Raw genomic sequence first — 72,089 nt, forward strand, 5'->3', positions numbered from 1 at the left:
ACTTTTATCAAATTTGTTGCTTTAGTTTCCAATTCATCTGATGTTTTGAATAATAATTGAGTAAGAAAACTAAATAAGTTCATAATAAATAATGTATTTAAAAAATGTATTTATCCCAAAATTATCAGTCGCACTTAAATTATCGACTTGTACTTCCTTGTCTGTAAATTTATGAGTGATTTTTCTTTTATTACAAGCAGAATATTCTTGATTTACAAAATCACTCAATTGTTTAGCTTCTTGCTCAATATCAGAAAAATTATCACGCAAATCTTGAACAAAATCTACTAATAAACGTAGCATGTTTTTAGCAGAGATTAAGTCTATATTAACTTTTTGAAGATATTGACTAGTCGCGTTAAACCTTTGAAAAATGCTATTCCGGAAAATAGCCATAAAATCGCTCTCATTCTCAACTATATGATTCAGTAAAGCTAAAGCTTCTTGTCGTGTGTCAAGTTTTTGAATAACATCATTTGCTAATATTTCTAAAGCCCCGAAAATACCATTGTAATTATTTACTATAAATAAAAAAAGATCATGCACGTATGGAGTACTCGCTATGGACCAACCGAGTGCTCCAAAATTAACCACAATTCATACACAAAATATGGTCCAATTAATATTGCGATGTCCTAGGACTGGACCATATAATATAATATAATAAACATCGTGTAGTGATTACAATCGCTAAAAACGATCAATGATCGGCTTACAATATGTTCGTGTAGAAACATGAGTTGGTCCATTGCTGCATTACAGTGGAGTATACTGGTAAATACTCCAGTGGACTACATGATCCAACAATTTTTGCAGGGATATTTTGTTGCATCGCCGCGACATGACCATTTCGTTTGGGATAGGCTTGTTAGTCTAGAGTTTTGAGCTAATAGAATGCCCCATCGATGTATTGATCCACTAAAGAAAATATATAAATATATATTTCGCGAACTAAAACATGCATCGACGTTCGATCGGATATGCGGTAAACCTCCCAGTGGCATCGATGGTGTTTTTGTGATAATCTAAGCAAGTGGGTTCATATTACAATGAGTGTATGTCATGATATACTTACTATAGTCCGTACTCTGAACGTGCTTGCTTATATTATCTTATTCTTAACGAGTACGTGTATTCTTTTCCATATTACCCTTGTATATAAATTTTGAGGTGCAAAATTAAATTATGTGTACGCAAATAAGTAATATGATATTATTTATTCGAGCTCGCTATAGCCCCTGCTAGATCCTAATTTAATCCGCCCCTGCCAGCAGTCTATGTGAGCTCATCGTGGACCGGCCAGTTCAACCTAACCTAATGATGATGCCATAATGAGTCGAATCTAATGTGATTGTGTGTGTTTGTTGGACAAGTGGGAGTTAAATGATGAAATATAAAAACCTTTCATAGATTTTAATAACTTTTTTTTCGCTTAACAAAGCTGTAGTCAATGAACCTGCTGTTAGCTAGATTTAACGTAAAGTTACTTAGTATTTCCAAATCTCATATTTATTGTTATATCGAAAGTAGGCGTGATTATTAGGCGATCTTCATAGTTTTCTATTCTTCTTTGAATATGGTAGATATATACCAAATTTCTCCAGTACATCTTTAACAGCTCTGTTGTTGTTGTTGATGTATTAACGATAAAGACACTCCCCGAAGGCTTTAGGTAGTGCTATCGATGTTCATGGCCCTTTGCCGGATATAGGTCCGGTACATTCCGGTAACAAATCACCATTGAGGTACTTGCCCGACCATCTCGGGAACGATTTATTTGACCACATTAAACCTTCTTGGCCATCCCACCTCCCCACTCCCTAGTTCCATGAGGAACTTGGGGTCACCAGAGTCTCCGCTGTTAATGAAACAGGATTCGCCACGGATAGGTGAGGTTGACAATTGGATTGGGGAAGCTACATATTGCGCTGGGAGCCCCTTGAGAGGGTTGCGGTACACAACAACATGAATCAGTTTGATATGTTAGTCAACTCTTACGACATGCATACCTGCCGCGGTTATAATCTAAACCCCCTAACCCGCTGGAGGGGGAGGCGGCTAGCAGCTCTCGAGATATCGATCAAATTCCTCAACTATATGTTCAACCGCTCTCGAGATATCGCAAGATTGTGCCTCCTAATGTTGAGGCTTAGTTATATTGTGGTTTCCTCCTACCTACTTTAATCGGTGAAAAAATCTTTCAAGGCTAGCGAAAAAACTCTTAAGATGCTATCTATAAATTGGTAGAGGCAACCAAGAAGCTTCTAAAGTCTATAAGTTGATTTTCATCTGTAGTGCGCCATATTTTTAATCTTATGGTTAGTAAAGCTGTCCATTTACCTTGTCATAAACAACCCCAGCAGTCCTCTCATGCCCTAGACTTATTTTCCCTGCTTTTTTGGTAAACTAATAGGTCGATTGTGTCTGTTCCGATTATACCTTGTACGGTTGGTGCGTCAAATGGTGTGTAGTCTAAGGGCTGCTCTTCGTTATACAATTAATAAGAGTTTATACCGAATCATCTTTCGAACTTTGTTTGCCACAGTTTGGTGCCGCCCCCACCCCCCTATTTTGCTCTCTATGCTCTTTCAATGTGTGCCACCAACTTTTTTGCTGAGCAGGGATATTCATTTAATTTCTTTTCTATTTATTTTCAAAAGCTTTATCTTACGCCGAAGTTTATAAATATATTATTTGGGGATTTATTTTCATAGAAGGATCTGCAGACCACTACTGGCGATGTAAGTATTTTTGTTGAAAATACCAACTCGTTTTTATATAGGCCAAAACGTGGACCCAGGTACCCCTGGAATGTGTTTAGAAAATACGGATAATAAATGAAAGCTGTTGAGGATACTTTTCATACTCCTGGGTGACTAGTGTCTCGAGATATAGGCCAAAACGTGGGGCAGTGAACGCCTAGATAGTTTTTTTAAATTATGGGTATCAAATTGAAGCTGTTGATGTGTGCTTTAGTGCAAAGTAAGTTTTACACCGCTGGGTGACTAGAGTCTCGAGATATAGGCCAAAATGTGGATTAGAATACCCCTAGAATGTGTGTGTATTATGGGCATCAAATGAAAATTGTTGCTGAGAGCTTTAAAGTAATTTTCATTGTGATATTCGAATTAGTCGCATCAACCTAGCAAAACTGATAAATATGCATGCGAAGCCGAAATGAAGACAAGAATTAATAATACCCACATACCTATTTACATACGTCCTATTCGATTTCCCTGAAATTTGGTATATAAATTTGCCTATATTAGTATTTACGATGCTTTTTTCCGGGAAGTAGGCCAGAGACGGGCTGCTACTTGGATTACGACTAGAACTGAGACTGAGACTCGGAGTGGGACTGGGTCTGAGACTCGAAATGGGACTGGAACAAAATACATAGCACCATCTGGGACTGGCAATAAGATATGAAGAAGAATGAGAAAAACGTGATCGAAGAGAAAAGAAAAAGGAGAAGAATACTGAGAAAGAGAAGGAATGAGACGAAGAAGCGATGAAGCGAAAAATACGGGGGGAAGAGTAAATACAAAGATTAGGAAAGGTGTAGAGGGGCGAGGGCAGAGTTAGACGGAAAAAGCTTATTAAAACATATGCAGATAGACCAGATTTAGGGCAGAGCAACGTCTGCCGGGTCTTCTAGTCGTATATAAAATCATACAAAATCATTTCAACGTCAACATTTTTTTATTTCATAGTAAAATACCAAAATGTTTCTTGTGCATGAATTAATTGTACAATGAGTTAAAATAGTTTAACAAATTTTAAAGTAAATTTGTAAAAACAGTTTCTTGCTATCATGGTTTAAGTATTAACAAACAATATAATATATTATTCTTTTATGAATATTACATTTATCTAGCTCAAATTTTATTAATTTTTGTTGGCAGATTATCTACAAGCTATTAAAATATATTTTCTAGTTTAGTTAGGCAGCTTTTTTTACACGCAGTTTTTTTTTCACTAATTTCGTGGCAGCTCCCGGTGTGATATTAAAAGAATAAACAATTACAATTTATATGCCTTCCTCATAACCAAATCAAAATAGGCATCATTATCAATTGAAGCACTAATCGTGGCATAATAATTGAGGAATTCCTCTTTTGTTACTTTGCCATCGTGATTACCGTTGCCACCTTCAAAATTATTTAAAAATTGTGTAAGTATTTCATTTTCGGTCATTTCTCCGCTTAGATATTTTGGGTGATCTCTGACACAGTAAATTGTTTTCAGATCATTTATGGTGATAACGCCATCACCCGCTTGATCGATTTTCTTGAAAGCTTTATCAATAATATCCAAACGCGATTGATGCATGGATGGCTAAAAATGGAACAAAAAAAATATTTGTTTGATGAATGCGGTAAAGGCATAGGAAATGATTCTTTTTATTAGGTTCTTCTTTTATTTATTTTCCATAATTAAAAAAAAAAAACCTAAATCAAAATCAAAAAAATCCTACTTTTTACTAAAGCTTTCGACAGACGGACGACTCGGCTTATGATCGCATCGTACTCGGTGCGACAATGACGTGAGGCATACATATCCACAAACAATGCTACAAATAATTGACAAGACCACACGCAATGTAGAGGGATACAGAATTTGTGTTGTTGTGTTTTTAGTAGCCATGAGGATGCTCTCCGAAGGTTTTGGGGGAGTGTTACCGATGTTGATAGTCTTTTGCCAGATATAGATCTGATAAGTTTCGGTAACAAAAACCATTAATTAAATAGCCCAAGAATCTCGGAAACGATTTAATATGACCACATTGAATACTTTATCCCATAGACCTAGTTGCATGAGGAGCCTTGGGTCGCCAGAGCTTCACTTGGTAAATAAGGTTTTGTTAGAAAAGACAAAATAAGCATTGAGTGCATCTGTGTATTATATTAATCGATCTTACAACCAATCTTCCAACTTTTGCTAGTCGAAGGGAAATTCTTGGTGTAATATGTATGACAAAACTTTTTAATGAATCAATTTCAAGCCCGTTACTTCTGAACGAAATGAAATTTTGTGTTCCCTCTCGGACTTCGAACTAAGGGCCTTAATCGCGGACGTTCATTACGCCTCAGAGATGGAATGCTAGTGTATATGTACTATGTTAAACGATGGCAACATATCATCTGACAAATGCTTTCACATTCCTGTTTGAAATAAAGTAGGAACCGAAAATGATAGGGAAAACCAGTGATGGACGAAATCGTTTGAAGCGAATCGTTCTTCCGAACTATCGTTCGCAATACAGAAGCCAGGATAATAACTCTCACTCAAACAAATTTGATAGCTCGGATTCCCTTTTTTCTATAAAAGAGACTGTTCTCAAATCTCTTTATAATTAATGTATAATACGTTTGCTTCTGTTCTCTTTAAGTATCACGTTTAGCTGATGATATCCCTGTCGAATCCTGTTTCTTCAACAGCCGAGGGTCTGGATCTAGGGGGTGGGAGGGCGTTTTGGCCTAGGAGGACTCATATGGCCCTACCAAATCGTTCCCGAGATGGTCGGGCTAGTACCCTAATGGTGCTTGTTACCGGAACTTACCGGATCTGCATCCAGCAAAGGACCATCAACATTGATAACACTCCCCAAGGCTTTCGGGGAGTGTCCATATAGCTACAGAAACAACAACAACAACAGGGTAGCGCGAAGCCACAAGGTCCATTAAAAAAAAATGCATCCACATTACAAAGCAAGAAATTACTTCGGTCACGTGGGAAGATGTCTTATCCAGTCAAATTATTGTGTATATTGCTGTTAAGTGTTTGAAGTCGTATGTACAAACTGTTAAACATCCGTCTCCCAGAAAATTTGCTTTCATATTTTGCAGTTGAAAATTTAGATCGGATAAGTCATGTTCTTCATTTATATGTTGCTAGGTCTTATGATATTTATTTGGTTAAAAAGGAGGTTTTGATAAAAAGGATATGTACAAAAATTTGGGGATTATAACCTTTTTCTCCACCGGCCTAGAAAGATATGAATCTCCGTCATTTGATGGCTTCCCAGGTTCTTGTAGCGGTATCAACCTAGCCTGTTTCCATTTTTCAGGTTAGGGTTCCAAAACATACACTTGCTAATGAAATTTTGCGGAAGTAATTGAACACCCTTTCAGATAAAACATATATTTATCGCCAAAATAGATCTATGTTTTGTCATTGTATTTTTGAGTTTTTGACTAGAACTTTATGGTGCCCCAACTAGCCATCTTATATTAAACAATCAGTCGCCTGATTATTGTATTTTGATGTATAGCTATGATTGCAGCTGCTGCAGAGTAATTCGAGGACATTTCCGATATTTATCACCTGGTATGAGGCTAGCCGTAGCCAGAGTTGAGCATCAGACAGATAGCAGGACGCGCTAGGGTAATGCTCTCAGGCCTCGATAGTTAGTTAGCTTATTTTAAGAGAGTAGTATGGTTAGGTCGTCAAATGTTAGTGAAGGCATAGTCGCCAGTGACGGCAATTATTAAGCTTTGAGCTAACGCTAGATATCTGACGAGCTGTGAAAGTTTCACACCAATCGTGTTGGGATGTCCGTGTTACCTTACCTTAAAATATCCCATTGTTTTGGTAGCCAAAGGTCATGATGTGCCCTGAAATTGGTGCAGATCATTAAATTTTCCGCCCTAAGTAACACCCGAACATGCGTGTGGGAACTGTTTTGCTACAAAACATAGCAGTGGGCATGTTCATGTGTATTATTTCGGAAATACGGTTTCGAGTCTTGCAGTATTTAGTGAGTATTGTATTGCATCTTTCTCTTCGGGACTTCAAGTTGACTGCGTTTGCACTGATTTCCCAAAAGCTTTCGATAAAGTTTCACATTCCTTATTGATCTATAAGCTTTCCCGTTTAGGATTTCATTCGATTTCTTTGAAATGGATCCAGTCTTATTTATGTAACAGAATTTGTGTGGTAACAGTTGACGGCACTTCTTCTGATCCATGCTTCGCCTGTTCTGGGGTTCCTCTAGGAAGTATACTAGGCCCATTACTGTTAGTTTTGTTTATTAATGATATAAGAAGCTGCTTCAATTTTGCTAAGTTCTTACTCTAAAGGTATTTTCGAAAATTGCAAAATCGGATGATGCTGTTAAGCTTCAGAAAGACATTGATAGCTTAGATGTATGGTGCTTTAATTATCGGCTTTCTTTAAATATCAAAAAGTGTTTTAAAGTCACTTATGCGAAAATTCGTAATATCTTGCCGACATCTTATCACATTTCCCATTCACTATTACAAATTTTGAATGAAATTAAAGATCTTGGTGTAATTCTAGTAAATTCTCTTTCGATAGACATATTAGTCACATTATTTCGAAAGCTTATTCGGTATTTGGATTTGTTAGACGCAATAATTCAAATTTTTGTGACCCTTATACTCTCAAGTTATTGTACACGGCGTTTGTTCGTTCTAATTTGGAATAGGGTGTTTTCATATGGCGGCCAAGTTCCAAAAACTACGTTAACAGGATTGAACGGGTGCAAAAAGTTTTTCTCAAATATGCTTTACATTCTTTGAATTTGGATGAACCAATTCCATAGCGGCCACCGTGGTGTGATGGTAGCGTGCTCCGCCTATCACACCGTATGCCCTGGGTTCGCCCCCCGGGAAAAGCAACAACAAAATTTTAGAAATAAGGTTTTTCAATTAGAAGAAAATTTTTCTAAGCGGGATCGCCCCTCGGCAGTGTTTGGCAAGCGCTCCGGGTGTATTTCTGCCATGAAAAGCTCTCAGTGAAAACTCATCTGCCTTGCAGATGCCGTTCAGGGTCGGCATAAAACATGTAGGTCCCGTCCGGCCATTTTGTAGGGAAAATTAAGAGGAGCACGACGAAAATTGGAAGAGCAGCTCGGCCTTAGATCTCTTCGGAGGTTATCGCGCCTTACATTTATTTATTTAATTCCATCTTATGAATCTCGCCTGCTTTTGATTAATTTAAAAACTTTGGAAGCCAGACGAACGGCGTTCTCGTTTCTTTTGTTCATAATATTATCAGTGGCGACATTGACTGCTCTTTTCTTTTGGAGAAAATTAATTTTAACATACCTCAGCGTAATATTCGTAGCTTTCTTGCTTTTTATGGCGTTAATTGTAAAACTGATTATTCGCGTAATGCTACTCTTGTACGAGCCCTGATTGAATTTAGTTTGATCTCGAGTTCTATCCAATTTGATTTTTCACTTTCGAAAAGTGTTTTTTCTAAGATTCTAAACACTATATTCTAGGTTTTTGGTTTTAGTTTTTATTTTTTATTGTTAATTGTTATTAGTTTGAAAGAAACTTTTGTTCATAGACTAACTAAATAAAAAAAATAAAAATAAAATAAAATAAATTGTCAAAAATCAATACGAATTACAAGTGACCTAAACCTTGTACTTTGTCGAACTAAAATTTCTTGGGATACAAGACTGCAGACTCAAAAAGAGTTCAGCAAAAACTAAGTGAACAGTTCAAATTTTCGTAAAACTCTTTCGAATTATTTCAAAGTGTATAGTCTTAGTTCCAACCAGAGATCCAACATTCAAATGATTTTTTGGTTAAATTATCAAAAAAAATTAATTGACGAAACTGTAAATCTACTACAATATATTACAATTATTTCATAGTAATTTCGCTGCTTACCCGCAATTTCACCAAAAACTCTGTCGTATTGATTGCACCATCGTTGTCTTCATCGAATCTGCAAAATCATAGTAAATATTAACATTTTATGTTATTGAAAAATATTTAGCGTTTCTTTATATAAATCAAAATTTGAATTTTAAGAAAAAAAAAACAGCCCATTATTGTATTAAGTTATATTTTAACCATTAACACTTCAAAAAACTTTTTTTGTTACCTGTTAAACATATCCTTTATCTCACTTTCGGTACAATCTAGGCCGGCTTCTCTTATGCCTTTGTTGAATTCTTCATAACTCAGCGATTTGTTGCCGTCATCATCCATATTACGGAACGTCCTGAAATGGTTTAAACAGATTATTTAACTAATACAAAAATGTGAAAATGTATGCGATAAATAAATATTAGTTAGGTTTGATCATCCTGGTCACAGACTCTCCCACTGTAAGCTTCGATGACTGGAGAGCTAGTTTCCTTGGACTCCTGTTAGAGGATATTGATGACAATTTGTGATCGGTCGCAGCTGTTAGGTGGGGCGAAGCACTGCTACATCAACAACAACATGACTGGAGAGTGTCAGACACAAGCTCCTTCTCGGACCACAGTAGGATACTCTTCAACATCGATCTTGAAGTGGAAGTTCCCCGGCCATATAGATATCCAAGAAAAACAGACTGGAACAAATATTCTGAAGTAGTATCTCACAAACTGGCATCCTCGGAAATAGAAGTCAGACGGGGAGCTAACAATATAGACAGAGCGGTAAACCGACTGACAACGATATTGCAAGCACTTTTGAACCCTGTTGTCCCCTTACTAGACCACGGGTAAGACCTTGAACTACGTGGTGGAACACAGAGCTAAGCCAACTCAGGTGAGCAACAAGAAAACTCTTCAACAAAGCCAAACATAGCCGGCTGGAAGAGGTCTGGGATGCCTACAAAAAGTAGCTTTAACAAATACAAAAGCTGCATCAAGAAGGCAAAAAGGATATCATGGGAACAATACTGTGAGAATTTGGCGACGACAAATGAGGCATCAAGACATCGCAAAATACTATCAGGATCTAGTTCAGCCCCTAGTAGCATAAGGCAGTCTGATGGCTCATGGACCGTCTGCAGTCAGGAAACTCTAGAGGTCTTGATGGAGCCACACTTTCCGTGATGCACGGATACGACGGGCCCGGCGATGCCGGAAAACCCCGCATACCCTCCAGAAACCGCCGTCATGGACATCGTTGACCGGAATAAAATATCATGGGCTATAAAGTCATTCGAACCCTACAAATCGGCAGGACCGAATGGTGTGATACCAGCTATATTACAAGCCGCTTGTGACGAACTGATACCACATGGTGTGATACCGCCTATGTTACAAGCCGCTTGTGACGAACTGATACCACATCTACACGGCATCTTCTCAAGATGCCTACAAGTTGGTTATGTAACGGAAGCCTGGAGAAATGTACGGGTGGTTTTCATTCCCAAAGCAGGAAAACTTAACCAATCGGAAGCCAAATATTACATACTAATAAGCCTCTCCTTTTTATCCTTAAAGCACTGGAGAGACTTATTGATCTTCATATTAGAAACAATGCCAATCTATGGCAGATAGATGCAGCTCAGCATGCATACCAAAAAGCACATCAGTTGAACAAATCTGCGGTGAGGGTATTTACGGGTGTCATCACAGGTCATTGTGCTATCGCACCAATGCTTTGACGGTGGCGAATAACAACAAGCTCCCTCTGCAGAAGCTGACAGGATTAGGAGGAAGAGGAGTCGATCTACCACTTTCTCTGTCGATGCACGGCGCTTCAAAAGAGAAGGCTCAGATTTCTGGACTCACGCTTCTTCGAGAGCCTGACACAGGTTGGGGAGGTGGAAGTCTCGCTTCTTCTTGGGTTCATCAGGAAAAGCAAGTGGTTCGTTGAGGACCACTAGGAGCTAATGGGGCTTAACGAATTTTTCCCCACCCTGTACTTACAGAGGGCACTCACAAAGGACAAAAATGTTTGCGAGTGGAAGTGTGGGTAACACCCTAACCTAACCTAGGTTTGGTTGAGCTGGCTAGTCTGAATGCGTTCGATGAACGCACTGAAACCATGGCAAGAAATAAGTCTTACGTTAGAAAAAAATTCCATCTTTTTAGCAAATACTAGAAGTTTTTAAAGACCTAACCGACCAACTGCTCCGAGGGATGTGCGCTGTGCCACTCCAATTAGATGACGCTTTATTCTTCTTTTGTTTGCCGATTTCCTGAAATTCAAGGGTATGTTAAGCATCGAGATCTTATGCTGCTTAGCTATAGAGATTTTAGAAACTCATCTGGTGAGTAAAACAAAAGGGATTGATTTTGAAATAGAAGAATTAAAGCGAAACTTACAAAAAGAGCACTCATCGACTCATCGTCCTTTTTCATTAAAAGAAGATATACCAGATCATTCATTAAAAGGGGACTTATATAGGACGGTTGCTAGAATTATCTGGGATTACTTAAGGAATACTTCGAAATTATTTAAGGATAATATCGAAACTATTTCTGTGCATTTTGCGGCTGTTTTAGAATAATTTCTGGATAATGTTTTTAATAATTTGAGACTATTATTTTAGGTATAACTTTTGGCGCCCACCATGGTGTGATGGTAGCGTGCTCCGCCTACCACACCGAATGCCCTGGGTTCACACCCCGAGCAAAGCAACATCAAAATTTTAGAAATACGGTTTTTCAATTAGATGAAAAGTTTTCTAAGCGGGGTCGCCCCTCGGCAGTGTTTGGCAAGCGCTCCGGGTTTATTTCTGCCATGAAAAGCAAACTCACCTGCCTTGCAGATGCCGTTCGGAGTCGGCATAAAACATGTAGGTCGCGTCCGGCCAATTTGTAGGGAAAATCAAGAGGAGCACAACGCAAATTGGAAGAGAAGCTCGGCCTTAGATCTCTTTGGAGGTTATCGCGCCTTACATTTATTTACCTTTTTTATAACTTTGGGATCTCAGGATCATTTCTAGACCATTTCGTAAACATGTTGTGACCCCATCATTATAGGTATATTTCGGGATTATTTTCGGATTTATTCGAAAACTATTTCTGAACCATTTAAAAACAATTTCAAGATCACTTCGGATTTCGTTTCGCGATAACTTCTGGATCTTTTCGAGACAATTTCGAAACAATTTTAGCAGTACTACAGGAAATTTTTGGGACTATTTAAGGTATAGTTTTGGAAAACTTCAAAATCATTTCCAATTTTATTTTGAGAGAACTTTATAACGTAAGATATCCTCGGAGAAATAGGAGGAAGGCCTAGATTGTGGTGGGGGTATTAAAACCGCTCTAGACGGCACGAAAACGGAAAATGGATCTGAACTCCTTTAGTGATATATACAATGTCTACCGGGTCGGGGTCTGCACCGTTGAGAGCAGATAGAGTGCTTCAGTAAATCTTTGTTGAGAACCAGCCACCTTAAAGGCATTTGAATCAAGTGTGATAAAATCGGGTATCGTGCGTAGATGTGGAGCCTCACTGTCGTCTATAAGTCGTTTAAATATCACCTTTTGCTGGGTTCCTGGCACAGCGACATTGAAGGCCATGAATTTGCAGATGAGATGGCAAGTAAATGTTTCCGAAATAGACATAGGCAAGGCAGACAGTTCTGTACGACCACCGCTGTGTTACCCGAGATGATTGCGAGGTCTCAATGTTTTGGTGGCAATATTTGGATAGGAAAGGAACTATTTTCCAACTAAAGCTTAACAAATCTCGCTATTGTTTACTACAATTTACTGCGTCTGCAAAAGCTGTCAGAATGAGGATGGGGAGAAGTCGATTCATCACTTTATCTGACATTGTCCAGAACTGCAAGCAAGCCGACTCAGATTTCATGGCACACGGTTTTTCAAAAGTCTAGCAAAGGTTGGGAAGGTGGGTCTTTCGCTCCCACTTAAGTTCTTCAGAGAACGCAAGTGGCTTGTTTGAGAATTTTGGGAAATAACCTGGTTGGACGAATTTCGACTCCGCCATTGTCAAGGGCTACAGTGTAATAATTCCCGGGGAAATAAGACTTGCCAAGATTAGTAAATAGGGTCCGAAGGACTTTTACCACTTTCGAAAAGGATTGAAGGCATGCTGGCGCTATTTCCTTAATAATTTTACCGAGCAGATACTAATCTGTCAGCATATTAGGAGCGTGGCGGAGGGATATATTGCCTAAGGAAATTTTTCGAGAAATGATAATGGCGGCTTTGTAACGCAGATATAAGGCTTCACTGCTTAAGGCGTGTTATACGTTACAAAGTACTGTTATTGACTCCAGTGTTTGGTAGCCGAGAAAGGAGGGACCTTCCCTACAGAAATACTTCAAAATTAGATTTTGACGTCATTGAAAGGGTAAATATATAATTACTCTGTATGGTTTGTAATCCATACCTAAAACTGCCATCAAATCGCTTCAGGTCTCGAAGGTTTCCTGCAATCAAAGGGGTATGGATGCCGCAGTTCATATGAATGTCAAACAATGATGACAACACGTTCATTACTCTTTCATACTCAACTCTTGCCCAGGAAAAAGCGACATTCGTTAGGATTATTTCCTTTCGAAACCTTCATCTGCATACCATTTGCAATAATTTTTTGTGTAATTTCATTATTTTAATGCTTCTGCAAGTAAAACTCATGGTTTACCGTGCTTAACAATCTGCACACTCGCTTATAAACATACAAATGAGGATGAAAAAAAATACGAAACTTTTTCGTATACACACACACATACATAAAATTAATGCAAACTCTGTCATACAACAACTTCAGCTCTCAATGCAAACCAACAAAACCGAATCGAAATCAACCAAATAAGCAACTAACCAGCTGTCAGCTAGTCAACAGAAATACTGTGGCATTCCAGAATGCATTAAATTACATGTTGTACGGATGGAAAGGGATAGAGAGGTGTACTCGTGAATAGTTTATGCGGCATGATAAAGACTGATGAACGATTGGACAGTTGGTTGAATAGTCATAGATAGAACAGATGGTGTATAGAGCGAGAAGGAATCGCCAGACGGTTGATGGTCTAGGTCGACATTTGCTTGTCGAATTGGGTGGTCGATAGGTCGATACGTTGCGAGGCCATTTCAGTATTACTAAGCTGTGCAAATATTAGGGTGTGCCTTATTTGACTATTTTATACCATAAAGTAAGCAGGACTTGTGCTAAAAATATTTGGCAGGTCATGAAATTCCGGGTTCTTCATTAATTATTGACATTATTATAACAAATAAGTGGAACACAAAAAATAACTAAGGTTCTGACAGAAAACTCTCAATCAACCACATCTTTTAACTTCGATTCATTCGCGAACCAGTTAGCTTGTTCATTGCCCCTAATGGTTTCTTTGTTCTTGTAGCGAAAAAACACTTCCCGAAGATTTCGGAGAGTGCTATCGAAGTTGATGGTACCCTTCGCTCCGTGGTATCCTGGCTCCGTTAACAAACACGATTTAGGTTATGGCTCAACCATTGCACGAACGATTTTATATGACCGCACTAAACCTTCTAGGCCATTTTTCCCCCACCTTTTTTAAGGAAACGACTAAGGCGAAGCTCGCACAAGGGCAGTTGTCGCCAAACGCTACTCTGTGCCGTCTGGAATAAAGTCAAAGTTAGTAAGAATGTTGAATGTTCGCCCATATCTCGTAGCTCAATAGGAATGCTGAATGTTCGCCCCTATCGCGTAGCCCAGATCAGGTCGCAGCCATTTTGTCCGAAATATCCACTGGACATGCATTGCGAAGTTAGGCACTCATCTAAAACCGCTTATACCAACCATCACTTTACGTTGTAGAACACGTTAATGATGTTCGCCGTGGCCAGAGTTTTCTACAATACTACTATATGATGATAGTAAAAGTTGAATTTAGAGGGGAGAATAGATTGGAAATATTTAATGTTCTTCTTGCGGATGCCTCTATATAATTTAACAAGGGAATGCTGGAAGTAGTTCTTAATTGGTTGTGCAAGGCGTAGGCTCTGGCGGGTTCAGATGCTGATAATACTTCCGCGATAGGAATGTCTGTCATAAAGGCGACTAAATCCACTGAACTGTAACCTTCATGGAGTGTTTTTCGTGCTTAAAACCACAGCAAAATGAGCTAAGGTTTGCCGAAATCATTTGCATTCTTTTCCACATTAGAAAAATGAAATTGTTCAGCTTTTTGCACAATTGTTGCGGGAAGGGCTGCGACTCTTCCCTCCTCGCGAAAAAACTAGCTTGATTCTGACTTCATTGAGTACGTTTATATAAGAACGTTACCCATTGTAAAACTGTATCGTCTCTCTCTAAACCTCTGATTCTAATATCACCTTACCCTCATCTTGCTTTCAGTTACGAAGAAAAGTAAAACAAGTCGCTTTGTTCGCTTCTTCTCATTAACCAATTTTAATATATCTTTCGTAAGTTTTTTTGACTTGCTATGCTTCAACACAAACAAGGTTCACCCTAATGCATACGCACAAGTATCTGTAGGATTAAATTTACGTTGTAAATTTGAATGGAATGTTGAATATTTCATTTTATTGCATTGTATTTGCTTTCAGTTGCAATTTCATAGCAACTCTCATCTGCATAGCTGCTAACCGAAACCTTAAGCCCTTCTTTTCGAAATTCTTCTTTATCTTTACGCAAATCTATGACGAGTTTTAAAAGTAACAACAGTCCAAATTCCTTGTTATCCTAATGGTATATTACCAATACGATACTTTGGTGCATCTAATGCCATGTCTGTTTTGGATTGAATATTTTTGCTTCCTTCCTTCACTTTTATTAGCTTCTACTTTTTTCGTTTTTGTGCGCTTGTCGTCTGTCAATAATTTTCGTATTTGTCGTTTAATGCGATTTTTCCCGTTAACACATACATACACACAATGTTGCATAATTAATTTTTTCTCTTTTGTTTACATCCCTTTTACCCCCAGTTACCTGGCCAATCCCAGTATGCCCGTTGCTCCACGACTAAAGCACTGCAATCGCAATTTATAGATCGGATCCTTATCACGTCCATCTGCTAGTTCTCGTTTGGAACGGTTGATGAGTGAAGCCTCTTTGGAGAAAAAGTCATCACGTCCACTCATCTGTAAGTAATCCGATAAAAAGAGAGTTTGAAATTTGTTTACCGCTTGTAAGCCAACTTCTGGGTATCTTCTATTTGTATTTTTAATATTGGCATTTTAGTTTTGTTGTTGGTGGACACATTTAATACTCAACTGTACTTACATTTTATTTGGTTTCTTGTTATGTTCTTTAACTAAATTACTGGCTATCAACAAACTAACTTCGTGCGTTAATTTATGGATATTGCAAGGCTTTTTGCAGTTTTCACGAAATAAAATTTCTATCGCCTTCAAATTTTGAAAACTCTTAAATATTTTTTTTCAAATGTTGAATTTATTCTGTAATTTTTATTGAACAGAAAAGTGCTAGCAATTTGAGTAGATAAATAAAAAATAATTGTATTTACGGGAACTTAAAGTGGCATAAAAGATTACCTCATTTATGTGTTCTCCTCAAGGCAAATCTATTTAAAGTGATAAAAAGCGAAAATACCCAATTCGCCGTACAGAGGAATGTTAAATTAAAAGAAAATTAGCATTGATTTTTACTAGCTTACATCAAGGCCGAAGAGAATCCATATCAGGTGGTGGCAATGCGAATTCAACCAATTCGCCTTGCAGAAGTATGTCAAATCAAAAGAAGATTTTCATTGATTTCGATTAACTGATAGATATATTGTTGTACAAGGCGTTGTATGGAAAATAATCAAGAAGAAGCAATCAAGCTTAATGCAAGGCGAATTCAGTACAAGGCGTTGTTATCCAAACAGCTGATTACTTCTTATTGAAAATTTTCCATACAACGCCGTGTACAACAACGTCAGTTAATAGAAATCAATGAAAATTTTCTTTTGAATTGACTGGCGAGTCTATACAAGGCAAGGCGAAATTATACAAGGTGATGGCAAAGCAAATTCAACCAATTCGCCGTGCAGAAGAACGTCAAATGAAAAGAAAATTAGAATTGATTTTTATTAGCTTACATCAAGGTCAAGGCGAATCCATACCAGTTGGTGGCAGAGCGAATTCAACCAATTCGCTGTGAAGAAGAATGTTAAATCAAAAGAAGATTTTCATTGATTTCGATTAACTAATAGATATATTGTTGTACAAGGCGGTGTATGGAAAATAATCAAGAAAAAGCAATCATCCTTTATGCAAGGCGAATTCAGTACCAAGTGTTTTTATCCCAGCACCTGATTGCTTCGTCTTGATAATTTTCCATACAACGCCTTGGACAACAATATGTCAGTTAATCGAAATCAATTCATATTTTCTTTTGACTTGACATTCTTTTGCACGGCGAATTGGTTGAATTCGCTTTGCCATAACCTTGTATTAATTCGCCTTGCATCTACAGAAGAAGCAATCAGCTGTTGGGATAACAATACCTGGTACTGAACTCGCTTTGGCACAAGATTATCGCAAAGCAAATTCAACCCAATTCGCCGTGCATTTTAAGTCAAAAGAAGACTTGCATAAATTTCAATTAACTGACTTATTATTGTGCGAAGGGGTTGTATAGAAAACAAGCAAGAAAAGGCATTCAGCCGATAGAATAACAACAACTTATACTGAATTCGCCTTGACTTACATCTTGTTGTGCCAAGGCGTTGCTTGGAAATTATCAAGAAGAAGAAATCAGCTGAGAGGTTAACAACATCTGTTACAGAATCTGCGCTTGATCCCCTTAAGTATTGATCTTAACAAGCCGAATTCGAATATATCGAATATAGTGTAGATATATCAATATTTTCTTAACTTATAGTGTTAACGGATGGATAGACGGACGGACGGTCATCGCTTAATCAAATTTCTTTACAATACTGATGATTTTGATCTACGGAAGTCTATATCTATCTTGATTCCTTTATACCTGTACAACCAACCGTCATATTACCAAAGTTAATATACTCTGTGTACAAAGCACGCTGAGTATAATAATTTATTCAAAGCATAATATGTCATTACTAAAAAACTTAAAGGGAGTTCTAAATTTGCAGAAATTTCTGTACTAGTCCTTAATACATTTATGGAAGGCCGTCTGAGACTTCCCAAGCTATACAGAATCAACTTTTCATAAGTAATCGAGCCTCTAAATTATGCAAACAAAAAAACATCAAACAAAACATGAATAAAACCAGACCTGTTAAATTTGAATTAGCATTAGTAATCAATTAATTAGATGCCTATTTTAATGGCCAATGATTATTTCAATTGTTTTCCGTAAAAAGCAATTACTAATTGATTACCATTAGAAAAAAATCAAAAAAATATGATTTTTTCTGATTATTGAAAAAAAAAAAAAATCTAAAATAATAAAAAGAAATCAAAAAAGGCGTGGTATATTAACTTTGGTCCGATGTTTGTAACGTTGAGAAATATAGAAGATAGACTCACCATAAGTATACCGAATTGATCAGGGCGATGAACTGAGTTGATATAGCCATGGCCGTCTGTCCGTCCGTCAGTCCGTCCGTCTGTCTGTTTTAACGCAAACTAGTCCCTCAAATTTTGAGATATCTCAATGAAATTTGGCACAAGGATATATTTTTGTATTATATTAGACATTTGTCTGATACGATAGGATCGGGCCACTATAACATATATCTCCCATACAGCCGATCGTTCAGATAAGATAATTTTGGTCACTCCTGCCGCAATTTAGAAAGTATAAACATGAAACTCGGTGATATATATTTTAATATATCATAGAAGATTTTCTGAAAAAAATCACTTTGATCGGAGCTATATCCCATACAACCGATCGTTCAGATAGGGAGATTTTTGGCCATTTCTCCTTTAGTTTCCAATATAAAAACGTCAAACTTGGTGGTATATATTCTAATATATTGTAATATTCGTAACAATATCATAGAAGATTTCCTGTAAAAATCATTTCGATCGGAGCTATATATAATATATATCCCATACAACCGATCGTTCAGATAAGGAGGTTTTTTGCATTTTTTATTTTATATTTATCTTAAAAATCGTTTAGGTATCTACATCTGTTCACTATATAATTCTTATCTTATACATCCTATTATTTGGAGATTACGAACGAGATAAGATTATTGTTCAGCCCCATTCATGAAAGGTATGAAGTCTTCGGCACAGCCGAAGACAGTCCCATCCTTACTTGTTTTTGATTATTTTTCTGCTTTGTTGAAAGAAAACTTCTCGTTTGTACATGCACGGAATAATTTCTACATACAAGTACATTTTAGGATGCAATATTAAATCGTAACCGCTTATCGAGGCAAATATATACATGCAACATAAGGGCGAATGGTATATGAGCGTTCATCTAAACATATTCTCCGGTAAGTATATACACGTGCATAATTTGCTACACTCATTATATAAAATAATAACGATCCTTTATGGTTCATCCTTAAGTCAAGCCAATTTTGTTTTGTATACAAAATTAATATATCCACTATTTTGGATTACGTTATGGCTATGCACTGACTGTTTTGTACATACAAGTACATTAGAGGATGTGCCGGTATATCGTGAGCGCTTATCTAGGCATATGGGTACATATGTATGTACATACCCACCTACAAATTATCGTGTCTATAAGTGTCTATAAGTGTTTCCAATGAGGGAGTGCGTATTGTTTTATGACAAAACAATATGTGCAAACAATATGTATGAGTAATACTACTTAGGTTGATTGCTGATAGCTTCACTTCCAACTGGAGCGATCCTGTTATGACATCGCTAGCTGGTGTATCCTATAAGAGATATGTGAGGAGCGCTAGTGACCTCACCATGTGACTGCGGCGTGTGCACTGGCTCAACCCGGAGCTTCAGTTTCGTGGGTTCCTATACACAATCACACGATCTAGCTTGCTCTTCCCAAGCCTAACGACATAACAAAATAAACTACAATATTTGCACACTGAGGGAAACCTACTATCTATAAGCCTAAAAGTGCCTAACTGAAAACCACGTCTTCCTACCACCTTACTTGCAGCTCGTCCGTATATGGTTTACGGCTGCTCCTAACCCACCCTACCATGGCATCGTTGGTGTTGAAGACGCCCCGTTGTACCACCTACATTTCCATCAGAATCAGACCAAACAGAGTATTTAGCAGCTCATAATAACAACGTTTATTACCTCAAGTATATACAGACCATATGTTCAATCCATTATTTAAACAAACAAAAAAAATGCTTATAATAATACCAATTTAAATAAGCAAATCGAGTTTTTGCGTTTAAATTTGAATTCACGTAAAAATTTAACAAGGTTTAGGTTTCGATACTTTGATTTCGCATATCATTATTTTGCTTACTATGCTAACATAATTTTTTTGTGGGTATTTAAATATTAAATTCCTGACCTACCTCAACATATGGTTTTTGGCCTTGATCTTGAAATTTTAATTACATATATTTACACATATATACGGTCATATGTTTCGCAAAAATAGAGCGAACAAAAAAAATAGAAAAAAATGAGACTCCGCGAGAGTTTATTACATCACAAAAACAGAGAGATGGAATTTGCTAAACCAAAACAAATTGCATTCACTTACGTGTTCACATACATACATACATATGTGAAGTTTTGTACACTCCCAAATTTATTCTTAGGAAGCAAAAAAAACAACTATTACTCACATATGTATGAACACATTTATGTATAAAGGAATAAGACAGTGGCGTATAGCAAAAGGAATAATGACACAATTTGAATCATCACTCACCAATAATCTGCAATGCAGTAATCCCACGTAGCGTTGAAGGCCTCCTCGCTTGTGATCGCAGCATGATGACGATGACTGTTGTTGTAGCTATAAATTCGCTTGTTCTTACTTTTCAATTTAAATATATTTATGGACTCATTCTAATAGAAATATTGATTCAATTCGATGTAAAAAAAAATCGTAGACCAAACAAAAAAAAATCTAGGATGTCCTAATTATTGGGGATTGCACTGTAGTTGGGAGTTAAAATCAGAGAGATAATGGGAGGAGCTTTGTGCACATAATGTTGCAAACCCAAAATAAACAAAGGAATTTATGAATGAAGACTGTCTTATAATATCTCTCTGACAAATTTAAAGAAAAATCAAAAAGTAAATTGGTAATATGTTGAGTTAAGTTAGGGTTGCTACCATGTGGGTTGGACCCACATGGTTACAACAAAAAAACTTAAACGATATTATGCAGGTATAACTAAATTAGGTATCTATACTAACAAAAGTATACTTCTTTAATTTATTTCTTCTTATTTAGGTATGTGTGATTTTGATATAATATGTATGTATGTTTTACTTAAATATATATATATATGTATATATATATGTCTTTTATGCAAAAGAGATGGTATTAAAGCTTTAAAGTCCTTTTTTTTTTTTTTTGAAGGGATATCCGAATAATGTATTAAATATATATTAGATGCGTTAATTATATGTATATCATATAAATGCACATATTCCTTACAAACATATGCGATTCATTCGCTTACCGAAAAAATTACTGAATCAGTAGATTATTTAAAAAAATGTATCATAATTTAGAAAAAAAAATTCAGAAAAGTATTTAGTTATTTAATTTTTGAATAGGGTTTGTTTTTTTCTTTCTTTTTTTTCTGGAACTATAGGTTTTAATACGTATGTTCTTTTATTATATTTATGTATATAGGAAACTGATTTTTAAACGCAAAGAAAACAACGTATGGCACAAATTTGATAATGGAAGAAAAAAAATTCCAAAGATCTTGTAGTCTTTCAGATATACTCAGCTACATACAAGTACGCTGGTATATTTTATACCTTTCCACGACAGAAAGGTATTAATTATTTTCTTCCTATAGAGATTATGTTTAAGTGGTGTTTGTAATTTCGAGGTTAATTTAAAATGTATGATATATTTATCTGTTTCCAAAAATTTTAGCGTGGATTTTCGGAGTTTTTTTCTTTTCGCTGTCCACTTATCTAGTACCGCTTATGGAGTCTTGATGGCTGTGAAATAATATGGTTTTGGCTGAAGACTTGGCCTTTTCCTTACTTTGGATAACCAAAACGCAGGGATGTTGTAGGTATTTCACAATTAGAAGGATTTTATTTGTTCGCACTTCACAATAACTATTGGAAACAATTTAATTAAAATAGAGTCCCCACTAGTAATCTCACTGAACTTTGGAAATTGTTATTGAAAAAACTTACCACTCAGTGAATAATTCCTAGGGAAAGGTGGCTGCTTTTACGGGTATAGTGCAGGATGGTTTCTTTTTTTTTTCTTCTTCAATTAAACTATGCCGAACCGCGATGAAAGTAGATAACTCTACACTCACAAAGTTAATTTCATATTACAAATTCGATCGACATTAAATAAGACTTACTGGATGTGATGTTCTCTGCATGCTGGTTCCGAAGGAAAAGACAGATGGGTTTCTTACGGAAATGGTTGAGAGCTAAGCGTGCAGCTTAAAATCATATGGGCAAAGTGACATCGTAAAACATATGTTCAAAAAATGAACTCTACGATATTAGAAGATGTGTTTAATATACACTAAATTTTTAGATTTCTCTACTTATAATGGTATTCACAGACTCTAATAAAAGTTCTACAGAAAACGATCGAACTCAACTCGTGAAGTTTAAAGACAAAAAAAACTAAATTTGCATGAAGGTAGTGTTGCCCATATGCACGTGCATACACACCTGAACACAAAAATAATTGCGTAAAGATATTTGAGCAAACTAAAGGTAGTTTACAAAAAAAAATATATACATATATGGGAGGACAGTTTGGATGTTGGCATACATATGTGGCAAGCATGTACCCACGGTACACACCCCCCCACCTAGAGTGTTGGTGCGGTGCGTATCCGTTCATACCTTTCTCTCCTGGATGTCTTTCCGATGATATACTCCACGTTTCCCATTACTTTCATCCTCCAGTTCATACATGCTGTTACCCTTAACTCTGATTACTTTTGCTTTAATGAATTTTTGGGCAAATTTCGCACAGAACTTTTTGGACGCGTCGCTCAGAACGAAATTTCTCCTGTAAACTACATCTCCAACCTTGAAAGTTGTTATGGAACTTCGCAGGTTATAGCGCTTGGCCGAAGCGTCAAAAGCCTGTTTAATGTTCTCCATTATATTTCTTCGTACCAGTTTAAGTTTGTCAATTCTCGATATTGGTGACTCATCTAAGTTGTCAAGTTGCCTCAGTAATGTATACTCGTCCGAGTGTGAAAGCATTTGTTGACCGAACAAGGCGAAATATGGTGTGCAGCCAATTGATTGATGGTATGAACTACGAAGTGCCTCCGCAATATCTGGTAGATGTTGATCCCAGTGGGTCTGATCTCCTTTGAGATATGCTCGTATGCCTGCAATTATTGAGCGATTTACCCGCTCACTGGCATTTGCCTGTGGACTATATAAGGCGGTATAGGTATGTTTAACACCTCTTTCAGCTAGCAGATTGTTAAACTGTGCAGACTTAAATTGCTTGCCGTTGTCACTCAAAACAATTTCGGGTGTTCCGAAAATACTGAAAATTTCTCTCATATACTTGCAAATAGCGGACGTGTTAAAATTGCGGACTTCTCTAATCAAAGGAAATTTGGTTAAATGATCAAGTACAATAAAAATACCAATATTTCCTTGCCTGGATCTTGGGTACGGACCAAGTAGATCAATATATAGCTTCTGGAAAGGACGTTGGACTGTAAACTGTGCTGTCATTGGGGGTCGTAGTGTGACATTGGGCGCTTTGCTCTGTCGACAAGTATCACATCGACTGATATAGTCTTTCACATCGACAGTCATGTTTGGCCAGAATAGGTTCCTTCTCAAGCGTTCCAATGTTTTGGCTATGCCTCCATGGCATTTATTTGGTGGACAGTGAGCATCCTCTATCACTTTTTGGGCTAATGATTTTGGGATCCATAATTTCCAATTATGTACTTCTCGTGACGGATCACCATCAGGATGTTCAGTACGCTTATATACAAAATTGTCTACAACCTGTAAGTCAGGTAATCGGCTTGAGTTATTGCGGACGTGGTATATTAATTTGTTATACTCATCGGACGAAAACTCGGACGACTTAAGATCAACTAATGGATGGACTGCTAACTCGTTAACTTCTTCAAAATTCTGACGTGACAGGCTATCTGGCACTACATTCTGAGAACCCTTCCTATGCTCTATTTTAAAACGATATCCTTGCAACTTAAGCGACCATCTGGCTAACCGACTAGATAAGTCAGACTGACGCATAAGCCATTGTAAACTAGCATGATCGGTAACAATCGAAAACTCCTGCCCTTCCACATAGGCCCTAAATTTTTTTAAACTTAAAACTGCAGCTAGGCATTCTAGCTCAGTAACGCTATAGTTACTCTGGGCTTTATTGAGTTTTTGTGAAAAGTAAGCTATCGGCAGTTCGATTCCTTCTTCGTTCATTTGTGATAGCACTGCACCAACACCAAGTTTACTTGCATCGCATTGAATAATAAAAGGTTTCTCGTAGTTCGGGCTGGCTAAAATGGGTGCGGAGCATAACTTTTGCTTTAGAGAATCAAATGATTCTTGGGCTTGAGCATTCCACGCGAATGTTTTGCTCTTTTTAAGAAGATTTGTTAATGGAGCGGTTACAGAAGCAAAATTGTTTACGAAGCGGCGGTACCAACCTGCCATTCCTAAAAATCGTCTTAACTGCTTCAAATTCGTGGGGACTGGATAATCCGTTATGGCTGAGACTTTATCGGGGTCTGTTCTCAAAGTACCATTACCTACTATGTAGCCGAGATATTTGACTTCTTTGATACAAAACTTGCTTTTTTGAATGTTTATGGTAAGACCTGCCTTCCTTAATTGGTAAGCAACTTCGGATAAGACGGACATGTGACTTTTAAAGTCTTCAGACACTATTAATAAGTCGTCTAAATAAACAAAAACTTGATTTTTCAACTGGGGCGGAATTACACGATCCATCAAGCGGCATAAAGCTTGTGGGGCGTTGCATAAGCCAAATGGCATAACGCAATATCTATAGAGCGGACGATTAGGGACGGTGAAACATGTGTAATCACGAGAGCTGTTTGCGAGAGGGATTTGCCAAAAGGCACGTCGCAAATCAAGAGAACTTATAAACTGAGCCTTTGGTATTCTACTGAGAATACCATCAATAAGAGGTAGCGGATAAGCGTCCTTAATGGTTACGCTATTAACTTTTCGTGAATCTAGACACAGACGGACTTTGTTAGGCTTTTTAACTAAGACGACCGGACTAGACCAAGGACTATTAGGAGCCTCTTCGATTACACCAAGTTTAATCATTTCATCTATCTCCGCATGAACCAGTTTCTCTACGGCCGGAGATATAGGGAAGTATCGCTGCTTGATCGGACGGACATCTGGTTGGAGTTCTATCTTATACTCCATAAGTGAAGTTTTTCCAAGTCCTTCTCTTTCGAAACTTGGAAACCTATTCTTCACCCGTTCTAGTTCTACTTTTTGTTCATTGCTTAAAAAAATACAATTATCATCTTGTTTTGTATCTAAAGAAATCTCGGATATAACCTGAGGTGCTACTTTGAACTTAACCCAAAACTCCACTCCAAGAATAATTTCCTGCTTCATACTTGGGACAACAAGAAACTCGATCGTTTCCTCTTTTCCCTCGAACTTTACATTCAAATCAATTTTTCCATATACAATTTGTTTATTTCCGTCGGCGGTGTACACGGACGCGGTGTGTTTACGAAGACTACCTCTCGAGTTAACCAATTCAGCTAATTTGGAGCCTATACAACATACTTGGGCGCCACTATCCAAAAGACCCAAATACTCGCTATCTAGCATTTCTATTTTAGCATATGGTCTCAAATCGAAAGGTTTTTGTGTTATAGTACAAACAATGTTATTTATTGATCTGCGGGCTTTATGAACTTTCTTCCAAAACTCTTTTAAACGTAGTGTTGAATAACTAGGAGATTTTGTTTCGGACTTAAATATTTTTTTCCTGGCTTTATTGTAATTTGCTAAACGAACATCATAAGGTATAATAGTATGTACAAGGGGAGTTGCTGTAGATGGACTATCAGGTCGTATGGCTATTGTTTCGGAATTCCTTTCGGCATGAGGTCGAAGTACCTCCAACTTTTTTAGGGTATTCTTTTTGAATCGCTGCGAGGATTCTTCTTGAGAACCTCGCTCGTCTTCAAGTTTCCCGGACTGCAAACTTTGCACTGTGGACGGTAGGTTGCAGGTGCACCACAACCGTAGCAGAAAACTGTCCTGTCTTCCAAACAATCAAAGTACCGATGACCTTCGGCTTTGCAATTCCAGCATACGGCATTGGCTTTAGATGGGTTCTTAGCAGTCTCGTTGACTTCGGCATCCGCTTCTTCTGGTAAACCATCTTCCTCTCCGTAGTTTACTTCGCTTACAAATCGTCGTGCTTGTGGTCGCGTGCTTATGTTTGGCAGGGGATTCGCTGATTTGGTTATCTCGTTTGCCAGACTTTCACCCTTGAGACAAAGTCTGCGCAATTCTGCTAATGACCTAATCTGGACGTATAAAAGTTGTTGGCGAATACGAGGTCTCAGATTGTGCTGTAAAATTTCTGTAAGTTCTGTTTCAGGCAAGGGTGTTTGGAGAGTCTCGGCTATTTTTAGCACAGCATTCCTATAGTCATCGAAACTTTCCACTGGCCCTTGCTTCCTACTTCGAATCATCTCCTTAATCTCAAACTCACTTCGATGTTGTTGAAAGTTCGTTCGTAAGGCTTGACATAAAGATGGCCATGTAACGCGGTCAACCGAGCGACGGTACCGCCAATACCAATCTTTAGCTTCATTTAAAAATAAACTTTGGATGTGTTCACAGAGTAAATTAAAGTTTCCTCCCAAGGTATCAATGCATTGGCATTCAATGCGATAAATGAAACTATCGACCGATAATTTGGGTGTTCCATCAAACTTGATATCCCAATTCGAGATAAGTTGAGCAATTCTACTGGAGTTGGGTAAGCTAGGTGCATCACTAAATCGAAACTGTTCAATTCGATTGTGAAAATTTTGATCAGAGTTACTGGGTAGTCTAGGGGCTTCCCTAGGCCATAAAGGTGTCGAATTACTACGCTGTATATTGGTTTGATCGTGAGCTTCGGGACTAACATTAGCTGTAGGTTGAGGGGGTTGTATATTTAGGTTAAGTCGTTCAAGTAAATTAGTAACTACCCCTTCAAGTTTTTCCTCAAACAATTGAGTTACGCGGTTTTCTACCCCATCGAGAATTGTAGCTTGCCTAGCCGATATTACGGCCGAAACTATATTTCGAATCCTATTTTCTTCCACATTTTGAGGGTTACTGGCCACGCTCGCAGAAGCCAGAGGTAAACTTGCAGCCCCTTCAAGCTGTTGATCATCGTTTCCTAATGCGGCTAAATTTCTATTTCCACTTGAATTTGGTTGCAACAGTGTTCCCGCCCTAGTACGCCTGTCAGTATTCTGGTAAAAATCACGACTATTGCACTTGGCGTTACATTGAGGACAATTTGGGTTTTTCTTTAAGAAGTTTAAAATACAATGTCGGTGGAAACGGTGTGAACATGCAGTCACTAAAACCTCATCGTTTTCTATAAAGACATGCCTGCATATGGAACATCCATTGCCTTGACGCGGGGAATGTTCTTTACTGTTCCTTTGTGACATTGTGAATAAAATCCCTGTGGTAAATAGATGGTACTCTTACAAAAAAAAATATATGAAATCAGCGTTGTAGCTAAACCAGCCAGACTCAAGAAAAAACAATAATTGATAATAAAAAAGGAAAATTTCCGATAAAGTTCAATTAAAATTTAAGCAAAATAACTTTATATGAATTCGAAGAAACTATTGAATTGGGTTTTCAATAATAAGTTTATATTAATTCCAAGTGGATATATAAAAGTATTTATATTTTTTGTTTTTCCACAAAACGGTTTCAATGAAATATATGTACATGTGTATGTATGTATAAATTCCAATAAAAAGTTAAGTTTTTCCAAATCAAAATTCAAGGCAAAAAAAAAATCTCAAAAATCTGAAGTAATATGGTCTGATTCTTTGTCAATGTGGTGGTTTTATTTTATTAAAGTGGTACTAGACAGCAGCAGTTATGCACTCGAAGGTATAAAGCTAAAAAAATATTCAAAATCGGTTATATCCTATTTGGTAAATAACCGAATAGTCCGATTGCAATTATGTTGGTACGTAAAAGTGAATTTTTATCTCGAATGGAAAATGAGACAGGTTAATTAGACAAGAAATCTTAAGATATGTAAACTTAGTGACTTTCTGGTTAGCTAGCAGGCATATAGCCAAGCTACAACTACAAATCCAAGAAGGATAAAGCTCACAAACCTCAAGGTGCTTGAACAATCGAAAAATAACATGGTTAGATATTTTGTCGAATACCTTATCCGGCGGTCATTTCTTGAAGCATGTAGCCTGTAGGAAGTGCAATTCCAGCCAAGATTATAATATCCAAAAAACGTCTAACATAGATATTATATATGTGTATAGACACATACAAATACACTTGAAATGAGCCCTAGCAAACATGGTTAAAAGAGTGAGCATTTAGCCCTTATCTTTTAAATTCCTACTGTTAGCTTGATGGCTTCATATATGTACATACGTATCTATGTCGGTATAAAAAAAAAGACAAAAAAGCACAGATGGACAAAAACTGTATTCCAAGAGGGAATAATACATGGGGTGACCATTGGTGATTCAAACTACTAAAAGTTGTAATTCAGTAGTGTCTTACGATGTCGGTCGAGCCCCACGTTGGGCGCCATTTTTTCTGTTATGACATCGCTAGCTGGTGTATCCTATAAGAGATATGTGAGGAGCGCTAGTGACCTCACCATGTGACTGCGGCGTGTGCACTGGCTCAACCCGGAGCTTCAGTTTCGTGGGTTCCTATACACAATCACACGATCTAGCTTGCTCTTCCCAAGCCTAACGACATAACAAAATAAACTACAATATTTGCACACTGAGGGAAACCTACTATCTATAAGCCTAAAAGTGCCTAACTGAAAACCACGTCTTCCTACCACCTTACTTGCAGCTCGTCCGTATATGGTTTACGGCTGCTCCTAACCCACCCTACCATGGCATCGTTGGTGTTGAAGACGCCCCGTTGTACCACCTACATTTCCATCAGAATCAGACCAAACAGAGTATTTAGCAGCTCATAATAACAACGTTTATTACCTCAAGTATATACAGACCATATGTTCAATCCATTATTTAAACAAACAAAAAAAATGCTTATAATAATACCAATTTAAATAAGCAAATCGAGTTTTTGCGTTTAAATTTGAATTCACGTAAAAATTTAACAAGGTTTAGGTTTCGATACTTTGATTTCGCATATCATTATTTTGCTTACTATGCTAACATAATTTTTTTGTGGGTATTTAAATATTAAATTCCTGACCTACCTCAACATATGGTTTTTGGCCTTGATCTTGAAATTTTAATTACATATATTTACACATATATACGGTCATATGTTTCGCAAAAATAGAGCGAACAAAAAAAATAGAAAAAAATGAGACTCCGCGAGAGTTTATTACATCACAAAAACAGAGAGATGGAATTTGCTAAACCAAAACAAATTGCATTCACTTACGTGTTCACATACATACATACATATGTGAAGTTTTGTACACTCCCAAATTTATTCTTAGGAAGCAAAAAAAACAACTATTACTCACATATGTATGAACACATTTATGTATAAAGGAATAAGACAGTGGCGTATAGCAAAAGGAATAATGACACAATTTGAATCATCACTCACCAATAATCTGCAATGCAGTAATCCCACGTAGCGTTGAAGGCCTCCTCGCTTGTGATCGCAGCATGATGACGATGACTGTTGTTGTAGCTATAAATTCGCTTGTTCTTACTTTTCAATTTAAATATATTTATGGACTCATTCTAATAGAAATATTGATTCAATTCGATGTAAAAAAAAATCGTAGACCAAACAAAAAAAAATCTAGGATGTCCTAATTATTGGGGATTGCACTGTAGTTGGGAGTTAAAATCAGAGAGATAATGGGAGGAGCTTTGTGCACATAATGTTGCAAACCCAAAATAAACAAAGGAATTTATGAATGAAGACTGTCTTATAATATCTCTCTGACAAATTTAAAGAAAAATCAAAAAGTAAATTGGTAATATGTTGAGTTAAGTTAGGGTTGCTACCATGTGGGTTGGACCCACATGGTTACAACAAAAAAACTTAAACGATATTATGCAGGTATAACTAAATTAGGTATCTATACTAACAAAAGTATACTTCTTTAATTTATTTCTTCTTATTTAGGTATGTGTGATTTTGATATAATATGTATGTATGTTTTACTTAAATATATATATATATGTATATATATATGTCTTTTATGCAAAAGAGATGGTATTAAAGCTTTAAAGTCCTTTTTTTTTTTTTTTGAAGGGATATCCGAATAATGTATTAAATATATATTAGATGCGTTAATTATATGTATATCATATAAATGCACATATTCCTTACAAACATATGCGATTCATTCGCTTACGGAAAAAATTACTGAATCAGTAGATTATTTAAAAAAATGTATCATAATTTAGAAAAAAAAATTCAGAAAAGTATTTAGTTATTTAATTTTTGAATAGGGTTTGTTTTTTTCTTTCTTTTTTTTCTGGAACTATAGGTTTTAATACGTATGTTCTTTTATTATATTTATGTATATAGGAAACTGATTTTTAAACGCAAAGAAAACAACGTATGGCACAAATTTGATAATGGAAGAAAAAAAATTCCAAAGATCTTGTAGTCTTTCAGATATACTCAGCTACATACAAGTACGCTGGTATATTTTATACCTTTCCACGACAGAAAGGTATTAATTATTTTCTTCCTATAGAGATTATGTTTAAGTGGTGTTTGTAATTTCGAGGTTAATTTAAAATGTATGATATATTTATCTGTTTCCAAAAATTTTAGCGTGGATTTTCGGAGTTTTTTTCTTTTCGCTGTCCACTTATCTAGTACCGCTTATGGAGTCTTGATGGCTGTGAAATAATATGGTTTTGGCTGAAGACTTGGCCTTTTCCTTACTTTGGATAACCAAAACGCAGGGATGTTGTAGGTATTTCACAATTAGAAGGATTTTATTTGTTCGCACTTCACAATAACTATTGGAAACAATTTAATTAAAATAGAGTCCCCACTAGTAATCTCACTGAACTTTGGAAATTGTTATTGAAAAAAACTTACCACTCAGTGAATAATTCCTAGGGAAAGGTGGCTGCTTTTACGGGTATAGTGCAGGATGGTTTCTTTTTTTTTTCTTCTTCAATTAAACTATGCCGAACCGCGATGAAAGTAGATAACTCTACACTCACAAAGTTAATTTCATATTACAAATTCGATCGACATTAAATAAGACTTACTGGATGTGATGTTCTCTGCATGCTGGTTCCGAAGGAAAAGACAGATGGGTTTCTTACGGAAATGGTTGAGAGCTAAGCGTGCAGCTTAAAATCATATGGGCAAAGTGACATCGTAAAACATATGTTCAAAAAATGAACTCTACGATATTAGAAGATGTGTTTAATATACACTAAATTTTTAGATTTCTCTACTTATAATGGTATTCACAGACTCTAATAAAAGTTCTACAGAAAACGATCGAACTCAACTCGTGAAGTTTAAAGACAAAAAAAACTAAATTTGCATGAAGGTAGTGTTGCCCATATGCACGTGCATACACACCTGAACACAAAAATAATTGCGTAAAGATATTTGAGCAAACTAAAGGTAGTTTACAAAAAAAAATATATACATATATGGGAGGACAGTTTGGATGTTGGCATACATATGTGGCAAGCATGTACCCACGGTACAATCCTCTAAGTTGTCATCCATCATCATGATTAGTTGTCTAACTAAAGGTTGTTATATCCCAGATAAATTTATTAACATATCTTAAGTTTTGCATGGTGAGCCATATTTTTAGCATTAACAACGGAAATTACAGAAAAGTGAGGTTTCGTCCTAATCTAATGTACATGCTCAATGGTACAGTTAGAAAGTGTAAGCCTTAGTAATTTCATATAATTTTTTATTAATTTTATACATATTTGTTTTTGTAAACATAAAAATTGCACAAGTTGATGTTTTACAAGGAAGTAATGATGTTATGAAATGTGTATCAAATTTATAATTATTTGCATCAATTAAAAATTGTTTCGTTAAATTAACATTGCCAAAAATAACGATATTTCGATGGAAATCCAAACTTAAAAGAAAGTAAAATAAGAGGTATTTATGTACATTCATTATCTAAAAGTTGTTTTGGCCATTATAACAAATTTGCATTTGCTTTCAATAAAGTTAAGGTTTCCAATGAAACGACAGACAAAGACTGACGCCTTGGAGGATTTATAGTTCCTGCAAAAGAAAATAGTCGCTCAACAGGAGCAGAAGAAGCTAAAGGCGTGTTGAAGAGTTTTGCGGTTTCTTCCAACGCACTTCGTGTTTTCCAAATGTCCATGCTAGTATATGAATCACCCAGATAGCTATACAGCTCATTGTGTGCCAAATTTTTCAGTCCACCTTTTGTTGGAGAACATTGCCCCACACTGGCGATGAAAAAAAAAAAATAAAAAATAAATGTAAGGACCAATAACCTCCGAAGAGATCTAAGGCCGAGCTTCTCTTCCAATTTGCGTCGTGCTCCTCCTGAATTTCCCTACAAATTGGCCGGACGGGACCTACATGTTTTATGCCGACTCCGAACGGCATCTGCAAGGCAGATGAGTTTTCACTTAGAGCTTTTCATGGCAGAAATACACCCTGAGAGCTCGCCAAACACTGCCGAGGGGCGACCCCGCTTAGAAAAATTTTCTTCTAATTAAAAAACCTTATTTCTAAAATTTTGATGTTGCTTTGCCCGGGGTGCGAACCCAGAAAATACAATGTGGTAGGCAGAGCACGCTACAAAACAAAAACGGCGTCCAACTCAAAATAAGTTATGAATTTGTAAAAAATAACGTTGTTTTTTTCAAAATGCTATAACTTTTTCAAAAATTGACCGTTTGGGATCTTTTTTTTTAATTGTTTTTAAATGTACTTTTTGGAAAAGATACAAATAAATTTTTAAAGTTTTTTTTTTAAATTAATTAAAAAAAAATAAAAAATTATCGGCCCACTCCGGTATTAGTGGGGATGATTGCAGAATTGATTACGGTTTTTTCTGAAAAAAAATGGCGAAATTCGAAAAACTGAAAAATTACAAAAAAAAAAATTTTTTTTGTATTTTTTCCGAAAAGTACATTTAGAAAAGAATTTAAAAAAAAAAGATCCCAAACGGTCAATTTTTGAAAAAGTTATAGCATTTTGAAAACAAAAACGGTGTTTTTTTTTTTAAAAATTCATAACTTTTTTTGAGTTGGATGAAAAAATTTGAAAAAATTCTGAAAAACGTCTTTCTTAAGCTAGAAAAAGAAGAAAAACTTTCAGCCAATTCTAAAGGGCTCGGGTTCAAAATTGGTCGAAATGGGATGGAATACCCCATATATACTTACCGGAGAATATGTTTAGATTAACGCTGATATAACATTCGCCCTATATGTTGCACGTATATATTTGCCTCGATAAGCGGTTACAATTTAATATTGCATCCTAAAATGTACTTGTATGTAGAAATTATTCCGTGCATGCAACAAACAAGAACTTTTCTTTCAACAAAGCGGAAAAATAATCAAAAGTAATCAAAAAAAAAAAAAAAATCAAGAAAAAAAAATCAAACAAATCAAAAATAATCAAAAGCAATCAAAAAAGTATTTTTGATTACTTTTGACTATTTTTGATTTTTTTTTGATTTTATTCAATAATCGGAAAAAATCATGATTTTTTTGTTGATTATTTTCTTAAATTAATTGGAAAGTAATCATTAAAAATAGAAAATAATGTCAAGAAAAAGTTAAAGAAAAGTTAAAGAAAATAATCAATTGAACGGCTAATCATTACCATTAGTAGTCACTATTTAACAGGTCTGAATAAATCGTTACTTTAACAACACAATACTTAGTAATAAAGATTCTTAGTAATAAAGATTGATTGGAGAGAACGTGAGTAAAATATGCAAGAAACACCAAAGGGAAAACAGTAAATAATTTGCCGAATAGCGAAGTAAATTATGACAAGAGCGTATGACGGTTAACAAATAGACACAGAGTTGTAGGGACGACAAGACAAAATTTCACACATCACTGGCAGGTCGACAATGACATTACTGATTATGATTGCGATAGCTTTTATAACGGCTATCTATGCTACTGCGTAATGCAGATAAATTTATTTATGTAGATGGATTTCTAAATATTTGCTGTTTGCAAAGGAGATATAAAAGTACGTATGTATGCATGAATATATTTTTATTAGGATGAAATATCAATATATAAGCTAAAAGGCCATGTGGGCGCTGCCCCAACTAAGTAGTTGGAAACCGCTCAATAGAACACTTTTAGGGTTAGTTGGTATGCCACATTAACTAAAGCCTATACTGGTTTGTAAATATAACGACTATCACAGTTAGGAAATGTCATCCTACTTGATAAGGCAAAAATTTATTCTTGAAATATATGCCGCATCATTTCATAAGATATGCAGTTAAGCGTGAAATGGCTAGATATCCCCAGCTCATAGTCCGCCATGCAATAGCGCAGGTGGAGATATCAGGCTATCCTATATCTAGAGGTAGACTGGAAGTTTCCAAAGTCCCTACTGGCATCCAAACCCGGTTCGCAGTATCAGCTTGAACTAAAAAGTTCGCTTAGTAATTTCCAAATCACTCTGCGACATAATTTGTAACGAAAAATAGCCTAAGTCACCCGGCGACATTTCAAGATGGGTAAAGATAGGAGTAGTAGTATATGTTGAGATATATGAACTTATAGGGTTACAGGGAGAAGCAGAGGTAGATACAATGGAGATGAAAGCGGAGATTGAGGTAAAAGAGAAATGATAGAAAAAACCAAACATAAGCATGAGGAAGAACTGAAAGACGAGGAGGCAGAATCAGTTTTAAGAGTTAGGCCAAATGGTATGGTGAGGCATACGATCGAAAATTGCGACAAGCTATCTACATGCCAAAATGCTATAAGTCAACAAGCTAGAACTAGACAGTCAGCTGTACTATAAGTGGTCTAAACAATCAAGAAATCAGATTTTTGAAGCAGTTACAAGCAGAATATAACAACGGTTTCTATTCCATGGCATTTTGGTTTCGAAAAATTACCGTGCTAAAACTACCAGGTTTTCAAAAAATACTCGCTTTAAATATACGCGGCCCAAAAGAGTACTCCGCTTGAAATAATAAACCAAATTAAATGAACACAGCTTAAAGAAAATAGCCGCTTCAAAAGTACGCGTCTCAAATAGATTACAAGTTTCGAAGGTACCCCCTTCGAAGAAATGCCGCGGCTCTAAAATATTATCGATCAGAGATTAATAACCAGTTTCGAAAAAGTAGCCGAGTCTGAAAAAGTAACCAGTCTTGGGGCCTTATTTTGTAACTCGATTCAAATGAAAATGTGATTTGAAAGCTGTCAAGGAGAGGGCTGGAAGAAGAGAAGAAAAAAGATGAAGAAAGTAGGATTCGAATGAAAATGAGTTTAGACCGGAAAGGCAGTGGGAGAGGAGGGTTGATAGAAAAAAGAGAGAAATTAGTGCTTGGAATGGAAAGTGTTACGGATATGACAGGAAGATTAGCCAGTGAATGGTGTTTTGGTTTCAAAAATGTGATCGGTCCAGAAATAATAACCGGTTTCGAAAAAGGAGCCGGATCCGCGGTTCAGTAGTACGCGGTTTCAAAAAAGTACCCGGTTCTAAAAATGTTATCGGTTTTGAAAGAACAACTGGTGCTGAAAAATTAAAAAAGTATCCTGTCGTAAGGAAATAAACAGTTTAGAAAAAGTAACCGGTCCAAAAAGGTTTAACGATAATGAAAAATTACTTGTGCTGAAAAGTAACCGGTCCTGAAAATGTAACCGTTTTTGAAAAAGTAATCAGTCCTGAAAATGTATCCCGTTCTGAAATAATTACCGGTTTATTAAAAAAACTGATTTGAAAAATTAGGCACAGTACTCTGTTGTAAAAAATTCAGTTTATGTCAGGTCTTTATTGACCGGCCAGTCAAACCTAACCTGGCCTACAAATAATAAAAAAGTATTGATCCACCTTTATGAAAGCAACGTTGTCCATAAAGTGAAATAAAGCGAATGGATCACGTTTTAGGCGACAACATCGACTCACCATAAATTGCAAGTTAAGCAGAAATCAGTATACTAACGAAAGTGTACAAGGAATAATACTGGCAAAAAAAAAAAAAATAAAGAAATCAGTACAAACAATAACAGGATATGCAAGGATATTTAAACGATTGCAGATGACAAGCAATTGCAAAATCAACAAAGTTGAAGAAAACGAAATAAAATACAAACAAAGCACTGACGATAAACAAAGAATTGAGAAGGTATAGAGTGTTTATAAAAAGGAAAAGAGATAAAAAAAAGTAAAACACAAAAAGGTGTAACAACAAAACAAATGCCAATATGTACAGCATGACGTATGAGTAACACAACAAATTAAAACATGATTTGTGTTGACATTCCCAAGATATACACAACGGCACAAAAACACAAAGGCAAGTGATAAACAATACCATTGTGAATAGGCGCTTACGACTATAAACGCATTCACACACACATTGAAATACGCACGCATACACGCATATACGCAAGAAAAGTGTTTTGCTTATGGTCAGCAAGAACTTTATTTGCTTTAGTTGCACCTTTTTGCTGGTTTCTCTCTTCCTTTTTTTTGTGCTTCATTACAAAGGTCAATATTTGACAACGGTATATACGAGGCTTTACCGTTATATTTAGTAACACGCCCAAGTAAGTAAATATTGGTAATGCTGGCAATGCTAAGTAAGTAAAATTAATTTAGAGCTTTTTGCACTGGAACTTTTAGCTCTTTGCGTTGAGATTTAGCCAATAACAAAAATAGTAGAAAATAGTTAATTTATTATTTTGCGCAATTTTTTATTCTTTATACGTAAGCACCAACAGAATCGAAATTTGCATAAGATAATGTGACAACACTTTTTATTTGCATCCTTATTTGTAGCCCTACTCACTTCTTAATAAATTGATTGAAATTCACTTTTTCTTTGTCAGCTGTTACAGGCAATCAATTAGCCCCTTTTATCGCAATATGTTTTTGCTTTGCACTCACAAATCAATAGCTTTTTATTTGCTTTCTCCTTTTATTATTATTCAAGTATAGTTAATTTTTTATTCCGCTATACTTTTAACAGTTGTCCATGTGTTAACTGTTACATGCGACAATCGTGCAACAGGAACTGAAGCATTGACTATACAAATGTCTAGCTGGCATACATTTTGTAACTGAATGAACTAATCAGTAGCATATGTCTGCAAACATACATATATACACATACTTACATAAATACATAGAAAATTGCAAAACTGTCAATGTATTACAGATACATTTCACATAACATACTATGATGTCAACGAAGCAGTCAACCAGATAGTGTGCAGAATGCTCGTCAATCAATAAAGCTATTAAATGCTGAAAATAAACTAATTTCGTTCTAGTCTAGGTCTAGTATAGATCTGGGATGGGTCGGAAAGAAAGGAGTATGCAACTATATAGCCAGTTTTGGTTCCTTTATATGGGTTGGAGTTCTTATTTGTTTGATCATGACCCATAGAGAGATCAAATTTATCTTATTATTGTCTTAACGTGTAATGTCGGAATGGTTATTTTTACATCCCTACGGGTACTGTCAGACAGATCGGTTTGAGTCTCTATTTTATATACTTATTGGTATAATGCGACGATTACTACGATAATGGAATAGCTAATATCAGTATTTTAGTCTCGGAAAATTCGTTTACCATTTGTTGCCGTTTTTTATTGTTTCTTAAAACTGCCTACAAAAAATTTTTAACTGCCTATGCCCAACTGCACACAAAAGGGAATAGAGGGGATCATTTGCACATAAAAGAAAAGAGATCAAACGCAGACTACTCTATTCAGGGTCTAATAGGACTACTTTGTGCAGGCTTCCTATTATATATTGCAGGGTTGTCTTTGCAACACCGAGTGCTCTTGAAAGGTCTCAAAGAACTTTCTGGCAACTGGATTGATCTCATATTTAACAAATATGTTTTTAAGAACTGGTTGATATTTTATGTCACCAATAGTACCTGGCTCCAAAAAAGTTTTGGTTTCAAAAATGTGATCGGTCCAGAAATAGTAACTGGTTTTGAAAAAGGAGCCGATTCTTGCCGGGTCTTGTAAAACTACTCGGCGCAGAAGTACGTGGTTCCAAAAAGTACCCGGTTTTCAAAATTTTGTCAAGATTTTTTCGAAAGAACAACTAGCGCTGAAAAAGTACCCGGTTTTGAACACAACAACCGGTGCTGAAAAAGTAAGAAAAAGTACCCGGGTGCAAGCAAATTAACAGTTCAGAAAAAAAAAAACCGGCCCTTAAAGCTTTAGCGATAATGAAAAATTACTATGTTTGTTTGTAGTTTTAAGTTGCTTCCATTAATTTATTTGAATGAAAGACTACCTGGCCCGGCTTACTTATAAGCTATAACGCCATAACTAATTCTTATTTTATGAAATCTTTCAGATGTCTAGTTTGGTTCCTTTAATAGAAGTTTGATGTCTTCAGATTGCTGTACAGTTGCGCCACCAACACACAGGTAATACACTAATACCAGAACCATGTGCGTAGGTAAAACGAACTTGACGCAACGACGCTACAAAACGAAGTGGGAAAAATTACTAGTGCCGAAAAGTAATCAGTCCTGAAATTGTATCCCGTTCTGAAAAAGTAACAATTTGCGATAAAGTTTGCCGTTATGAAAAATTCACCGGTTTTTTAAAACAACTGGTTTGAAAAAGTAGGCAAAATACTCTAAAAAATGGACTGGTTCTAAAAATTTAACTGGTTTAGAAAACCAGAATTTGGCTCTCAAAAAGTACACAATTCTGAAAAGGCTAACGGTTCTGACAAATCACACAGTTCAAAAGTACTAAACAGTTCTAAAAAAGAAACCGGTTGTAAGGAAATAAACAGTTAAGAAAAAGTGAAAAATTACTGGTGCTGAAAAGTAACCGGTCCTGAAAAGGTAACTCATTATGAATGAGTAATCAGTCCTGAAAATGTATCCCTGTAAAGAAAGTGAAAATGTATCCCGTTCTGAAAAAGTAACAGCTCCCGACAAAGTATCCCGTTCTGAAAAAAGTACCGGTTTTTTTAAAAAAACTGGTTTGAAAAAGTAGGCAAATTAGTCTGTTCTAAAAAATTAATTAGTTTAGAAAATATAATTTGGCTCTCAAAAAGTACCCAATTCTAAAAAAGCAAACGCTTCTGATAAAATAAATTACACGGTTCAAAAGTGCTAAACAGGTCAAAAAAAATTACCCGTTTCTGATAAGTAAAACAAAAACAAAAAAAAGTTCCATATTGTAACAATAATCAGTTGGAGGAAGTACCGGGTTCCGAAAATGTACCCGGTACAAAAAATTAACCTGTCTTGAAAAGTTAACAGTTTGCAAATAAAAGTATCTTTTACGAAAAAGTAACCGTTTCCGAAAAGGTGGGAGAAGAAGAATACAGGGACACTTACACTGCGAGAAAAGCAGTTTGTCCCTGGGAAGTCCTTATTGTTGTCACAAATAAAACAAAACAAGTAACGACGGGACTGTCTTCGGCTGTGCCGAAGACTTCATACCTTTCATGAATGGGGCTGAACAATAATCTTATCCCGTTCATAATCTCCAAATAAACAGATGTATAAAATAAGAAATATATAGTGAACAGATGTACATACCTAAACGATTTTTAAAATAAATATAAAATATAAAATGGCAAAAAACTCCCTTATCTGAACGATCAGTTGTATGGAATATATATTATATAAATAGCTCCGATCGAAATGATTTTTTCATGAAATCTTCTATGATATATTAGAATAGATATCACCAAGTTTAACGTTTTTATATTGGAAATTAAGGGAGAAATTGCCAAAAATCTTACTATCTGAACGATCGGTTGTATGGGATATATACTATATATAGCTCCGATCAAAACGCTTTTTTCAAAAAACCTTCTATGATATAATAAAATATATATCACCGAGTTTCACGTTTCTACTTTCTAAATTAAATGAGAAATGGCCAAAAATCTTACTATCTGAACGATCGGTTGTATGGGATATATACTATATATAGCTCCGGTCAAAGTGATTTTTTCAGGATATATTCTGTGATATATTAGAATATATATCACCGAGTTTCACGTTTCTACTTCCTAAATTGCGGCAGGAATGACCAAAATTGTTTTATATGAACGATCGGTTGTATGGGAGATATATGTTATAGTGATCCTATCCTACCGGATCCGACAAATGTCTAATATAATACAAACATAAATCCATTTTTTAAGGATATCTTCTATGATATATTAGAATATATATCACCGAGTTTCACGTTTATACTTCTAAATTGCGGCAGGAATGACCAAAATCGTGTTATCTGAACGATCGGTTGTATGGGAGATATATGTTATAGTGGTCCGTAACTACCGGATCCGACAAATGTCTAATATAATACAAAAGTACATCCTTGTGCCAAATTTCATTGAGATATCTCAAAATTTGGGCGGCCACCGTGGTGTGATGGTAGCGTGCTCCGCCTATCACACCGTATGCCCTGGGTTCAACTCCCGGGCAAAGCAACATCAAAATTTTAGAAATAAGATTTTTCAATTAGAAGAAAATTTTTCTAAGCGGGGTCGCCCCTCGGCAGTGTTTGGCAAGCGCTCCGGGTGTATTTCTGCCATGAAAAGCTCTCAGTGAAAACTCATCTGCCTTGCAGATGCCGTTCGGAGTCGGCATAAAACATGTAGGTCCCGTCCGGCCAATTTGTAGGGAAAAATCAAGAGGAGCACGACGCAAATTGGAAGAGAAGCTCGGCCTTAGATCTCTTCGGAGGTTATCGCGCCTTACATTTATTTTTATTTATTTATCTCAAAATTTGAGGGACTAGTTTGCGTTCAAACAGACAGACGGACGGACATACGGTCATGGCTATATCAACTCAGTTCGTCGCCCTGATCAATTCGGTATACTTAATGGTGAGTCTATCTTTTATATTTCTCAACGTTACAAACATCGGACCAAAGTTGATATACCATTTCATGTTCATGAAAGGTATAAAAAGACACTCCCCGAAATTTTGATGTTTATGCTCCTTGGCTGGATATATATCTAGTACGATCCAGTAACAAGCGCCATTAATATGACCACATAAAACCTTCTATGTCATCCCGCCCCCAAAACTTGGTTCCATGAGGAACGCGAGGAGGAAAGAGACTCGCCAGCTAAAGATAGAGGACTCGCCCCGGGTGAGTCAGGTTGAACATTGGGTTGGAGGAGCTATAAATTCCGCTAGCTTCTCCTTCAGAAGGTTGCGCTACACAGCTATTTGAATTATTGTCTCTGGGATATATTATGATACATTATGACATCAAAATCATGTTCCAGGGTGGGCAAGAACTGGGTATTTTGTCGGATGACTTAGCCTAGACGATGCAACATCTCTGAATGGACTGAGAGTAATCGAATTCGCTACAGCGCTATATGTGGTCACTTCTAGTAACTGGTTCCAGCATAAAATATGAACCAAACCACTTGTCTGCCTCCTTGTCTGGTCATCTTCAGAAAAAGTTCTGGATAAGCTCAATCTACAATGCGCTCTCCGACTTTATGCAGGAAAAAAAGTGCACTCAGTGGCACAGGCTCTCACACCTGGTCAGTTAGACAGATTTTCGCTGTAACGTTGTGAAAGGTTATTTGCAGTTAGTTTGAGCTGATTATAAGAGTCCCTACTGGGTACAAATTATAGCTCATAGCACAGCTATGCATGTACGTGTGTATATGTGCAACCTCAGCAATGTTAAATAATATTAAAATACTTTCATTGTACGTTTGCAAGCAATTCAGCAATGATATCAAACTTGGGTAATATTTACACATTAACACTCCTTGCATGTACATACGTACATATGTATGTATGCATCAGTGGCGTATTTAGGGGGGTTTTCCGGTTCAATGTGCGTTCTTGTGTTGCTGTGCAAACTGGTAGAACGGCTAATATGCGCAATATCTTATTTACATGTTAGAAAGATTTTGGATTCATCATCTGAAAAAATAAGATAAGTAAGAAATATAGCATACAAATTTTGTAGGTAATCATCAAAATTGTACCCACCTCAAGTGCATCAAACACGTTTTTAAATTTCTGACCATCGGCTCGCCTTCTCCACATTTTGACTTCCATTGCAAACTAAGTTTTGGAACAATTCACAACACGTTCATAAAACTCACGCAGGTTATTGCATTTTTCAGAGTTGTATTCATTTTTGGGGAACAAAACGCCGAAATTTTCGAAAATTGTTTGGCGTTTCATGTAACGGTTCTTGATATGAGTTATGAATGCATCAAGGAATGGAATATATAATGCGATTCTATAATGATCTTCGACGCTCTCAGTTTAAACTACCCACTGGAAGAAGCTACAGGCCTGCCAAAATTATGCGTTCAGAACCGCCACGGGCTGTCTTCTTATGTCCCCAGAACACCATCTACATAATGAGGCGAGAATACTCCCCATCAGGGAGAGAAATGAAATGCTAACCAAACAGTTCCTGCTGAATACCCAGAAACCTGGGCATCCCAACAGACATCTGATTGATGAGCCAGCACCACCTAGGGACTTAAGGAGTCATGTCCGTAAACATTTTGAGGAAATACGGCACCTGAGAACTCAGCCGTATGAAGCAAAAAAACACAAGCAGGTCCTTGGTGAACTCCACAAACAGGCGTCAGACCCGGTGAATCCAGTACTCAGGGAACAGTACCCAAAACCTGCCGAAGAGGAACGTATACTCCCCAGGGAAACGGTAGTCACTCTCGCTCAACTTCGCTATGGATACTCTAACAGGTTAAACTTTTACATATCCAGAATCAACCCCGACATACAAAATGTATGCCCGCTTGCAATGTGTCCCCACATGACACCAACCATCTCTTTAAATGTAATGTGGAACCAACGCCTCTAACACCTCTTTCATTATGGTCCACCTCTGTCGAAACAGCAAGTTTCCTTGGACTCCCGTTAGAGGATATTGATGACAATTTGTGATCGGTCGCCGCTATTAGGTGGGGCGAAACATTGCCACAACAACAACAACAACAACGCTCTCAGTATCAACGTTGCATCTATTTAAGTTAAGTTGCTTTGCAATTTGTTTCTTCGACTTTATTTTTATACCCAGCTATACTTGTACAGGGTATTATAACTTTGATTGGATAACGGTTGCTTTTAAAGGTATAAAGGAATCGAGATAGATATAGACTTTCATACATCAAAATCATCAATATCGAAAAAAAATTTTATTGAGCCATGTCCGTCCGTCCGTCCATCCATCCGTCTGCCCGCTAAAACGATAACTTGAGTAAATATTGAGATACCTTCACCAAATTTGGTACACGGGCTTATCTGGACCCAGAATAGATTGGTATTGAAAATGAGCGAAATCGGATGATAACCACGCCCATATATTATATACATATATAACATTTTGGAAAACACAAAAAACCTGATTATTTAGTAAATAATACACCTAGAATGTTGAAATTTGACTCGTGGACGTGACGTATGATATTGAGCCTCTTGATAAAAATTTGAAAAATTTTTTTTAAATGGGCGCGGCACCACTCACTTGTGATAAAATAAATTTTACAAATATAATTAATCATAAATCAAAAATCGTTAAACATATCGTAACAAAATTCGGCAGAGAGGTTGCCTTTACTATAAGGAATTATTTGAAGAAAAATTAACGAACTCGGTTTAGGATCACGCCCACTTTTATATAAAAGATTTTTAAAAGTGTCGTGGACGAATAAAATAAGCTATATCTTTGCATAAAAGGTCTTTATATCAATGGTATTTCATTTCCCAAGTGCATTTATAACAATAAATAGGAAAAACTTCAAATTTAAAAAAGTTGGCGAGGCACCGCCCCTTTTATGACTAAGCAATTTTCTATGTTTCGGGAGCCATAAATCGAAGAAAAATTAGTCCAGAATAGAACCATATGTATATGTATTATTGCGCAGCCTGGTAACACTATTAAGCACACAAGACAAACAACAACAGCATTTCAAGTGTACAACTGGGTATGTAATGTGCGGTTTCACCCGAACTTAAACTTCCTTACTTGTTGTATAATCGAAATTTTTTTCAGGAGAACGTTTTGCCTTTTTGGCAATCGGTAAAAATCAAAATAAATATACCCTGCCAACATTATGTTACAATCAAATAGACGACATAAAATAATGAAGTAAAAACCCCCCGGAACAATCCTAGATCCACTACCGGCATGCATGTAGTTTTGAGGTGCGAGTGTTTAGTTTTCATGTTAACATACCTTCACACTTACATATATCTTTTCAACCAAAGCGCCACCCATTTGTTTCCGATAACTTCTTTTATTTCTTTTGGATGTGTCATAATGCGATAAAAAATTATTTGTGCAGATATATTTGGTTTTGTTTTTGTTGCCTTATTTTGCGTATTTTTTCATTTATTAATTTTTTATATTATATTATACCTTTATATTAAGTCGCTTTCATGTTTGTCCCCTCATTCGCATACGAATTTTTGACCCACGGAAAAGTCTTTTTCGGTAAGTTCCCATTGAGCTAGACACTTGGTATTTAGAACATAGTTCAGATCTGGGAGACATTACAATGCAAGAGAAAAAAATCCGCTAGGTGGCGCACGGATCGATATATACAGAAAATTTATTTTAAAATGGAAATTTTGCGATCGACTTTTAACTAACTTGTCGATGATCCAGAGACTTGAACTTAGCACATAGTTTGCGAGTCGATGGCACTACAATTCGTGGAAAACAAAATGCCGCCATGTGGCAGACGAATCGCGATAAATGAAAATCCCTGAAAATCCCTGAAAAAACGCAGAGAATTTTACAATCGATTTTTGAGTAACTTCCCGGTGAGCTGGAGATACGAAACTTGAGCCGTAAGTCAGAACCCGGTGACAATGCAATATTTTATCAAAAAAATTCCGTTAGGTGACGCATGGATCGAGATATTAGGAAAATTAATTTTAATTGGGAATCTTTCAATCCATTTTTAACAAACTTCCCGGTTACATATATATCTGTAACTTAGCACATAGTTCGAGACCCGGTGACAATACAATTTACAGAAAACAAAATTCCGCTTGGTGCCGCGCTAAGTGAGATAACTACATATCTTTGAAAAACGAGGGAAAACTTGAAATTGATTTTTGAGTAACTTCCCGGTGAGCTGGAGATACGAAACTTGAGCCGCAGGTCAGAACCCGGTGACAATGCAATATTTTATCCAAAAAATTCCGCTAGGTGGCGCATGAATCGAGATACTAGGAAAATTAATTTTAATTTGGGAATTTTTCAATCCATTTTTAACTAACTTCCCGTTTACATAGATATTGGTAATTTAGCACAAAGTTCGAGACCCGGTGACAATACAATTTACAGAAAACAAAGTTCCGCTAGGTGACGTACTAATTGAAATAACTACAAATCCCTGAAAAACGATGGGAATCTTGCAAACGGTTTTTGAGTAACTTGCCGGTGAGCTGGAGACTTGAAACTTGGGCCGTAGGTCAGAACACGGTGACAATGCAACATTTGATCAAAATAATTCCGCTAGGTGGCGCATGGATCGAGTTTTAAATTGGGAATCTTGCAATCGATGTTTAACTAACTTCCTGGATATCTAGAGACTTGAAACCTAAAATATAGTTTGAAACTGGATGACAGTGCAATGCTTGATAAAAAAATTAGAGCTACGTAACTCACAAGTAGAACTTTTTAGAAGATTAGGCCATACATTCATGGCTAACCTCCTGAGTGTTGCAGGCGTTCCAGGCGAGAATTCCACCTCGTTAAGGCCCAACTCAATGCACTTCCTTGCATACTTTTAGGCGTACGCGACTTGCACAACGATTCTTTAAGACTTTCAGGCGTATTCGAATTTCACAACGATTTTCAGCTGTGCAAACTAAGTAGCTGACAAACGAGGTTGAATTCTGTTGTTTTCTCCAGTGTTGTCACCGAAAATTCCACTAACTCTATTAAATCTTGCTATTTTGAACAAACAAATAAATATATGAATTTTTACTCAGGAATTACTTAAATTACTAATCGAAGTTGCAATTGCCTTTTTGTAGGCAGTACTAAAAAATTGAAAATAAAAAGATGATACAAAAATTTTAAGGACTACCTTTATATAAATGGACCAAAAATAGAAGGCAATTTTTCCTTTAATACAGACATTGTCTAGTTGAATTTTGACTAAAAAACTCTAACAATAGCTCTTGTAAAAAAATTTTGGGATTTAAAATTATAAAGGTAGAGTGCGTGTTTAAATTTTAAATAATCAATTAGTTAATCCCAATTCTTACAAGAGCTATTGTTAAAGTTTTTAGCCAAATTCAACAAGACTAGGTATGTATTAAAGGAAAAATTTCCTTCTATTTTTTGGTCCATTTATATAAAGGTAGTCCTTAAAATTTTTTATCATCTTTTTTATCTTTATCGATGCTTATGCCCATATTTGATAAATAAATGTATTTGATATGTAAATAAAATAAAAGGCGTATACATTTATTTTTCATGGGTGAATTTGTGGTTGAAGTCGAAATATATGAACATTTTAAGTGCTTATTTTCTTGTTTTTGTTATTTTAGTAAAAGGCGTGTCTTTAATTGCATATATTCAATGAGCTGTGCAATTTCTTCCGTCATACATACCTATATGTACACTATGGCATATTCTTCAATTTGATTTATTTACTTCAATTTATAATGAATAATTCTATTTATTCTTGCGCTGATATTTACGTTATAGTTTACGCTCAATATGGTTAAGCAAATTAAAGAAAAATTATTCGCGAACCTACAACAATTTACATAAATACATACATATGTATACATGTATTCTCAGCGCCGGATTCAACCAAGGTTTATATCTGAGGACCCTACTCTACTCTCTCAGCGGGTAAGGGGCTTAGAATATACCCACGACAGGTATGCCTGTCGTAAAAGGTGACTAAAGTACCAAATTTACTCAATGGGTTCTGTAGAGCAACCCTTTCAAGGGGTTGCCAGGCAATATATAGTTTCTCCAACCCAACTTCCAACCTCACTTACCCGTGGTAATTCCTGTTTCTTCCACAGCCGAGGGTCTAGTGACCCCAAGTTGCTTTAGCGATAAACACACTCCCCGAAGGCCTTGGGTTGATGGTCCTTTGCCGGATGCAGATCCGATACGTTCAAGTAACAAGCACTATTAAAGTACTAGCCCGACTATCGAACGATTTGGTATGACCACATGAAACCTTCTAGGCCCTACCGCCCTCCCACCCCTATATCCATGAGGAACTTGGGGTCGCCAAAGCCTGGGCTGTTAAAGAAATAGTTTCCGCCATAGAGAAGTGAGTCTGATCGACTCCCTCGGTAGTTGAGACATGCTCATATCCAGTACGAGAGCATAAAAGTATGCATCAAGCTACATATATCATTCCACGATTGAAATACACGCATCGACACTGTTATGATAGACAGACGGCATGCATACAGTGCATTGGATGTGCGCACGATTCGAGGACTTAAGATCATCGACATGGTTTTTACTATTCGTCAAATCTTGGGAAAAAACCTCAAATAAAGAGTTTAAACACATCATTTCTTTCTCGATTTTCAAGGTGGAGCTTCGTATATGCTGCTATGTATGAATTTGTTGCAAAATGACGTTGAGCAACACCATCAGCCCGGTGGGTATAGGGAAAGACCATTCCTAGCCTAACGAAACGGGGCTTCAGACAGGGTGACCCCTAATGGTGATGCTGTAGAAAACTATAGTACCTGCAGAAATTAACTTCTCTGGAACAATATTTATTTTATAAGAGCGCCCAATTTCTGGCGTATGATGACGACATTGATATTATCGCCTTAAAAGATATATTTGATGGTGAGTGAGCACAAAACGAAGTACATGCTGTCATTGAGCAAAGAGTAAGCCCATTTCCGCCATGGCAATCACGATATTGTTTCCAGCCATAATTTCTAAATAGTAAAAGATTTCTTTTATTTGGGAACCAGCATTCATGCCTTAAAGAAAACACTATAAATCTTATAATAGAACTTCTAACCACCAACCGTCATAGTTGGACTTATCCAAATATATTCTGGAAATGGTAAATTATTCCAATCCATTTGACAACTTTCGCTATTAGTTTTAATAAAGTATTTTACATTTATTATTTAACGTAGCCTACTTTCCAAAATATATTGAAAGAGGTAAAGAATATGCAGAACTGTTCCCTTCACTCAAAAAAACTCCCTAAACCTTCTATTCATAGGCCGCTGAATTATGTTCGTTTTATTTACCCTTATGCTGTCTTTAAGCTGAACAAAAAGAAAGAAGTTCTGAACCAACCTATAAAGCTTATTATCATACATTCAATTCTCAATAAACTCTCGTTTTTATATAAAAATCAAATATTTGAAAATTACTTCATTAAATTTTAAAACAATATTCAGGACAATTGTGTAATGCCACAAGGAGTAAGCTCACTTTTTCGCGCCTTCAAATTGTAGAGCTCAAATTTCGGCATTGGTATTAGTTTCTATCTATGTATACATACATATGTATGCAAACTCTACTAATTGGAGCAAATATTAGCTAAGAACAGGTAAATTGGTGACAATCTACCGCATTGCTTTATTCATTTTATCTCAAAATTTTCACTCATTCACTGCATCAAATAAGACAATAGAAATTGTCGCTGGCTTTACGGGCATACACCAAAAGTGCGCCGAGGAGCCATTGCGATTAGTTGAAAAAAAGCAGTGACTGCGTTGACAGGCGAGCAAGGAACAATTTCATGTTAACATCGCCATTAATAATGCACTCTTGGTGGGGGCAAATATTTTGAGAGCGTGCATCAGCATGTAGAGTTGAGTGAAAATTATAGACTGCAGAAGCAGCAACTTTAAATAGCGCGCACAGTGGTAGCGAATCGGCGGTTGCATCACTGTTCACGTTCATCAATTTGAGAGTATGAAGGAAAAACGTCTAAATGGGAAGCAGTATAAACTAATAAAACAATACAATAAAACAAGTCGTTGTTAACAGATCGATAATACGCCGATTACAAATTGGTAACACTCCGATGATTAGTCGAAAATTTTTGATAAAAAATCGAGATCTTTTTGTTTAAAAATCCATAACGAATTTGTAGCACACACAGTCGGATAAAAAAACTCTATAAATTTTCCCTAAAAATCGATATATTTTTGATAGCAAATCGATAACCTTTTGATAACAAACTTCCATAACTATAATTTTTAATAACAAATCCCTAACTTTAAGATCGCAAAGTGATGTAAAATCAAATTAACAATAAATCGATGGCTTTTCGGTAATATCGCGATAATTTTTTGTAAACAAACCATTCTTTTTTGATAAAATATCGGTGACAAATGGCCAGTAATTTCGTGATAATGACGCGATGATATTTTAATAATATACCGATGACTTTTTGACAACATACCGAAAATTTTTCGATTATTTTTTAATAACATATCGATAACCAATTGAAAACTTTTTGACAAAAAAGCGAAAATATAACATTTCAGGTACAAATCAGTAGCTTCTTCGCACCTTGTCGACACTCTTGTAACAAACTTTTCATTTCCTTGCCTTTCTTTTCAATGCTCCCACATTGTGCTATTCTTTAGTGACTACACAATACATTATGCCTACACTACGATTACGCTTACATTCTCTACCGCATCAGTTCTAAAGACTGTGTTTACGCTTACTCTACACTTACGCTTCCTTTCTGGATTACCGCATACCGTGAGCAAAGACACATCAAAATTTACTTTCTATCTATCGTCTTTTAACTTACATTTTCTGATTTACTCTTGTACTAGTGATAGCCTTTATCAGTTCTCCGAAAGTTTCGTAAAATAGCAGATATGATGCCTTTTATCACAACAGGCCTTTGCCTTTCTCTTCTCTTTATCATGATCTTGCGCCTTTCGGCAAATCTTCGGTCTACGTCCCATTTCGCTTGGGACTAATCACGAGGAGACAATGATCCATCAAGGCATAGAAGTACGGGGCTGCAAAATTTTTGAAATCATGGGCAGATCCGTCGATATCAGACTTACATAGCTACTCACATCTCTGAAGAGGGAAGTCTTAAAGCTCTTGATATTCGTAATAACTAGACACCACCTTTTTGCATCTCATGCCTATAAAATAGGCCCTGTTAGTAATAGCAGATTTAGGAAGTGCGGGCTACCGCAAGGAACGGTTGAACATGTTTTGGGTGTTTGTGCTGCCCTCGTCAAGTGAAACTCCAGCTACAAGGGATAGCAGAGTGGTCAGATATCGAGACAGAAATTAACTTTAAGTTTGAAAAAAACTTCTGGTACTTATCCAGTCCCTGTACCTAAATTGGGTCTGAAAACATCCCACTGTTTGGCGCCTAAGTGACGGCAACGAAATAGTGGCGATCAAATGTCCTTGAGTGAGTAAATTAAGCGCTTCGCTAAAAATGAAGTCGAACAATGGACGCAAATATAATTTTATTCACACATTACCATACATACAATACACATATACATATACGTAACCAGCTTGATATGCTTATAATGAAATTTTCGTCCTTTCATACATATGTATATGTGCATATAACAGTCATATTTAAACAGCATGATAACAGTGTTTGCATGAACTAGGAAGAGTGTATGTGTATGTAAGATATTACTTTAGCCGAAAATTTATCAGTGCCAAGGCGTTGTGCCTCATCTCCTCGTACCATTCTATAATGTTAAAACGATTTGTCTTCTTTTAAGATGACAACACCAACAGCATGCTTAGGAATACAGATAACAAAAAAAAAAAAATAATAATAATTTATGTACGTATGTACATAAGTGAGAACAAATGTTTCCGCAACAACAACAATAATAACAACTACCAACTATTACAATAAAGTTCAGGAAGCATAAATTAACTGTCCAAAATGATTGCGTATAGGTAAAGCACGCGCTTTTATTTACGTTTGCAATTCATTTTCTGTGACAGGGTAAAGTGATGAAACTACCGTGTCAAATAACCGCCAGATATAAGTGTGCATATATGTGTTATAGCGGATGTGCGAGATTGGGTATTTATGTAAAAACTTGGCGAGCAAGCAAAGAACTAGTATGCTTTTGTTATACCCGAATGTGTTAAAACCAGAGTTCGCATTAACAGTTCCCGATGACGATATTTTCAAGGAAAGGAAATAAAAGCAAAGGAAAGAAAGTAAAAGATACCAATCGTTATCCACGGGTTATCGGATTGTTATCGAAAGTATATGGTACTTGCTATAGGCGAGTTATAATCGAGCAACCGACTTGTTATAGAAGGATAATGATAAAAAATATATAGTTTTTCCTTAATTTTTTGAAATAGATTTTTTTTTTTTCAAAAGCAAATTAGAACTTTTCACAACAAATCGAAAACTTTTCGATAAAAAGTCAATATATTTTCTATAACAAATCGAAAACTTTTCGACATTTTTGCGATAACACGTCGATATCGAATCGGTATTTTTTTAATAATACATTGATAACTCAATGATAATATACCAAAAACTCTTCGGGAACAATTGTTCAATGATAACAAGCCGCCAACTAGTCGATAGCAATAAATAAATATGCCGATAATAAAAAGAGTCCGATAATTTTGCATATTCAAAAATGAATTTCTCGAACCATTCTAAGTAATTGCAAAATAGTTCTAAAAATATGCATAATTATCCTAAGATGATTACGCGATCTTTAAATTGTCCAGAAATAATTTCCCTCTAAACCCGAAATCATTCCGAAATAATCGTGCAAATTATACCGAAAAGTTTCCTATCACATACTAAAGTTGATTTTAAAAAATATCTAAAACAAATCCGAGCTAATCTCGAAATATAACCGAACAGTCTAAATCTCACCTAAGTAAAATTAGTCCCGGAAGAAGTCCCTGCACATATGCTTGGCTTTTCTGGTATATATTTTAGGGAATAACGATTATTTGCAGACCATTATAATAACCAAAGGTTAAGTTTAAAAAAAAGCTTACACAATAAATCACCTTTAACTTATTCAGTGAAGATAAAAATTAAAAAATTTGCATATCGCAAATATGAATTGTTGCGTTGATTTTCCGACAGGGTGGTTATTGGAAAGATTTTCCGTCATCCCTTGTCAAATTTGGTTTGAAGACAAACCGGTTTTGGCGTTGCGCCAGAACGAAAATGGCGCAACTCCAAAACCGGTTTGTCTTTAAACCAAGTTTGACAAGGGATGACGTAATCCTCTGGCTCCCAAAGAAGAAACGGGTCAAAAATATGTTTTGGAGACTGGACAAGAACTTATTTCGATAGATAAATTGTTTATCCTATTTTCTATTTTTAGTTTCTTAAATACCAATTTCCAAATTCTAAACTCAAGCTGCAAAAGGTTTGTTGATCCGATTTGATTAGTTAAATATTGTATCTTCTTAATTGGGAATTTGGAGACAAATAGGACGAGGTACAGATAACAGGCCGTCGAGCATTTGCTAAGTTGACTGGGGACCCAAGCCAACCAGTACATTAGCAATGACGTCAGATAGGGCTTTGTTAAACACTCCTTCTATGAGGCCAACAGTAAATTCTTTAAGGACCCTTCAGTTTGCTATACAGTCCATATTATTATAAAGAGTGAAGTATATGAATAATCAGGCCTTTTAATCGCCCATATATAGCCTGCTATAATGCCAATTTGTTTTGAAATTAAAGAAGCAACCATAAAAAAAATAAAAGTAAAGAAGAAAACAAAGCGCGATATCCGCCGAAGAGATTGTAGGCCGAATTTCTCTCCCAATTCGCGTCGTGCTTCTTTTAAGATTTACTACAAATTGGCGGGTTGTTACTTACATGTTTTACGCCGACTTCGAAAGGCATTTGCAAGGCAGTTAACTTTAATTTGAACAATCGGGTATATAACGTGCAAAGTCACATGAACTTAAGCTTCCTCTCACTCACCTTTTAACACATTTTTTCTCTCTAATGCCCTTAAGTAGACAACCATCCGCTTTGCTGAAGCATTTGGAGAAGAGAATCAAATTACGGGCGCATCAGTTAGAATTTTACGTGACACCAGCACACTTTATGTCAAGCTTAGTCCATCACCTCGACTGCCACAACTCAAGAGCCAAGCTTTCCTTGAGCTTCCCCGTGTAAATAAATGTATTTGTTATGCATAATTTTATACACATAAATTCATATGCACATGCAAGCACACATACTTTCTAATATCATTTACGTTATGATATTCGTTTGGCTGGCATTTGTATCGCTTAGTGTCAGAATGGGACTGTCAAGTGCGGTGTGTTGACTCACACATACACACAGATATGCCACATAACAAAATATGAAAAATTTGCATTAATATTTTGACTAAAAATATAATAAAAACAAGTAAGGAAGGTTAAGTTCGGGTGTAACCGAATATTACATACTCAGTTGAGAGCTATGGTGACAACATATGGGAAAATAACCATGTAGGAAATGAACCGAGGGAACCCCTGGAATGTGTATCAAATGAAAGGCATTAAAGAATATTTTATGAGGGAGTGGGCCATAGTTCTATAGGTGGACGCCATTTAGGGATATAGCCATAAAGGTGGATCAGGGTTGACTCTAGAATGCGTTTGTACGATATGGGTATCAAATGAAAGGTGTTAATGAGTATTTTAAAAGGGAGTAATCCTTAGTTCCATAGGTGGACGCCGTTTCGAGATATCGCCATAAAGGTGGGCCAGGGGTGACTCTAGAATTCGTTAGTACGATATGGGTATCAAATGAAAGGTGTTAATGAGTATTTAAAAGGGATTAATCCTTAGTTCCATAGGTGGACGCCGTTTCGAGACATCGCCACAAAGGTGGACCAGGGGTGACCCTAGAATTTGTTTGTACAATATGGGCATCAAACGAAAGGAGTTAATGAGTATTTTAAAAGGGAGAGGGCCTTAGTTCTATTGGTGGTCGCCTTTTCGAGATATCGCCATAAAGGTGGACCAGGGGTGACTCTAGAATGCGTTTGTACGATATGGGTATCAAATGAAAGGTGTTAATGAGTATTTAAAAGGGAGTAATCCTTAGTTCCATAGGTGGACGCCGTTTCGAGATATCGCCATAAAGGTGGACCAGGGGTGACCCTAGAATTTGTTTGTACAATATGGGCATCAAACGAAAGGAGTTAATGAGTATTTTAAAAGGGAGAGGGCCTTAGTTCTATAGGTGGACGCTTTTTCGAGTTATCGCACGGGCCTTCGTTCTATAGGTGTTCGCCTTTTCGAGATATTGCCATAAAGGTGGACCAGGGGTGACTTTAGAATATGTTTGAACGATATGGGTATCAAATGAAAGGTGTTAATGAGTAGTTTAAAAGGGCGTGGGGCTTAGTTCTATAGGTGGTCGCCTTTTCGAGATATCGCCATAAAGGTGGACCAGGGGTGACTCTAGACTTTGTTTGTACGATATGGGTATCAGATCAAAGGTGTTAATGAGTATTTTTAAAAGGGAGTGGGCTTTCGTTCTATAGGTGTTCGCCTTTTCGAGATATCGCCATAAAAGTGGACCAGGGGTGACTCTAGAATGAGTTTGTACGATATGTGTATCAAACTAAAGGTATTAATGAGAGTTTTAAAAGGGAGTGGTGTGAAGGCGTTTTCCAGATATCGACCAAAATGTGGGCCAGGGTGACCCAGAACATCATCTGTTGGATACCGCTAATTTATTTATATATGTAATACCTGCCAAGATTTTAAGGGTTTTTCATTTCGCCCTGCAGAACTTTTTCATTTTCTTCTACTTAATATGGTATATATCACAACCATTTTATAAAGTTTTTTCTAAAGTTATATTTCGCGTCAATAAAACAATCCAATTACCTTACCATGTTTCATCCCTTTTTTCGTATTTGGTATAGAATTATGGCATTTTTTCATTTTTCGTAATTTTCGATATCGAAAAAGTGGGCGTGGTCATAGTCGGATTTCGATCATTTTTCATACCAAGATAAAGTGAGTTCAAGTAAGCACGTGAACTAAGTTCATTGAAGATATGTCGATTTTTGCTCAAGTTATTGTGTTAAAGGCCATGCGGAAGGACAGACGGACGACTGTGAATAAAAACTGGGCGTGACATCAACCGATTTCGTCCATTTTCACAGAAAACAGTTAACGTCATAAAATCTATGCCCCTATCAAATTTCAAAAGGATTGGTTAATTTTTGTTCGACTTATGGCGTTAAAAGTATCCTAGACAAATTAAATGAAAAAGGGCGGAGCCACGCCCATTTTGAAATTTTCTTTTATTTTTGTATTTTGTTGCACCATATCATTACTTGAGTTGAATGTTGACATAATTTACTTATATACTGTAAAGAAATTAAATTTGTTGTTAAAATTTTACTTTAATAAAAATTTTTTTTTTAAAGTGGGCGTGGTCCTTCTCCGATTTTGCTAATTTTTATTAAGCGTACATATAGTAATAAGAGTAACGTATCTGCCAAATTTCATCATATCTTCAACGACTGCCAAATTACAGCTTGCCAAATTTTTAAATTACCTTCTTTTAAAAGTGGGCGGTGCCATGCCCCTTGTCCAAAATTTTACTAATTTTCTATTCTGCGTCATAAGTTCAACTCACCTACCAAGTTTCGTCGCTTTAACTATCTTTTGTAATGAATTATCGCACTTTTTCGGTTTTTCGAAATTTTCGATATCGAAAAAGTGGGCGTGGTTATAGTCCGAAATCGTTCATTTTAAATAGCGATTTGAGACGAGTGCTCAGGAACCTACATACCAAATTTCATCAAGATACCTCAAAATTTACTCAAGTTATCGTGGTAACGGACGGACGGACGGACATGGCTAATCAAATATTTTTTCGATCCTGATTATTTTGATATATGGAAGTCTATATCTATCTCGATTCCTTTATATATGTACAACCAACCGTTATCCAATCAAACTTAATATACTCTGTGAGCTCTGCTCAACTGAGTATAAAAAAAAAAAAAGTTGTTGATTTAAAATTGTGAGCGAATTTTTCACACCCACAAACATTGGTTATCTCGTTGTTAGTTTTGTATAAACTGTGTCTGTATGTGTACGTATGCTGGTTATATGGAATATGACAGTTCTTATCTAGCTGTCATTCCCATTTTCCTCAACATTTGCATTTGTCTTTGTTATGGTATCTCGTACCAAAATGTTTATTTTTTTATGCATTTTTAGTTGATGATGGAATGGTGAGAAGAAAAAAATAAATAAAAAGATTTGCTAAATTAGAATTTTATGCAAATACGAAAATAAAACTAATTTAATAGCTTAAATCTTGAAAAGTTACTTGGTAGCTCCAATGTAATATCAGGACGGAGAGGGCGACTGATGATTTTTTATACCTAGTAAATCTCACCAAGGCCTTTTCCGCGGGAAAAGGATGCGAACTCGCGCTTTTGCCACGATCTATCATACTTCTCAAAGCCATGTCCTGTTGTTGTACAACGCTCTCCCAATTGCTTCCTACTCCATATATGTATATATTTTCGATCAAAATATAAATTTGCTTTTATGCATTCACGAAAGCTATGCATTGTTGTTGATATGTTCTTTATAGTAGAGTTGTGCTTTTTCGTTCATTTCAGAGATTCGGTTCTTTCGTTATTTTTCTGATGAACGAACAAGTTGTTCTTTTTGTTCATCAGTTCATTTTTTTTTTTCAAGCAAATTTGTTCACTGCTGCTCACACCCACGAAAATAGTCAACAAGTATATGTAGATGGGGGTGTGTATGCAGCAATGCTTTGTGTAGGTATATTTAAATATGTTATGAATAAATAAGTTAATATATATATATATGTAATTAACTTCAAAAAATGTTACAAATTTCGGAAGATCCAGCAAGTTGAAAGAGTACAGACACAAATTGTAAATATGAACTTTTTAAGTTTAATAAATGTAATAATTAGTTTCTTACAAAAGATGTTTTTCATAAATAGTCCACACATATCTTTTTGTAGCAGTGCCACACATATCTTTAATGTAAGTGGCATCATCGACATTGCTAACTGTGCATATTCTACGTATGTGTGTATGAATTTACAATGTTCGCGAACGAGAATAGAGAAAGAATAACATTAGATAAAACTAACTAAAAGAACAAATAGAACCGAAATCGAAGATCTAGTTCATTTGTTCGGTTAAGAAATCCGGTTAATTGAAACGAAAGGACCCAACTCTACTTTATAGAGAGGTTTTGCATTATGCTATTTAAAGAGGAGCAAAAATTGGTGCATAATTTGTGAAACAGAGACCGGAATGAAACGGATTCGGTACGAAATGGAAAGTTGGTTAAAACTTAGGGTGGTACAAAACCATAAACGGAAACGCTACAGGGAGCTAACCGGAGAGTTGATCGAAACCTGAACCATAACTAAATGAATGCTAACAAAACTAAAAACGGTCTAAAACCTAAGCCGGATCGAAACCAAACGGAAACAGAACCGGAACGAAGCTTAAGCTAAAAGGGTGACGAATCAGAAATTAAAACGCAACCAAAACTAGAACTGTAATGAAATCCAAACAGAGAAAACCCTAAACTGGCAAAAAGCTTTAACGGAACAGAAATCGGAACGAAACCAATTGAATTCAAAACGGGAACAAAACCGAAACATGCACGAAAGAGGAAACGCAATGGAATTAATCAAAAATCAGAGCGAAACGAAAAAGAATGAAATCTAAACTGAACCGAAGAAAGAACATGAAAGAGACCGAGCTCCGAACTGAATAAAAGACGGAATAAACCGAAAGCTGTATAAAGCCGAAATGAGAATAAAACTGAAACTTCAATGAAACCGAAATCGGAAGAAAAGAGAAATCGAAATCGTAACAGAACCGAAATCGGGAGGAAATCCTAAATAGGAACCCAATAAAACTAGAAATGATACCAAAACCAAGACGAAACTGAAGCAGGAATAAAGCTTGAGCCGGAGTATAAGGTACAGAAAGGAAACCGAAACCAGAACGAGGACAAAAGGGAAAAGATGCCGGGCTCAGAACTAAATTAACTCGGGAATGAAACAGTAAAATTTAATACAAGAAATTTGAAGCGACACCTGCTATGGTTTCCTTACAACTTGCGTCTTCACTAGTCTAGATCGTTTACGTTTCTAATGATTCTCGAATATTTCTCTGATACACAGGCGCTTTTCTTAAGCTTGTACTTATTGACACATCTGGAAGTCCACACCAAAATGCAAAACTTATAAATTTTGAAAAATTTACCTTTTAATGTACAGCCATTCCCCCTGTAGATTTCTATCGATATTTCGAATGGCGAGTTTAAAAAATGCAACCAAGTCTTCATTATGTTGACTTGAAATCGCCATGTAGGAATATGATGTATTACTACTTTTCGCTTAAAGTATAGATTGAAGTTGTTTGTTTTTATGAAGGCATTAGTTACCCGACTAACAAAGTTGCTAATCTGGGGGTAGTATAATTTTTGCAACAATTTTATTTTTTCCTATTTCTATTGAGGTTTTTATCAAAATGACATAATTACATACTTACTTAAATAAGTATTATCAACATTTTATAATAACTTATGGTGGCTAAGGAGACATGTTAAAATAAAATGAAAGTAAGCTTTATTAAGGCAAACTTACTCCATATGAAAAGAAAAAACTTTCGTTTGGTTACAATGATAAAAGAACGTTTGCCAATTTCCTTGAAACTATTCACTTGTGATGTAAATGTGCCATTTCGGAGTGAAACGCCATACATATTGTTGCTTTCGTTCCAGTATATGTACTTTGTACATGTTTGAGTGTAGCTTTCGTTATATTGTGCTAACTTTGCCTTGATTGTTACAGTATTACGAGTATGTGTTTTATGTTTATGTGTTATGTTTACTTGATAAGATAACATAATATACAATAGTATAACATAATATGAAAAATTTTACATAACATAACATAACATAACACAACATTAAATAACATAACATAACATTACATAACATAACATAATATAACATAACATAACATAACATATCATAATATAACATAACATAACATAACATATCATAACATAACATAACATAACATAAGATAACTTAAAATAACACTAAACATACAACACAACCTAAAATACCATATGTGCGGAAAAATTAACAGAAACAAAGTATTTCTTATACTGGCTACAAAATCTACATCCATTTACTTGCTCAAAACATACAAGACGGTACATTAAAATTATACTTTAAGAGGCACGAGCTACAGAATCTAAACAACCATCTCACAAGCGACCAGTTAAATTATATAAATTACTCTTAAGTAACCACATTTGTATGTGGAGCCGGATTCCATTTCTAACTCGACAGCGTACTAATAAAGCCTCATTTATGCCGTAAACTGTACATACAAATATGAATGCACTTGGTACAATGACAGATATTGGCAAAACAATAGGTAATATCGAATTTAGTTGTGGTTAAGGCAATATTGCATTAAATCGCGATACCACACGCTTTGGTTACGTCTATTTGTATATATAATCAAATCAAATATGTGGCTATTGAGCTATATGTTACTACTCTTATAGTTGTGGAAAAATTATGGGATAGGTAAATGTTTTGCCGTTGTTGACATTATTAGAGGTTGAAAGCAAATGCTAGGTTTCATTTATAGTTGACACACAAAACTTCGTTTCTCTCGTAGTTGATAAAAATTTGGAGTATAAAAAATTTATGTAAGACTGTAGAATTTCTCAGCGTTTTAAGGAAAAAGAATTTAAAACGAGCATCAGCTAACAAGAAATTTCAAATAGAAAGATGATAAAAAAATTTTAAGCACTACCTTAATATAAATGGACCAAAAAATAGAAGGCAATTTTTCCTTTAATACAGACATAATCTTCTTGAATTTTGATTAAAGAACTTTAACAATAGCTCTTGTAAAAGAATTTTGGGATTTAAAACTATGAAGGCGGAGCGCAATCTTTCAATTTAAGGCAAACTGTATACTTGGGATTAACTAATTGATTATTTAAAATTTAAGCACGCGCTCTACCGTTATAACCTTAAATCCCAAAATCCTTTTACAAGAGCTATTGTTAAAGGTTTTTAGTCAAAATTCAACAAGATTATGTGTGTATTAAAGGAAAAATTGCCTTCTATTTTTTGGTCCATTTATATAAAGATAGTCCTTAAAATTTTTTTATCATCTTTTTATTGCATTTGGATTTTTGGGTTCTGACTCACGGCCCAAGTTTCAAAACTCTAGCTCACCGGGAAGTTACATAGAAATCAATTGCAAGATTTCCCTAGTTTTTCAAGGACTTGCAGTTATCTTGACTAGCGCGCCACCTAGCGGAAAGTTGTTTTCTATAAGTTGTATTGTCACTACGCCTCTAACTAAGTGCCAAGTTTCAAGTCTCTAGATAACCGGGAAGTTAGTTAAATATGGATTGAAATATTCCCTAGTGAATTTTTTTTGATCAAACCAAGTTACTCAAAAACCGATCGCAAGATTCCCCTCGTTTTTCAGGGATTTTGTTATCTCAATTAGCACGCCACCTAGCGGAACTTTGTTTTCTATAAGTCGTATTGTCACCAAGCCTCGAACTGTGTGCCAAGTTTCAAGAGCCTAGGTCATCGCGAAGTTAGTTAAAAATGGATTGAAAGATTCCTAAATCAATCCATGCTTCACCTAGCGAATTTTTTTTTATAAAATATTGCATTGTCACCGGTTCTGACTCACGGCCCAAGTTTCAGGTCTCTAGCTCACCGTGAAGTTACATAAAAATCGATCGCAAAATTCCCCTCGTTTTTCGAGGATTTGAAGTTATCTCACTTAGCGCGCCACCTAGCGGAATTTTGTTTTCTGTAGATTGTATTGTCACCAAGCCTCGAACTGTGCGCCAAGTTTCAAGTCTCTATGTCACCGGGAATTTAGTTAAAAATGATTGAAAGGTTTCCAAATCAAAATTAATTTTCTTAATATCTCGGTCCATGCGCCACCTAACGAATTTTTTTTTTATCAAATATTGCATTGTCACCGGGTTCTGACTCACGGCCCAAGTTTAAGGTCTCTAGTTGACCGGGAAGTTACTAAAAATCGATCACAAGGTTCCTTGCGTTGTTTCAGGGATTTTCAGAGATATCTCGATTCCTCTGCCACCTGGCAGCAGTTTGTTTTCCACGAATCGACGGCACTAGACTCGCAAACTATTTGCTAAGTTTCAAGTCTCTGGATCACCGAGAAGTTAGTTAAAAGTCGGTCGCAAAATTTTCATTTTAAAATAAATTTTCTGTATATCTCGATCCGTGTGCCACCTAGTGGATTTTTTTTCACTTGCATTGTAATGTCTCCCATATCTGAACTATGCTCTGAGTATCAAGTGTCTAGCTCGATGGGAAGTTACCGCAAAAGACTTTTCCGTGGGTCAAAAATTCGTATGGAAATGAGGGGACAAACAGGAAAGCGACTTAATATAAAGGTAAAAAAAAAATCCCCATCGAAAAAATCTGACATACTTCAGAAAATTTCACCCAGCTAGTATATTTTTACTAACATCTCACTTATCAATACTTAGGAATACGCATTATTGATGATGATTTTGAAATTAGCGAGGAGATATTTGCTATAATGCCACATTTGGAAAATATCAGAGGAATAGATATATTCAACGCTATTTATAAAAGTTCAATGAAAAAATTGCTTTGACAAAACTATCTGCTATATGTACAGACGGAGCACCAGCTATAGTTGGTGAGAATAAGGTCTTATTGGTCAACTAATCAAAAGAGGAATAGAAGCACCTGCATGTCACTGCATAATCCACCAATAAACTTATCCGCTCAATGGAATGCCACTAAACCTATGGATGTAATAGTAAACATTTTAAAAAAATATAAGAGGAGGTCACCACGCACTTACACATAGAAAATTTAAGATTTAAAATTTTGATTTGATAATGTTTACACAAGTAAGGTGGCTGAGCAGAGGAAAATACTTAAAACGATTTTTTGAAATAAGAAATGAAATACTAGATTTCGCTATAGTAAATTTAAAAGACACGCACTTAATAGAAGCTATATCTTCAGAAAATTTTAAGTTTGATTTAGCATTTTTAGCAGATACTATCAACCACTTAAACATTTTAAACTTATCGTTACAAGGAAAAAATAAAACTATATTTGAGATGGCCGATTTTATAAGTGGCTGTATATATAAAATTGACATATTTTTGGTCGACCTACAAAAAGCAAAATTGTTCCACTTCCCCTATTTAAGGACAATTTTGAATGAGTATGAAAATATAGACCTTAATTTTAGTTACTTGAAAAGCAGCTTAGAAAGCATGAAAATAAGTTTTCAGAGCCGATTCAAAGGTTTCGACGGAATTAAACTAAATTTCACCAATTTGTTACAGTCCCATGACTTGTGATATATTATCGCAAAGTCCACATTTTCAGATGCAATTGTGTAATTTACAAACTGATTCATTACTTAAGGAAACAAAATTACAAGGGATTGATTTTTGGAAAAGTACGAGCAAATACAAGTATCCGATTTTAAGAAATGAAATATTAAAATACTTGTCTATGTTTAGTAGTACATATATATGTGAGAAAGCATTTTCCAGCCTTATATTAATCAAAACGAATCTAAGTAACTGCTTGACCCAAGACCATTTAAAAGCCGTTATACAATTATTCACGTATAGTGCAACAATAAACATTGAAGATGTTATAAAAACATTCAAATAAAGTTGTGACAGGCAACATAATTATATTAAGTATACACATTATGAACTTGTTACTGCGTTTATTCCATTTAACTTAATACCTATTCTATGTTTGTTGTATTATTATATGTAGATCTATACATACATACAATTACTTGAACTGTATTACAATATTATTTACAAAAAAATAATTCCATTAAAAAAAATATTTTATTTTTTCTCAGTGCACTTATAATTTTTGTAGTTGTGTTGATATTTGCACTTCAGTACAAAAATTTTTGAACAGCCCGGTTCATGTGCTAGGGAAAAAATAAAAAAATCTGGAAAAAATTAAATTAAATAAAACCGAAAAAAAAATTTTTTTAAACGGTGAGCGGGATAAAAGAAAATTATCGCCCTCCATAGAAAAACACCGGGATTGTCCCGCGGAAGAGAAAAAAACACTCGTCTAAGAAAAAATGTAAAATTTGCTGCGACATACTTCCCAGCATATATATAATTCCCTTGTTAGGGAGTCGAGCTGTAAGGCCGACACCCACTGACTGGACCCTTGCCAATTGAAAGAGTCTTTATTCAAGCTCTTTCGGGTTGTCAGGATTTTCTGGATTCCGATTAAATAAAAACGCTGCCGATTTATGCACATTAGCACATTATAACTAACAATTCATGTTTATTAAAGTTTAAAGTTAAATATAGGAAAATATATGTGTTTAAATGAAATTAATTAAATGGTTTTATTTATTGAAAGTAAAATGAGTATTAGAATGATTTCTCTGCCCGTTGCCGAACCGACGTTGTTCACGGCGCGTTGTTCAAATCTAAACTGCTCTTTTGTCGCTGACATTGAGTAAGGGTTGCCAATTGATTATTATTCCGTTCATGTGCAGAGATGATGTATTTCGTAGGATTAATTACTAAGGTAGGGTCAGCCTAACCGTTGTATTATATTGACCATAGATTAGGTTGCCTTTATATTATATTGCTCGTATTCTTAGGATGACCTTACATTCGGCCAATCCTGATAACTGGAGTCGCCCTCGGCTCCGTCGTCGTCGTTGTCAAAACCATCAAAATTGGGTAAACTACACCATGGCTTCAACTTATCTGATGCAAAAATTGAAGTATAATGTCGTTGCTTACGTTTCGATCCAGGTATGTCTTCAATGAGATACCGGTCTTTACCTATAACCTTTGTTATCAAAAACGGCCCTTTGTACAGTGGCTCCAATTTGCGAGAACCACCAGTGCTCACCTGTTCATTTTCGGCGAGAACAAGATCGCCGACGTTGTACTGTGTTGGTTTACGATGTCTTTCGTCGAATTTAGATTTTGCTTTCTCTCTTTGCTGATTTATTCGATGCACGGCATCTGTTTGTATCTCTTTCATCTCGTCGTTGTTAATAGTTTTATCTTCATGTAATGCTAATATCAATTTGTTTTGTAAAATATCTCTAGGTTTATAACTGAATAAAAGTTCTTGGGGTGTTCGCTGTGTTGTTTTATTCTTCATCGTGTTAATAGCCCACTGTATACTTTGAATTTGTTCATCCCAGTTTTTGTCGTTTTCAGTTGATGGAAGTAACATACCCATAATAGTTCGATTTGTACGCTCGGCATGTCCATTTGCCCGTGGAGTTCGAACCGCGTTTAAAATCTGCTTGATGTCGTGATTGTTGCAATAATTCTTAAAGTCATTTGATGTGAATGCTGTCCCTCGATCTGTTACGATACGTGTAGGCACTCCAAAATAACTGCTCACCTCATTCATTAGTGTCAATACATGTCGGGTTGCAGTACTCTTAACTGCTCGTACTACCGTATATTTTGTAAATGAATCCACTAAAACTATAATATGTTCGTTTCCCTTTTTACTACGGGGAAAAGGTCCAAGATGATCAATATGTATTGTTTTAAATGGTACAGGATCGATTTCATCGTAATGGTACGCCCCTTCTGTTTTACCACCCCGCTGCTTATTGTACGCACACTCGACGCATGATTGTATAAAAGATTTTATGAAATTTCGCATACGTGGAAACCAAAAGTATTTCTGTGTTTCTTCTAAAGTTTTCTCCGTGCTAAGGTGTTTAACTTTCTCATGTACGCTAGCTATAATTTTGTAACGCACTGATTTTGGTACTAACCATAATTTATCACCTTTCTGTTTTCGGTAAACCCGCCCATTTTCGAGCTTATATTCTTCATTTGTAATTTTGTCACCGCTTTCTAATTTCTCAATAATAGAACGAATATTATTGTCTTGCTGTTGCATACTGTACATCCAATCTCCCATTTCTATTGTTGTTTTTGAAATTTTTAAGGATGCTGTATCTATATCTATGCTTTTTTCGTTTGGTGTTCTGCTTAGGAAATCAACATGTTCCATCCTCTTGCCTGGTCGATGTTCTAACTTAACAATAAAGTCCTGGATACGTAGCCACCAACGTGCAATTCTTGGTATCAACTCACGCTTCTGCATCGCTGTAGTAACTGCATTACAATCAGTCACCACTACAATTTCTTTACCTTGGACGTAATATCTAAAGCGCTCTAGACTACTAACCACTGCTAAAACTTCGAGTTCATAGCTGTGAAAACTACGTTCGCTATCTGTTGTGGATCTGCTATAATACGCAACTGGTTTCCAGTCACTGCCTTCCCGCTGTAAGAGCACACCTGCAATGCCAACAGAACTGGCATCAGTATGTATTTGATGATCTGCTTCAACGCGATAACCTGCCATCACCGGCTTCGATGTTAACGCTGTCTTCAACAACAAAAATGCTTTCTCTTGCCTATCAGTCCATTTAAACTGTTGATCTTTGCGTAATAATTCACGCAACGGCTCGCTTATAATCGAGTACCCTGGCACGAAGCGTCTAAAATATCCACTAAGACCTAGAAAACGTCTTATATCGGTTACGGATTTTGGCACTGAAAAATTATTTACAGCCGCCGTCTTTATATTGCCTGGACTTACACCACCGGGGTGAAGTTCATGTCCTAAAAATTCTATTGTCTGCTTCATAAATTCGCATTTGTTGATATTTAAAGTAAGATTAAGTTGGCGTAAAGCTTCAAATACTCTAGTCAACTTTTCGTACATCTCGGATATATTATTACTACCAACCAATATATCATCCATATAGTGAATCATGTCACCAGGTTGAGTCCTATCTTTAATGTTTTGCATTAAACGCTGGAATACCGCCGGCGCATTTCTAAGCCCGAATGGCATTCGCTTAAATTCAAATAAACCGTCTGTTGTTATGAACGCAGTGTATTTTCGACACTCTTCTTCGATTGGTACCTGATAGTAACCACTATTTAAATCTAAGACTGAAAAATATTTGTATCTCAAGGCTTCGCTCAGCCTTTCTTCTATGTTTGGTGTAGGGTAAATTTCTTTAGTTGTAAACTGGTTTAGTCGCCTGTAGTCAACGCAGAGGCGTTCACCGCCGTTTTTCTTCTTAACCAAAATAATTGGACTTGCGTATTCCGATTTCGATGGGCTAATTATGTCGCATGACAAAAGCTCATTAATCATTTCTGTTACAAGATGCTTTTTCGGCTCAGGAACCCTGTATGGTTTTTGAGCAATCGGTATATTCGTTGTCAGTTCAATTCTCATTTTCGTCGCATTAGTTAAGCCAATGTCACAAAGCTTTTCTGCAAAAACGTCCCTATTATTTTCCAATAACGCTTGCAAATTTGAATTCTCGTCGTCTATAGTACAATTAATGTTACTAAAACTCGTTACTGGATTTTCCACGACTACCTTTTTCACCTGCGTAGAAAATGTAAAGTTGTCCGCTTTTATTTCTGCTACCATGCCGTCATTTCTAAAAATATCTTGGCCCAAAAGTACGTCCGTCGTTAAAGTATCGTCATCGACCACAAATAAATTGACTTTTAAATTTATCTCATCAACTGTCATGCATACGTTGACCTTATTCTTTAATGTACGTTTTCCACCGCATATACCTACTATTTCTGCAGCGCATGGATATATTTGGATGTTCAACTTTTCTACAGCTGATCGCTGGATCATACTACATTCACTTCCAGTGTCTACGAAAGCTACTAATGACTTACCATTTACAATGACTGGTTTTTGACAAAAATTTGTTGATTCTTGTAACTGAGAACGCTTGACAACAACTGCTTTTTTCCCGCAATTTTCTGCTTCATTATTTGGATGAAGTTTATTACAGTCTTTACATTTACGATTCTGTTTCGATTTCGGACAATTTCGCGCGATATGTCCACCTTCTTTGCAATTGTAACACGTTACGCTTTTCGTTTCGACCGCGCTTCGATTGATATCTTTAGCACTTTCTTTATTGCGATTGTTTATGTACTCGTTTTTAAACTGTTTTGTTACCGACATATTTTGTATATAATCTTCAATTGTTTCGCGCATATCTTTCAGAGAATTAAACTTAATTGGAGCTATTGCTGTTTGCAACTCACGATGTTTTAAACCGTCGCGAATGCATTTTATAATTGTACTTTCAGTCAAGCCATACCGTCGGCCTAGTCCGCTCATTCGAAAACAATATTCATTAAATTTTTCGTTTTGCATTCGCGTTGAACTTGCCATTTTATAATGAATTTGTGCGTCATTCAATTCAAAACTAAATTCACTTTTTAACGCACTTGCCAAATCAGGCCAATTAGAGTAAAATGTTGGTGCAGCATCTAACCACATTCGTGCAGCACCTTTTAATTTACTGTACACTGCCAAAAGTAAACATTTCTCATCCCATTCGTATGCACTTATTGCACTGTCCACCCTATTAACAAATTGTGTCACTGTTAGAGAGCTTTCGTTCGTTGGGTTAAATTCTGGTATTGTCTCAGCAATTTCTTTTACACTGGCATTTCTGCCCACCACTCTTATTGAACTTTGGGGTGTCACAACTATACGCTCTTCAATTACATTAGAGCCACTACCATTCACTTCTTGTGCATTTGTCTGTTGACTTGGAACCAAACTTTGTATTTTTGTCATCATAATTTCCATCATTGCTCTTAAATCATTTACTTGCGTTTGTAAATTTGATTCAGAATTCTCGATTTGGATTTCATCACTACCTAAGAAATCACACAATCGTAACACTAATTCAGCTTTTGTTCCCGTCGTTGGAAGATCATTATTACGCAGCTGCTCTTTCAGCTCGTCTACTTTCAACGTTGACACTTTTATTTTCATTTTGCTATTTTGTTTACTTCTTTTAAAACGAGTATTCTAATAAGAATTTGTTTACTTATTTGTTTTGCTTCACTCTTCCTTTCGTTCGAGTTTTACGACACGTTGTCTCTTTTGTCTATTTATATTTTCATATACACGAATGGTCGTGTAAGCGAGATCGACACTTTGAAATTATTACAATAATAACATTAACGATCATTGTCGTATTCTTTACTCGTTCACTCGCACGCTCTACACGCAGACCGCAGAGTTATTAAAAAAAATCTTGTATTTATTACTTCAAATACAAAGCTCTGATTTCTATTTTCTATGTTCATCAACCGTTCGTACATTCGTACGCCCGATAACTATACTTTGCGACAGTTATATTCGTACGCATATAATTCACAATTTCTGCTTTCTTGCTTTTGCTTTTTTTTCCCCGCAAACCGCTCGTCCATTCGTACGCGCGATAGGCAACAAATTTTGGGCAACAACTACAACACGCAATTTGAAATCAACCACCGAAATTCACTTGCTCTGTCTTACTTTGTATGTATCACCGACCGATCGTCCATTCGTACGCGCGACAGGCAACACAACAACAATTACAACATGCAATTTGAACACAAACGGATTTTCGTTGTTTCTTTGCTTGCAACTTACGATTTATAGCAACGCTTTCTGAACACACAAAAACATGACAATATCGTATGCAATTCAAATACTTTCCGTTGATACTACTTTATCGATAATGCTTTACCGACGCTCGTCCATTCGTACGCTCGTAGGCAAACACAACAACAAAACATATGTATGTACATCAACTTTCGGTTTGAGTCTTATGTACAGACTTTGAACATGTCTACACTTGTCAGAATGTTGCATGTATTCTGATGCAATCTTCCTGAAACGAACGAATCTTCACAAGAATTCGTTGTTTTACACACACACATATTTTTTTCTATTATATTTCAATATAATTCACACTGTCACTGTGAGGCTATGCGGAGCATCTCACTTCTGAACTGAAAGAGTCTTTATTCAAGCTCTTTCGGGTTGTCAGGATTTTCTGGATTCCGATTAAATAAAAACGCTGCCGATTTATGCACATTAGCACAATATAACTAACAATTCATGTTTATTAAAGTTTAAAGTTAAATATAGGAAAATATATGTGTTTAAATGAAATTAATTAAATGGTTTTATTTATTGAAAGTAAAATGAGTATTAGAATGATTTCTCTGCCCGTTGCCGAACCGACGTTGTTCACGGCGCGTTGTTCAAATCTAAACTGCTCTTTTGTCGCTGACATTGAGTAAGGGTTGCCAATTGATTATTATTCCGTTCATGTGCAGAGATGATGTATTTCGTAGGATTAATTACTAAGGTAGGGTCAGCCTAACCGTTGTATTATATTGACCATAGATTAGGTTGCCTTTATATTATATTGCTCGTATTCTTAGGATGACCTTACACAATGAACTAATCAGCGAATGTGCAGATATCAAGGTCATAAGACGTTATCTCTCCGTTGGCAAAGATTAAGACGAAAAACCTCTATAAATAAGGCTACTACAGCGCGGTGCTCTTCATAGTTAACAGAATAACATAATCTATTCGGTAAGCAGTATGGAAGAACATAGGCAACGAGATCAGAGCAAATACTTCTAGAGAATCTATAGCCTTACATCCCAGTCAGCGTGCCTACAAGACAGGCAGATTGACAAATACTGCAAAGCGTGCAAAAGTGTGTTGATGGTGCCCTCCTTATACACAGAGGGTGTTTTTTACAATACACCCTACAATAGTATCAATCATGCGCTTGAGAGAAAGGAGGTTTATGGAAAACAAAGCAGCTCCATGGGAATTTAGCGCAATTCTGGGGACAAATATATGTCAATCTATAACCCTTCATTATGGCAGCCATATGTACGTTAGCTGTGAGGCAAGTCACACAATTCGTTTATCGTAGGCGCCCGAACAACGGTGAATGGTAGCGAACAAGTGGAAAGTTAGAAAGTCAGTTGCGGAAAGGTTCCAAAGGTAATAAGGTCCATTACAATAAGATAAAAAAGAAGAATACAGAACCTCGCATTGCAGAAGCTAGAACGCATACACTGCTACAAGCCGAATACAAAGTTGCGGTTTCTGAAGGTGCAAGACGTGTGAAGTGCTGTGAAGGGAACTAGGTTACAAAAGGCCTATAGATGCAAATAATAGCCTTGCCAAGGTCTTGAGTTAGGTTTGGTGATAGCTACCCTGATAGTGGAAGCTCACTTCACATGAAGGTCCGTTGTGATACCACATACAATAAAATAAAATTAAAATAAAATAACGGTGACGTAGATATAGCTACTTAGAAAATCGCTGGGTAGCAACGATAAAGTTCCGAATGATACCGATCTCAACCTTGGATAAATCCTCGGGAGATCCAAGTGAGTCGCGACCGAAGTACTTTCGCCTTGTTCTGGCAAAAGCTAGGCAATCAAGCATAAAGTGATTTGATGATTCCACCTCATCATCCTCTTCCCACCAAAGTCTTAGAAAACCCAGAATTGTTATCCCAGTTGTGTAGAACATAGTGGGCGTATGTGTGTATATTTACTTATATGTAGGTCAATCAATATCCTTACACAGTGGATATGGTATAATAATGGTACGGTTGCACGCATTTTCTAAAGCATATCTATTTTATGTGCGTGAATAGATTATTTGTGACAGCGCAGTTACTCCTTTCGATTGTACAATTGTACAATATTTCATGTGTGAGAACAAGCACATATTGCAGCATATGCAGGTATACAAAGATTCACATTCAAAGTTGGTAATTCTCCAAGAATAATAAATTCTCACGGTAAAAAAAAAAAAAATAATGTACTCTGTTATAATAAAAACAAACAAAAATTACTCATACGTGCCGTGGTGCCCTTACTCACACACATTTCATTAGTTGGTATGAGTGATTATCTGCTTAACACATTTCCTGCTGTGATTCCTTGCAGTAATCCTTACGCTATTGTTTCAGCATGCTGCTTTAATTAAGGTGATTCTGCTCGACTATTGTATGAATATTCTGTGTAATTTTGCATTTCATTTGCTGCTTACTTAGTCGGTGGCATCGTTGGGATTCCTTGTACTTGGTGACTGCGTGGTTTTGACACGCAAGCTTTTATTTTTAATAAAATTCAACTTCATACCAGCCTAAAAGATAAGAAAAACTTAATACGCCTAAAAAAAAAAAACTGCTACATTATAGAGAATAATACATTTGGTCAACTGGATCTGACAGTTGCTGGTTAAATTGCTTTATTGGATTATTTAGTATGTTTTCAAAATTTTGTAAAAAGAACATAGTAGAGATCTTCTTTGTTCACCTGTGGGTATGGTCGGACAGGTCTTTCTACCAGGAAATAAACGCTGCGCAACAGCAGTCTAAGCAGATGAAACCACAAATTGCTACACACACATGTACACAGCAACAAAGAGCGTGGACGACATTACTCATACATGTAGATATGAGATGAGATATGAGAAGTTAATAAGCGTCTAATAGAGAAGCCGGTTCGCGAAAAGCCTATAACTTGGGAGAAATAGGCGAATGAGCAACTGAGTGTATACGAGCAGCGCGATACATATAATAATCAAGCAGTTTGATTTTAGCACGTTGTAAGTGAAGTACGCGAATAATTTCAATTGTGAACTTCTACTACCACAGTAGCGCCACAAATAAAGAACATTTTGAGTTACTGAAGACTTGCGTTTATTTATTCGCCTGTTCAGTGCCCGAATGATAACAGAAGGCAAATCAATAATCGAGAATTATTTAAGTTTGCAAGAATACGAACATATTTAATAGTTTTTTTTTTGTTTATGCACCTTCTGCTAACGTTTGAATCGCTGAACTCTCGAATAATTAACTCAAATGACAATACTGTGTTTAAATCAAACTGGTTACTGATTCCTCACCTTGCGTTGATTTTATACTCTCAGTTATTTCGTTCACAAATT

At 36.1% G+C, this 72,089-nt stretch overlaps 1 protein-coding gene across 2 annotated transcripts; it reads right to left on the reverse strand.

The window, feature by feature from the left end:
• Positions 1 to 3,683: 3,683 nt before the first annotated feature.
• Positions 3,684 to 37,205, reverse strand: LOC137245304 (calcyphosin-like protein). Of its 2 annotated transcripts, none has more exons than XM_067775731.1 (5): positions 36,984 to 37,205; positions 15,621 to 15,772; positions 8,866 to 8,985; positions 8,649 to 8,706; positions 3,684 to 4,338 (listed from the first exon to the last, which is right to left on the reverse strand). In XM_067775731.1, exons 2-5 carry the CDS (start codon positions 15,770 to 15,772, stop codon positions 4,024 to 4,026), a joined length of 645 nt encoding a protein of 214 aa, XP_067631832.1. In that variant the 5' UTR covers positions 36,984 to 37,205; the 3' UTR covers positions 3,684 to 4,023. The 2 variants fall into 2 exon arrangements, with proteins under 2 accessions (XP_067631832.1, XP_067631842.1); XM_067775741.1 differs by lacking the exon at positions 36,984 to 37,205 and adding an exon at positions 15,915 to 16,097.
• Between the last annotated feature and the right edge of the window lie 34,884 nt (positions 37,206 to 72,089).

This window comes from Eurosta solidaginis, chromosome 1 (genome assembly GCF_040869045.1).
Source record: "Eurosta solidaginis isolate ZX-2024a chromosome 1, ASM4086904v1, whole genome shotgun sequence".
NCBI classification, from domain to species: Eukaryota; Metazoa; Arthropoda; class Insecta; order Diptera; family Tephritidae; genus Eurosta; species Eurosta solidaginis.

Excerpts from the sequence above, each read along its gene's own strand:
- LOC137245304 (XM_067775731.1), bottom strand. The coding sequence starts at position 15,772 with ATGAGTGGACGTGATGACTTTTTCTCCAAAGAGGCTTCACTCATCAAC. Across the intron at positions 8,986-15,620 it reads GGCATACTGGGATTGGCCAG|GACGTTCCGTAATATGGATG; the intron begins GTAACTGGGGGT and ends AAACCATTTCAG. Across the intron at positions 4,339-8,648 it reads AGTTTTTGGTGAAATTGCGG|CCATCCATGCATCAATCGCG; the intron begins GTAAGCAGCGAA and ends TTCCATTTTTAG.